A 72,089-nucleotide genomic window follows, 5' to 3' on the forward strand; every position below is an offset into this window, starting at 1 on the left:
GGAGCGATGGAATTAAGCCACGAATTTAGGAAGGTTCACTTGATGTCCAGTTCTCTAGCAAGTCACGCAGCATGCATGGGTCAGCCATGCACGTGAAAGTCAAAAAACGGACAGTATGGGCAGTCTAACTCCAGTGCAACTGAATCGATGAGATTTCAAGCAGAGAACAAATAGTGACCACTGCAGTTCATGATTGCAAAACAGTCGCATAAGCCAGCACACGTATGTGCCACCTCACTCCAAAAATCACGCAGACATCACTGAGCGCTCGGCTTAAATTCAAAGACCGTTAGTCAACTTGCACTTGCATCATGTTCACTCAAAGAATACATCCTCTGCTTCCACAATCGGCTTAATCTATCGTCCTCCGCTGAGTTTCCTACTTATTTTCAAATTTCTCTAGTGCATCGGGCTCACCCAAAGGCAGAATCACGTTCTACAGGAAACGGGTGAAGTCTTCTACAGGAAATACAGCATAGCCTTCCGGAGCAGTCTGACAGAGATGGAGGGTACATGACAAGGTGGGATGAATGAAAATCCAAGAGACAATGATGCTGGACACAACACAACTGTTATTGCATCTTTTCAAGAAAAACATGTTGATTCTGGACAGTCAAAACAGCCTATTTCAATTCCAATATTGGGAGAAATAAATGAAGATCATGCAGGGAGATGTGTAACAGAGGCTACTCAGCAGGATGTTTTGCAAGTACCATCAACATCCTCATTGGATGAGAATGGCAATGAAGACACAGGAAAATATGCTGCTGGGAAGGATGTCGTGATAGCTAACTTGCAAGGGTGTCCAGGACCATTGGTGGATGAACGTATTGAGATTATGTCATGTGGTGAACTGAACTGTTGGACAAAAATGAAGAGTTTTGGCCAAAGATATCAGTCCTTCTAACAGTGAGGAAGAAGAGCAGAAAGGGGGAGAAGATGAAGGCTGCCACAGCCCAGCTGAAAAGAAAATCACCCACAGCCAAGCAGGACACAGTGAAGCTTGAAGAAAGGTAGGCTCAAAAATACCATTTCCATGCATGAGATTTTAAAGGGTGGTGAACTAGCTTGGTTGAAGTGGGGACAATTAAAACCAGTCTGCCTGTGGGTCAAGAATGGTGGTTTGCTTGTGGGATACACGGAATTTCTTTCAAATAGCGCTGCATCACATTCTCTTCCAAGGTTCCTGTTAACAAATGCTCCACATGATAATGATAAACCACTGTAACGCTCACCTGTGCACATATAAACTACTTTTTTATTTTTGTGGTTGTTATATGGTTAGTGTGAAAAGTAGCTCTAAATCTATCACTGAAGCAATTACAAGCTCGACATACCTGAAACGCAGTATCCTGGATGGACAAAGAAGACTGTGTATATAGTGTAGAAATAACAAGGGTTACATCTCAGCTCTTGTTACACTAAAAAATGTCACCTTGACTACTTACAGTTAGTATGGCTCAAATCAACAGTCATGCTACCCTCTTAGGCAAGTCTCATGCCTCTGTTATCCATCTCAAACTCAAAGAAGAGAGAAAGTCTTGTAAAAATTATGTTTATCTCTGGGGTCGCAGGTTCTCTCTAGTCTTACCTGCGGGGACGCGGACCTTGTTCACAAAATCTGCGTCCATGGACGCTCTGTATGTTAAGGGACAGGTGCGTCCCTCTGTAAAAGACAAAATGCGCGAGTTTTATCTTGAAAAAGTTACTTGTGGTTACTTCTAGAACATTCTAGAGGTCGGTTTGATGAAATGGATGCGCCTCCAGTTGGTTCATGTATCTCTATTAAGGGGGAACTTATCCCATCAATGAGGGAGCTATCCCACCCATAGAGGGGGATGATCCCATTGATAGTGGACCTGAATAACCTCTTTACAGCACTATAAATAAAGGCATTGAGCCAGAAGGAGAGGAGGTTGGAGCTATACATTTTCTTTGGGTAAATGCTGCAGGATTTAGGTCTTCCATTAGAGCCTTTGTGAGGAGAGATTGTCTTCACTTGATTCTATTGGGTGCGGACACGACTGACCTTCCTAGAAGTCTAAGACATTCTAATGACAAACAAGACAAAAAGGAGTGATCTTTCTCTAAATACACCTTTTATAACATGAAAACTACAAGTGTTTAGGCTTACCTTATTCCAAAACGCTGTTGTTGAAGTCCGTTCTTGACGATCCGGATGAGCTCCTCCTTCAAGTCAATTCCTGCAACCACAAACAATCAAACAATTACCAAGCACTTGCATTTCATATAATAAAACATATATCCAACATGCAGACCAAGGAACACATGAAATAACTCATTAACACAAGCTATTGAGAAAAATAAACCAGTTTGTATTAATAACGAAACAAAGAAACTCTTACAACCTGGCCTTGGTGTTGTGCAAGTTCCTCCCAGGGTCCATCAAGGGTTTTCCTCTACTTTGACAAAGCTCACCCTCTCCCCAATAGAATCAAGTGAAGACAATCTCTCCTCACAAAGGCTCTAATGGAAGACCTAAATCCTGCAGCATTTACCCAAAGAAAATGTATAGCTCCAACCTCCTCTCCTTCTGGCTCAATGCCTTTATTTATAGTGCTGTAAAGAGGTTATTCAGGTCCACTATCAATGGGATCATCCCCCTCTATGGGTGGGATAGCTCCCTCATTGATGGGATAAGTTCCCCCTTAATAGAGATACATGAACCAACTGGAGGCGCATCCATTTCATCAAACCGACCTCTAGAATGTTCTAGAAGTAACCACAAGTAACTTTTTCAAGATAAAACTCGCGCATTTTGTCTTTTACAGAGGGACGCACCTGTCCCTTAACATACAGAGCGTCCATGGACGCAGATTTTGTGAACAAGGTCCGCGTCCCCGCAGGTAAGACTAGAGAGAACCTGCGACCCCAGAGATAAACATAATTTTTACAAGACTTTCTCTCTTCTTTGAGTTTGAGATGGATAACAGAGGCATGAGACTTGCCTAAGAGGGTAGCATGACTGTTGATTTGAGCCATACTAACTGTAAGTAGTCAAGGTGACATTTTTTAGTGTAACAGATTGCCCCCTAAAGTGCGAAGCCTGGAATAGAATAGGGTTTTGTAATTCTAGGAAGGGTGAAGCGCTTTATCATTTCAAGGATTGCCTTGTGGATGGCCTGGTTGGAACCTGCAATTTTCAACACAAAATACATGGATAAGATTATATCATCACTGAGATAGGCATTCCCATACTCAGATTCAAAACTTTAACTAATGGACTAACTATTCTGATACAGGAATGATCTTGCAGTACATCATTTTTATAGACTTTTGTAGACACAGTATGGACGCAGCCATCTGTTTATGATTAGTCTACATAGATAATGAATACAAAACTCCTCGCAGCCTGGATGGTAGAAACTAGATCCAGGGTCTTCACTTCTACTTCTCGAATTGGTACGATTCTAGCCATGTGATTAAATGATTCGATGTCGAACATGGTAGAAACCACTTGATTACCAGTCAATGATGTAAATTGTTAACAAGCGTGAGAGAAACCACCAGTAATGTCAATGGTCCCCAAAGTACCAAGCACAACCCGTGAAATGTGAATAGATGTTTTGATGTCGAACACTTCACGGAATCCTCTGATCGAAAGTCAATGATGTAAACTGACGTCAAAGGCGAGAAACCTGCCATTGATGCATGCAGACTTCAAGGTACTGTCGATTCCTAAGTCATCTTTCTAGATAATGTGTCGATGTCGATAGAAAGCGACCCGTTGCAGGCAAGCCCGCAACACGAAATCATTGTTCAAGTTGAAGAAATGTTGCTGTAAGGACTGACTCAGGGATGGTCAAATGGATGACAAGTATTTTGCAGATGAAAGTTTTTTTTTTTTTTGCAGACCTCTTGAACACATAACGACACGACAGATGGCTTGGTGACAAATAACTCAAAGTTAATTCCCGGAACCCGGTTAAAGACTTCCAAAGTGACTTGGTCAACTGTGAGGTAAAAGATTTCCCAACCCAGGTGAATGAAAAGTGTCGTGTTCAAGAGCGGTAATAAAGTTTCTTCTGAGACAAAAGGTGACAAATAGGTTCATTCTTCTCTTTTTTCCCCCACCATTTCTGGCAAGTACCTCTTTATTTTTAACAAGCTTGAGGAGGATAACATATGCTTGATTATAAGCTCATCCTTCGGACGAGTCCAACCTAGTTTAAATTCGAACCCTAGGAAGGAGTGGTTCGTTCCTGTTTGTAATTGAACAGGTCCTCTACTGTAAAAATTTAACGAGCCCAGTATAGGAGAAACTCGGCGTTTTTCATTTTTAGAGAGTCTGAAAAAACTAAAGGAGACTCCATGTTGAACTTTTTCGTATATTTGTGTCCCTCAAGCCCGAAAAAGTATAAAATAATACCTGGGGGAACCGCTTGATCTTACGACCAAGGAGTACTTTCATAATAGTGTCGTTAACCTGAAAAGTAAAAAGCGATCAAAGACACGTCGTTTTATTTCCTTATCGAGTTCGAAACGACAAAAACCCGGCAATCTTTTCCTGATTTTGCGGTCAGAAAAGAGCTAAAAGGGGACCGTCTTTTAATTCCGTTTTAACGAGTGAAAAAGAAACACTCGGCGATCTTTTCATGTTTTAGGAGTCAGAAAAGGGCTTAAAAGATGACTCTGAAATTTTGTTTGTGAAAAATTACAATTTCCCTCGAAATCCCTTTGTCCTGCACAAAAGCGACACATTACTCATACCTGTTTAAAATAGGCAAAAATACATTCAAAAACATCTTTTCATGGTAAAAAATGAACTAATTCATCCAAAAAACCTATAAAAAGACCTTTTACCATGTCATTTTTACCGTTTCACTGTTGAGGTTGAAAAAAGAGCTTTTGACAAGAAACTTCCCGTGGTCGCTGCGGAAAATCTGACCGTTGGAATCGAACGCCGTCTCATCCAGGTATTTTACACATCCCACTCTGCATTTCTATCCGTTTAGAATCAATTTTTAGGTTTTAGTTTCATTTTTTGGGGGGGTTTTGGTTTTGGAATGCGCCTCTCGGCGGACGCAGGTGCCCTTTGGGTGACCTGCGTCCCCCGACTTTTTCTCATACGGGAAAACGGTCGGAAGACGCAGCCCGCCTTCAGGCCAGCTGCGTCCGGGCGCCCTGTGCTACAAAGCCGGGGTGCGTCCTCCGAGAAACGCGCATTTCAAAACCCCAACTCTCTCAAAAAACCACCAAAAATTCCCAAATTAATTTCTAATGTTATTTTTGATATGCAGGGCATTAATCATGTTAGACTGGAGAGAAAGAGAGCATGTAGAGGAAGATGAAGCTGCAATAAATCATCAACCTTCCCTGGATGCCCTAAGAGCATGCGGATTATACAAATATTGGACCATACCGGGCATGAGGGGCCAGGTAAGATTCTTGGAATGGCTGGTTGAGCGATGGAACGTACAAGAACAATGCTTTTACATAGGAGGGCACCAGCTCGAGATAGAGCCCTCGGATGTATACTTTCTCACTGGCTTGCCAAACAGAGGTGAGCAACTCAGTCTTGCGGGGACTAGGCCGGGTGGCCAATCCCTTGATAGTCTCCGCGAGACTTGGTGCACACCTGGGGCTCACCATTCAAAAGGCATAGAGATAAAACACATCACTCTGCCGGAACTCAAAGTCATAGCGTTCACGGTTACCAGAATTTGCGGCGCGGCCGCTTTACACATTGCTTCCGGATCCCAAATGCGGATGGCAATTGACTGTTACCAAGGCACCATTTTCAACTGGTGTGAAGCTGTGTCGGCTCATATGAAGAGCCAACTGACCAAGGCAAGGAACGGACGACTAAAGACTTTTGGATATGGGCCTATAGTCGTGAGCTTTGCCTTGGAGAGAATTCCAATGCTGATCCCTCAGCAACTCACTGTTGATATCTTGGGTCCCCAGCAGCCAAAGCTGATACGATGGGTTGCGGTGATGGCCCGGCATCCTGACGAGGGCGCGACAGTAGTTCGATTCTCAGATAGTTATTTTGACTGGTTAGAGGGCCAGCTTTTTGTGATACAGGATTTTCCGTATGCCGGAACGGATTTCAGAGGTGATCCGGACATGGTTCTTCCACAGGGAGAACAATGGGACGACAGAGGTACTTTTTATTTTCACAAGTTTTCTAGTTATGTAATTTTTGTATTTTTTATATATATCGTCTCAAAACTAATAGTAAATCTTTCAAAATGCAGATGTTGGCCCACAGCGTCCAGCCAACCTCCGGCCTTATGATAGACAACATCCAGCTGCACCGGTACCGGCCCCACAGGATGCGACAGCAGAAGTACTAGCTGGGTTGGAGCATGATCTAGAGCGTCTCACGGCAGATATACCTGAGACTACTATGGACGATATTCCTATGAGGCTTCAGCGCTTCGTAGTCGCGGTCCCTGGACCGTTTAGGAGATTTTTGCGTAAGGTAGCCCGCGCAGTGGTGTCGTACAGAGAGCACCACCAGTGATTGACTAGTCACATGTGACATTTTGATTTTTTGTACTATCATTTTGCCGATCATAAGGTGTTTTAAACCTATGATCGAAGACGATGTATATATTTTTTGACACACTTCTATCTATATATATCACTATTACCGGCTTATCTTGTTTAACATATGTGATGAAATGTTTTTAAATTTACTTGCATGATTATCGTAAATGTCTGTCCAACATTCGAGAAGCAATTGCATCTGCTAATGTATTCAAAGACCTTGGAATATGTTGATATTCAATGTAATCAAATTCACGTTCCAAGAGACGCACTCTCAAAAACAACCTTAATAACACAGGATTTCTAATGGCATAAACTCTATTAAGCTGTAATACAACAAGTTCAGAATCTAACCTCACTATCAAACGTCGAATTCCAAATGAAATAGATTCGATAATAATTCAACCACTGCACTGTATTCTGCAATGTTATTCGTTGTTTGACCGAGGCTTACCCCATGCATAGAAACTAACTCGTCAGAGGGCGAATAGATAACCCAAGCTGCGGAAGAGATATTCCGTGTACTACGACAAGCACCATCAGCAAATCCAATGTATGTTTGGAGAGGCGTCGACATCTACAATATCAAGAGTAAAACCAAGATGAGCCAAAATAATGACGAAAAACCACACTTGCTAAGCTAAGCACACTGACTAAACTAACACACTTGCTAGCTAGAAAGAAAATCTAACCTATCTAAAAATTTCTCCATACCCATCATTTTAAGCATAATACCTCTTTAGGTAAAGTCCATTTCTGGGTTTACCCAAAGAGTCCCCATCAAAATCAACTAACTCATAAGCCCCTTTTGCTAGCTTTCGCTTTACAATGTAGGGCCCATGCCACATGGGAACGAACTTTCCGGCACCTAGCTTATCGTTAGCTTGATCATATAATAATACTAGGTCTCCTTCCGAAAAACTTCGAGGGGTTACATTTTTATCGTACTGAGCTTTCATTCGTTTCGCGTGAGTCTCGATAGCTAAAGTAGCGTCACGTCGAGTCTCATCTAATTTAGCCAAGTATAATAACCGTTTCTCCTCTGTGGAAGTAGCTGGAAGTAATTCGACAGCCATTTGAAGTGATGGGATTTCGCATTCAATAGGTAACACAGCTTCTAAGCCATAAACTAGCTGGAAAGGGGTGAAACCTGTTGAATTTTTCACTGAAGTTCGATATGCCCATAGCGCCGAAAATAACATGTTATGCCAATTCGTTCGATGGATACCAATGATCCGTCGAATCATGATGACTAGAACTTTGTTGATTGACTCAACCAAACCGTTGGCTTGCGGATAATAAGGAGTAGAGCTATCGTGGCGCAAACCAAGCTGGCTTGTAAGCTCAGTCATCATGACATTTCGAAAATGGCTCCCATGGTCAGTAATGATTGCTTGTGGGACACCAAACCTAGTTATGATATGATTGAATACGAAACTGCAGCTGTCTTGCCGCTTGCGTCGAATGTAGGCATCGCCTCGGCCCATTTTGTAAAATAATCAACCGCGAGGATGATATACGCATGCCCCCCGGCCGAGTGAGGGTTACAAGTAATAAAGTCAATGCCCCATTTGGCGAATGGACCAGCGGCAATTATAGGGTGGAGAGGAGCAGGTGGAGCGCGCATCTTTCGATCAAATACTTGACAGTTGTGGCATGTTCTGACAGCAAGGATACAATCTTTAAACATAGACGGCCAGAAATAGCCAGCGCGCAACACCTTCTGAGCTGTGGCATACCCAGACATATGACCGCCACATGCTCCAGAGTGACAGTCATTCAAAACTCTCTCAGCCTCTTCGTGAGTTAAACAACGTCGAAAAACTAAGTCTGCCCCCCAGCGATAAAGTGTATCTCCAATAATTCTGTATTGCTGGGATCGAAACCGAATTTTTCGACGGTCTTCCTTGGAAGCTTCAGGCCGAAAGGTTTGGGTTTGGAGATAGATGATTATATCCCCATACCACGGATCTAAAGTGCTAATAAGAAACAAAGATTCGTCCACAATGGACTCCTCTGCCACAGTCTCTGTGTCAGCACTCGGGAAATCACACATTAATTCCGCAAAAACTAAAGATTTCTTAGACTTGGACTTCTCGAACTCCAAGTCGAACTCTTGCAGGATAACAATCCATTTAGAGTACTTGCCCCCTAGCAGTTGTTTTGTCAAAATATAAATCATAGGGTTGCAATCCGAAATAACTGTAGTCTTGCGGAGAAGAATGTAGTGACGAAAACGCTGGACAGCTTGAACGGCTGCCAGGGCCAATTTCTCCACATGCGAATATTTTAACTCAGTGGGATTTAAGGTTCTACTAAGATAATATATCACATGCTCTGCTTTGAATTCATCTTCTTGAACTAACACCATTCCAATGGTGGAATGCGAAGCTGCGAGGTATAAGAAGTAGTCCTGGTTGTAGTTGGGAGGATGCAATAACGGTGCATGGGTCAACGCGTGTTTTAGTGCATCAAAAGATTGTTGGGCAATCTCGTCCCAAAAGAATTGTGCGTTCTGTTTCAACAACCGTGTAAAACCTTTAGTGACCTCGGCGTAGTTTGGGATGAATCGGCGTAAAAAGTTTGCTTTCCCTTGCAAACTTTGGAGTTGGCGCAAACTCGAAGGAGGAGGCAATTTGATGATAGCCTCGACTTTCGAGGGATCGACGCGAATGCCGGTTTTTGAAACAACAAATCCCAGCAATCGACCTGTTTCTATACAGAAAACACACTTGTGGGGATTCAACCGAATTCGATAATGCCTACACCTCATAAAGATTGCTCGTAGGTGGACAAGGTGATCAGCTCGTTGTAAAGAATGAGCAGGCAAATCATCGAGATAGGGTTGCACAATGTGCTTGATGTCATGAAATGCATAAGACATCGCCCGTTGAAAAGTGGCCCCGGCATTCTTAAGTCCAAAAGGTAATTTGCAATAAGCAAATGTCCCCCATGGACAAATGAATGCCGTTTTTGGTTGATCGGCAGGTAGAATATTGATTTGATTATAGCCTGAGAAACCATCCATGAAGGAAAACATCTCACTTCCGGCACAATCATCAATGATTTGATCGATATAAGGCGTAGGATAGTTGTCTTTTGGACAAGCTCGATTGATATCCCTATAGTCGATACAGATTCTTATTGTTCCTTGTTTTTTATTGACGGGAACAATATTCGATACCCAATCCGTTAACGGGATCGGATAAATGAAACCTGCTTTCAACAGCTTTTCGACTTCTGCTTTAATTGCAGCCGCTTTTCGAGGGTGAATCTGACGCAACCGTTGCCGAATGGGTTTAGCATCCGGGTAGGTTTTGATTTCATGAACAACAATGGCAGGATCAATTCCCGGCATTTCCTCGTAAGACCAGGCAAACACGTCGCGGAATTCTTGGAATAGGGCCTTGTAAGTTTGGATTTCTTTTCAGTACATGCGGCACCTATATGAATGTTCTCCTCGATTCCGGGTTTCACTGAAATATCAATGGGAATTGTACGAGAAATATTCCCTAAATTCAGCTCTGAATCAGAATGTTTCGTTGGATCCTGAGCGTCTTTGACATATTCAGCGGTAAAGATAGATGAAAAATCATTTTCAAATGCATCATCCTTAGGTAAAAACGAAGATCTGTGATGGAGATCTTCCCATGGTAGATCATCTACACTTAGGATTTCGCGAAGTTGTTCGTCAGATGACACTTCTTCGGGAAACGTTATCCGTTCTAAGGGTGAGGTGAAAAGTGACTCTTCACTGACCACATTCATTTGGTCGGTTGAATGAAAGTCGGTAAAAGACATAAGAGCTTCATAAGCAATCTCATACGGACTCAACGGCATAACATCACCGAGTGAGTCTAGCTCAGAGTCAGAGGGAACATACCAAGGATCATCATAAATAATGTTTTCTGACGTGATCATATGAATTGTTGCGAACGAAGGGTCTGCATTGAGTGGAGGGAGAGGAAAAGTTCCCAGTAAACCGGAATCCTTAACTAAACCTACACCAATGTCCCTATAAGGGATTGTCGTTTTACCGACATGCTGGATAGTTTCTAAAGAGGTTGGGTCGGATGAAAAGTATGTCAGCTGATCAATAGTCACGATCTTACCGTTATGTGGAAACTTAATGACTCTGAAGACCGATGAAACGACCGCTGTCATAGCATATGACCAACTTCGACCCAAAAGAAGGTTGTAGTCTAGAGGGGCATCAACCACTTCCACATCCAGACTAACGGTTTTACCTTCGACCCCTATAGGCAATTCTTGTAGAATACCAAACGGACGGAACCCACGGCCATCAAAGGCCTTAAGGATGGTGGGGGATTGGTTCAATGAAGGAGAACCAAGCGATCTCCAACATTGAATCGACATAATACACGTAGAAGCTCCCTCATCAATCACAGTCCGATGAATAGGCCTGTTTTTGACTATCACTGGAATTTGGAAAGCCATTTGATGGGGGAGACGTGGTGTACTACTTTCTAGATCAAAGATCATTAGGTTCGGGTCCTGAACATCGACAGCTCCAATAGCCGACAAAAGCAATTTTCGTTGCGCTGGACATGATTGCAGCACTTCGAGTGCCGACATTGCTGAAGGTGAAACAGCTAAGTCTTCAACAATGTTGTAATTCTGGGCTGCTCTCGCATGTGGATTGAAAGCAGACCTTCGAAGTACACCCTTGGCGGGCGGCTTAATCACTAAGTCTGGGTTAGGTTTTTCGATCTGTAGTGGATCGGAACCAGGAGCTGAGGTTGATGGGTTAGAGTGAGAAGATTCTGCTTCCTTACCATCAACAGGAGCCTTACTACCATAATCTTGCGATCGAGTCGCAATCCTGACATGAGACATCATCAAAATGGGTTCTTCACTGGCATTCGAAGAAGAACCTATCATCTTATTCTCCTGCTCTGGAAATGGATTTTTTAACACAGCAGGAGTCGGAGAACCTTTGACTATTTTCACTACCTCGGCCCGATGAGGGCAGTCTCTCGTAAAATGATCTTCTTCACAAATAAGACAAGGATAGCGAGGTTTACGCTTTTCGTCATTGGTTTCCGACTTTTCCGTTTTCTCCTTTGGAGCCTTGTCTGCTTTAGCCTTCTTCTTTCCTTTCTTCTTTCCACCGTTTTTGGATTTGACTGTAGATGACTCTACAGCGTGAATGTCGGCGGTAAGTTCAGGAGGAGAAGACTCTCCTGTCGGAGAATCAGGCAAAGTGATAATTGGAGTATTGGAGGCCTTGGAAGACTTCTTCTTACTCTTCGTAGTCACGATACCGATCATACCATCAGCGGCATGAGATCCCGAAGGAGCAGCAGCGATTTGGTTTGACTTTGGAAGATCCGGAATTTTCTCATGTAACGTACCCGACTGAGTGTAAACTAAGTCAAGGTATTGTGCCTGAGCAATGACTTGCTCCTCAGTAACTACTCCGGCCTTAGCGACATCTTCAGTAATTCTTGGTAATAATGATTTGACAAACCATTCAGCTAAGATTTGGTCTGGGATAAAAACTTTCACTAATCTTCTTCGACGTCTCCACTCATGGATGTGATCAGAAATGTACGTGGATGTCGATTGTTTTAGCGAAGTTAATAACTCTGTACCATTATCGTATCTGACTGGTAACTGAAAATGAGTTAAGAACGAGGTAGCTAACTGGCTAAAGTTGTAAAAAGAGGCCCGTGGTAACTCAATGTACCACTTGGCTGCGAGACCAATGAGTGTACGCTGGAAAAGACGTAAGCGGATGGAATCATCTGAGATGGAATTTGATGCACACCAGAGGTGGTAAGTCATCACGTGATTAGACGGATCCTCTCCAGACTTACCTTCGAACTTGGGTATATCGCTGGGCAACTTATTTGGCATTGGCGGCCAGAACGGAAGATATTGAATTGGATCGTTCGTTAGGCGCGTCAAGTCGGGTAAATCTAAAGTTGCAATAAATGGTAACTGCCGGTTAGGATCTCTGAAACTCTGAGTCACAATACCAGCCCCAGGAGGAGGATATCCAGGATAACTAGGAACAGGAGTCGCATTGGGGATATTATATCCTCCTGGAAAACCAGGATTAACCGGACCGTACTGGGGTTGTTGAGGTGGTTGATAAGTGTACCCAGGATACGGTTGATACTGGTAAACCGGTTGTTGGGCAGCTTGCCCAGGTTGATACTGTCCCTGGTACGGAGGTTGAACAAATTGAGGTTGAGTAGTAACAACCGTACTTGTACCAGGTTGACCTACAGGCATCTGGACTGTGGTTTGAACCGTGGGTCCAGACAACGGTACAGATGTCTGAGGAGTGGTTACAGGGACAGTAGAAACTGGAGCCTACTCCAAGACCCTAGCCTAAGCTATGTTGGTGCTTCAGAGCCCTAGAAAAATAAAGATTACTAGATTGATTTTAATTTAAGCGTTACTTTTAAGGTCGTTTCTTAAGTCAAAAGGTGATGGAAGTGAAACTAGTGGTGTGTTGACTCGACTCGAAACCACTACAAAATGCACCTAGAATGATTTATCCACTACTTTACTTTTTCGATGAATTGCTTAACTAAAAAGTTGAGAGAATGCAATCTTTATAAAAACAACTTCTTAATTAAAGACAACCAAGGAAACAATTCGTTTTTCTTTTCCAATCATAAAAACATAACCTCTCTTTACATGCACGAAAAAACTCTTTTCTTCTTTCGAAAACCAAAAGCTACTTGAAACAAGACTTTTTAAGAAGATGTTTTTGTATTTTTCTTTTAATAAAGCAAGTAAATCTAATGTAAACAAAAAATCAATCTTAACAACTCTTAAAATCTATGAAAATGCACTCATAAGCAAACTAAAGGCAAATTTACTCTAAGCAATCTTAATGAGGCCAAAACTAACAATGATTATTTCTAAGGTGTTTTACTTGATCACAATCAAATCAAGGACTAGCTTATTGCAGAATCAAAAACTAGCCAAAACAAAACTCTAATCTTTTTGTTCTTTTTGTAAAATGGAAATCAATACTTTATAAACAAGTAATTCGAAATTTGACCCAAAACAACTCAAATGGCAAGTTGCTCACAAAAGGAGACTTTACGACAAGCCCGACTTCTAAGAAGGTTGACTAACCAGAGAGATCTAAGGCTGGACAACTTTCTACTATCAAAGTCACTACAAGGCCTTCCCAAAAATCAAACCCTAGGTCGAAACTTCGTTGAAAACCACTAAAACACTCAAAGCTCACAAAACAAGTTTAGGTGAAAATTCTTGACAGGGTACTAAAGGATCTGGGCAGAAAACACTAAGGAAAAACAAAATCTAAAAGCAAATTAAAGCAAAAATGGAATTTTCTTAAGTTTTACAGGAAGACGCAGGCAACCCGTTGTCACAGGTGCGGCCCCGCTCTGTGCAGACGGCAACAGCGCGTCCAAAGACGCACTGTGCAGTACTAAGAGGGTGCGTCCGTCTGGAAAAATGAAGAAAAACCAAATCTAACTAAATCTAAAGCTAAGCCACCCAAATACTAATTCTCACAGTCAAAAATCAGAAAATAAAAATGATTTTCTCAAAGCAAAGTTCATATAAAGGAAAAGACTCTCTCATTAATGGATTCCCCAGCGGAGTCGCCAATTTGTCACACGGAATCTGTCAAGGGTGCGGACACGACTGACCTTCCTAGAAGTCTAAGACATTCTAATGACAAACAAGACAAAAAGGAGTGATCTTTCTCTAAATACACCTTTTATAACATGAAAACTACAAGTGTTTAGGCTTACCTTATTCCAAAACGCTGTTGTTGAAGTCCGTTCTTGACGATCCGGATGAGCTCCTCCTTCAAGTCAATTCCTGCAACCACAAACAATCAAACAATTACCAAGCACTTGCATTTCATATAATAAAACATATATCCAACATGCAGACCAAGGAACACATGAAATAACTCATTAACACAAGCTATTGAGAAAAATAAACCAGTTTGTATTAATAACGAAACAAAGAAACTCTTACAACCTGGCCTTGGTGTTGTGCAAGTTCCTCCCAGGGTCCATCAAGGGTTTTCCTCTACTTTGACAAAGCTCACCCTCTCCCCAATAGAATCAAGTGAAGACAATCTCTCCTCACAAAGGCTCTAATGGAAGACCTAAATCCTGCAGCATTTACCCAAAGAAAATGTATAGCTCCAACCTCCTCTCCTTCTGGCTCAATGCCTTTATTTATAGTGCTATTTATTTAACGGTAAGATCGTGACTATTGATCAGCTGACATACTTTTCATCCGACCCAACCTCTTTAGAAACTATCCAGCATGTCGGTAAAACGACAATCCCTTATAGGGACATTGGTGTAGGTTTAGTTAAGGATTCCGGTTTACTGGGAACTTTTCCTCTCCCTCCACTCAATGCAGACCCTTCGTTCGCAACAATTCATATGATCACGTCAGAAAACATTATTTATGATGATCCTTGGTATGTTCCCTCTGACTCTGAGCTAGACTCACTCGGTGATGTTATGTCGTTGAGTCCGTATGAGATTGCTTATGAAGCTCTTATGTCTTTTACCGACTTTCATTCAACCGACCAAATGAATGTGGTCAGTGAAGAGTCACTTTTCACCTCACCCTTAGAACGGATAACGTTTCCCGAGGAAGTGTCATCTGACGAACAACTTCGCGAAATCCTAAGTGTAGATGATCTACCATGGGAAGATCTCCATCACAGATCTTCGTTTTTACCTAAGGATGATGCATTTGAAAATGCTTTTTCATCTATCTTTACCGCTGAATATGTCAAAGACGCTCAGGATCCAACGAAACATTCTGATTCAGAGCTGAATTTAGGGAATATTTCTCGTACAATTCCCATTGATATTTCAGTGAAACCCGGAATCGAGGAGAACATTCATATAGGTGCCGCATGTACTGAAACAGAAATCCAAACTTACAAGGCCCTATTCCAAGAATTCCGCGACGTGTTTGCCTGGTCTTACGAGGAAATGCCGGGAATTGATCCTGCCATTGTTGTTCATGAAATCAAAACCTACCCGGATGCTAAACCCATTCGGCAACGGTTGCGTCAGATTCACCCTCGAAAAGCGGCTGCAATTAAAGCAGAAGTCGAAAAGCTGTTGAAAGCAGGTTTCATTTATCCGATCCCGTTAACGGATTGGGTATCGAATATTGTTCCCGTCAATAAAAAACAAGGAACAATAAGAATCTGTATCGACTATAGGGATATCAATCGAGCTTGTCCAAAAGACAACTATCCTACGCCTTATATCGATCAAATCATTGATGATTGTGCCGGAAGTGAGATGTTTTCCTTCATGGATGGTTTCTCAGGCTATAATCAAATCAATATTCTACCTGCCGATCAACCAAAAACGGCATTCATTTGTCCATGGGGGACATTTGCTTATTGCAAATTACCTTTTGGACTTAAGAATGCCGGGGCCACTTTTCAATGGGCGATGTCTTATGCATTTCATGACATCAAGCACATTGTGCAACCCTATCTCGATGATTTGCCTGCTCATTCTTTACAACGAGCTGATCACCTTGTCCACCTACGAGCAATCTTTATGAGGTGTAGGCATTATCGAATTCGGTTGAATCCCCACAAGTGTGTTTTCTGTATAGAAACAGGTCGATTGCTAGGATTTGTTGTTTCAAAAACCGGCATTCGCGTCGATCCCTCGAAAGTCGAGGCTATCATCAAATTGCCTCCTCCTTCGAGTTTACGCCAACTCCAAAGTTTGCAAGGGAAAGCAAACTTTTTACGCCGATTCATCCCAAACTACGCCGAGGTCACTAAAGGTTTTACACGGTTGTTGAAACAGAACGCACAATTCTTTTGGGACGAGATTGCCCAACAATCTTTTGATGCACTAAAACACGCGTTGACCCATGCACCGTTATTGCATCCTCCCAACTACAACCAGGACTACTTCTTATACCTCGCAGCTTCGCATTCCACCATTGGAATGGTGTTAGTTCAAGAAGATGAATTCAAAGCAGAGCATGTGATATATTATCTTAGTAGAACCTTAAATCCCACTGAGTTAAAATATTCGCATGTGGAGAAATTGGCCCTGGCAGCCGTTCAAGCTGTCCAGCGTTTTCGTCACTACATTCTTCTCCGCAAGACTACAGTTATTTCGGATTGCAACCCTATGATTTATATTTTGACAAAACAACTGCTAGGGGGCAAGTACTCTAAATGGATTGTTATCCTGCAAGAGTTCGACTTGGAGTTCGAGAAGTCCAAGTCTAAGAAATCTTTAGTTTTTGTGGAATTAATGTGTGATTTCCCGAGTGCTGACACAGAGACTGTGGCAGAGGAGTCCATTGTCGCGAATCTTTGTTTCTTATTAGCACTTTAGATCTGTGGTATGGGGATATAATCATCTATCTCCAAACCCAAACCTTTCGGCCTGAAGCTTCCAAGGAAGACCGTCGAAAAATTCGGTTTCGATCCCAGCAATACAGAATTATTGGAGATACACTTTATCGCCGGGGGGCAGACTTAGTTTTTCGACGTTGTTTAACTCACGAAGAGGCTGAGAGAGTTTTGAATGACTGTCACTCTGGAGCATGTGGCGGTCATATGTCTGGGTATGCCACAGCTCAGAAGGTGTTGCGCGCTGGCTATTTCTGGCCGTCTATGTTTAAAGATTGTATCCTTGCTGTCAGAACATGCCACAACTGTCAAGTATTTGATCGAAAGATGCGCGCTCCACCTGCTCCTCTCCACCCTATAATTGCCGCTGGTCCATTCGCCAAATGGGGCATTGACTTTATTACTTGTAACCCTCACTCGGCCGGGGGGCATGCGTATATCATCCTCGCGGTTGATTATTTTACAAAATGGGCCGAGGCGATGCCTACATTCGACGCAAGCGGCAAGACAGCTGCAGTTTTCGTATTCAATCATATCATAACTAGGTTTGGTGTCCCACAAGCAATCATTACTGACCATGGGAGCCATTTTCGAAATGTCATGATGACTGAGCTTACAAGCCAGCTTGGTTTGCGCCACGATAGCTCTACTCCTTATTATCCGCAAGCCAACGGTTTAGTTGAGTCAATCAACAAAGTTCTAGTCATCATGATTCGACGGATCATTGGTATCCATCGAACGAATTGGCATAACATGTTATTTTCGGCGCTATGGGCATATCGAACTTCAGTGAAAAATTCAACAGGTTTCACCCCTTTCCAGCTAGTTTATGGCTTAGAAGCTGTGTTACCTATTGAATGCGAAATCCCATCACTTCAAATGGCTGTCGAATTACTTCCAGCTACTTCCGCAGAGGAGAAACGGTTATTATACTTGGCTAAATTAGAAGAGACTCACGCGAAACGAATGAAAGCTCAGTACGATAAAAATGTAACCCCTCGAAGTTTTTCGGAAGGAGACCTAGTATTATTATATGATCAAGCTAACGATAAGCTAGGTGCCGGAAAGTTCGTTCCCATGTGGCATGGGCCCTACATTGTAAAGCGAAAGCTAGCAAAAGGGGCTTATGAGTTAGTTGATTTTGATGGGGACTCTTTGGGTAAACCCAGAAATGGACTTTACCTAAAGAGGTATTATGCTTAAAATGATGGGTATGGAGAAATTTTTAGATAGGTTAGATTTTCTTTCTAGCTAGCAAGTGTGTTAGTTTAGTCAGTGTGCTTAGCTTAGCAAGTGTGGTTTTTCGTCATTATTTTGGCTCATCTTGGTTTTACTCTTGATATTGTAGATGTCGACGCCTCTCCAAACATACATTGGATTTGCTGATGGTGCTTGTCGTAGTACACGGAATATCTCTTCCGCAGCTTGGGTTATCTATTCGCCCTCTGACGAGTTAGTTTCTATGCATGGGGTAAGCCTCGGTCAAACAACGAATAACATTGCAGAATACAGTGCAGTGGTTGAATTATTATCCGAATCTATTTCATTTGGAATTCGACGTTTGATAGTGAGGTTAGATTCTGAACTTGTTGTATTACAGCTTAATAGAGTTTATGCCATTAGAAATCCTGTGTTATTAAGGTTGTTTTTGAGAGTGCGTCTCTTGGAACGTGAATTTGATTACATTGAATATCAACATATTCCAAGGTCTTTGAATACATTAGCAGATGCAATTGCTTCTCGAATGTTGGACAGACATTTACGATAATCATGCAAGTAAATTTAAAAACATTTCATCACATATGTTAAACAAGATAAGCCGGTAATAGTGATATATATAGATAGAAGTGTGTCAAAAAATATATACATCGTCTTCGATCATAGGTTTAAAACACCTTATGATCGGCAAAATGATAGTACAAAAAATCAAAATGTCACATGTGACTACAAAAGTGACTAGTCAATCACTGGTGGTGCTCTCTGTACGACACCACTGCGCGGGCTACCTTACGCAAAAATCTCCTAAACGGTCCAGGGACCGCGACTACGAAGCGCTGAAGCCTCATAGGAATATCGTCCATAGTAGTCTCAGGTATATCTGCCGTGAGACGCTCTAGATCATGCTCCAACCCAGCTAGTACTTCTGCTGTCGCATCCTGTGGGGCCGGTACCGGTGCAGCTGGATGTTGTCTATCATAAGGCCGGAGGTTGGCTGGACGCTGTGGGCCAACATCTGCATTTTGAAAGATTTACTATTAGTTTTGAGACGATATATATAAAAAATACAAAAATTACATAACTAGAAAACTTGTGAAAATAAAAAGTACCTCTGTCGTCCCATTGTTCTCCCTGTGGAAGAACCATGTCCGGATCACCTCTGAAATCCGTTCCGGCATACGGAAAATCCTGTATCACAAAAAGCTGGCCCTCTAACCAGTCAAAATAACTATCTGAGAATCGAACTACTGTCGCGCCCTCGTCAGGATGCCGGGCCATCACCGCAACCCATCGTATCAGCTTTGGCTGTTGGGGACCCAAGATATCAACGGTGAGTTGCTGAGGGATCAGCATTGGAATTCTCTCCAAGGCAAAGCTCACGACTATAGGCCCATATCCAAAAGTCTTTAGTCGTCCGTTCCTTGCCTTGGTCAGTTGGCTCTTCATATGAGCTGACACAGCTTCACACCAGTTGAAAATGGTGCCTCGGTAACAGTCAATTGCCATCCGCATTTGGGATCCGGAAGCAATGTGTAAAGCCGTCGCGCCGCAAATTCTGGTAACCGTGAACGCTATGACTTTGAGTTCCGGCAGAGTGATGTGTTTTATCTCTATGCCTTTTGAATGGTGAGCCCCAGGTGTACACCAAGTCTCGCGGAGACTATCAAGGGATTGGCCACCCGGCCTAGTCCCCGCAAGACTGAGTTGCTCACCTCTGTTTGGCAAGCCAGTGAGAAAGTATACATCCGAGGGCTCTATCTCGAGCTGGTGCCCTCCTATGTAAAAGCATTGTTCTTGTACGTTCCATCGCTCAACCAGCCATTCCAAGAATCTTACCTGGCCCCTCATGCCCGGTATGGTCCAATATTTGTATAATCCGCATGCTCTTAGGGCATCCAGGGAAGGTTGATGATTTATTGCAGCTTCATCTTCCTCTACATGCTCTCTTTCTCTCCAGTCTAACATGATTAATGCCCTGCATATCAAAAATAGCATTAGAAATTAATTTGGGAATTTTTGGTGGTTTTTTGAGAGAGTTGGGGTTTTGAAATGCGCGTTTCTCGGAGGACGCACCCCGGCTTTGTAACAAAGGGCGCCCGGACGCAGCTGGCCTGAAGGCGGGCTGCGTCTTCCGACCGTTTTCCCGTATGAGAAAAAGTCGGGGGACGCAGGTCACCCAAAGGGCACCTGCGTCCGCCGAGAGGCGCATTCCAAAACCAAAACCCCCCCAAAAAATGAAACTAAAACCTAAAAATTGATTCTAAACGGATAGAAATGCAGAATGGGATGTGTAAAATACCTGGATGAGACGGCGTTCGATTCCAACGGTCAGATTTTCCGCAGCGACCACGGGAAGTTTCTTGTCAAAAGCTCTTTTTTCAACCTCAACAGTGAAACGGTAAAAATGACATGGTAAAAGGTCTTTTTATAGGTTTTTTGGATGAATTAGTTCATTTTTTACCATGAAAAGATGTTTTTGAATGTATTTTTGCCTATTTTAAACAGGTATGAGTAATGTGTCGCTTTTGTGCAGGACAAAGGGATTTCGAGGGAAATTGTAATTTTTCACAAACAAAATTTCAGAGTCATCTTTTAAGCCCTTTTCTGACTCCTAAAACATGAAAAGATCGCCGAGTGTTTCTTTTTCACTCGTTAAAACGGAATTAAAAGACGGTCCCCTTTTAGCTCTTTTCTGACCGCAAAATCAGGAAAAGATTGCCGGGTTTTTGTCGTTTCGAACTCGATAAGGAAATAAAACGACGTGTCTTTGATCGCTTTTTACTTTTCAGGTTAACGACACTATTATGAAAGTACTCCTTGGTCGTAAGATCAAGCAGTTCCCCCAGGTATTATTTTATACTTTTTCGGGCTTGAGGGACACAAATATACGAAAAAGTTCAACATGGAGTCTCCTTTAGTTTTTTCAGACTCTCTAAAAATGAAAAACGCCGAGTTTCTCCTATACTGGGCTCGTTAAATTTTTACAGTAGAGGACCTGTTCAATTACAAACAGGAACAAACCACTCCTTCCTAGGGTTCGAATTTAAACTAGGTTGGACTCGTCCGAAGGATGAGCTTATAATCAAGCATATGTTATCCTCCTCAAGCTTGTTAAAAATAAAGAGGTACTTGCCAGAAATGGTGGGGGAAAAAAGAGAAGAATGAACCTATTTGTCACCTTTTGTCTCAGAAGAAACTTTATTACCGCTCTTGAACACGACACTTTTCATTCACCTGGGTTGGGAAATCTTTTACCTCACAGTTGACCAAGTCACTTTGGAAGTCTTTAACCGGGTTCCGGGAATTAACTTTGAGTTATTTGTTACCAAGCCATCTGTCGTGTCGTTATGTGTTCAAGAGGTCTGCAAAAAAAAAAAAAAACTTTCATCTGCAAAATACTTGTCATCCATTTGACCATCCCTGAGTCAGTCCTTACAGCAACATTTCTTCAACTTGAACAATGATTTCGTGTTGCGGGCTTGCCTGCAACGGGTCGCTTTCTATCGACATCGACACATTATCTAGAAAGATGACTTAGGAATCGACAGTACCTTGAAGTCTGCATGCATCAATGGCAGGTTTCTCGCCTTTGACGTCAGTTTACATCATTGACTTTCGATCAGAGGATTCCGTGAAGTGTTCGACATCAAAACATCTATTCATATTTCACGGGTTGTGCTTGGTACTTTGGGGACCATTGACATTACTGGTGGTTTCTCTCACGCTTGTTAACAGTTTACATCATTGACTGGTAATCAAGTGGTTTCTACCATGTTCGACATCGAATCATTTAATCACATGGCTAGAATCGTACCAATTCGAGAAGTAGAAGTGAAGACCCTGGATCTAGTTTCTACCATCCAGGCTGCGAGGAGTTTTGTATTCATTATCTATGTAGACTAATCATAAACAGATGGCTGCGTCCATACTGTGTCTACAAAAGTCTATAAAAATGATGTACTGCAAGATCATTCCTGTATCAGAATAGTTAGTCCATTAGTTAAAGTTTTGAATCTGAGTATGGGAATGCCTATCTCAGTGATGATATAATCTTATCCATGTATTTTGTGTTGAAAATTGCAGGTTCCAACCAGGCCATCCACAAGGCAATCCTTGAAATGATAAAGCGCTTCACCCTTCCTAGAATTACAAAACCCTATTCTATTCCAGGCTTCGCACTTTAGGGGGCAATCTGTTACACTAAAAAATGTCACCTTGACTACTTACAGTTAGTATGGCTCAAATCAACAGTCATGCTACCCTCTTAGGCAAGTCTCATGCCTCTGTTATCCATCTCAAACTCAAAGAAGAGAGAAAGTCTTGTAAAAATTATGTTTATCTCTGGGGTCGCAGGTTCTCTCTAGTCTTACCTGCGGGGACGCGGACCTTGTTCACAAAATCTGCGTCCATGGACGCTCTGTATGTTAAGGGACAGGTGCGTCCCTCTGTAAAAGACAAAATGCGCGAGTTTTATCTTGAAAAAGTTACTTGTGGTTACTTCTAGAACATTCTAGAGGTCGGTTTGATGAAATGGATGCGCCTCCAGTTGGTTCATGTATCTCTATTAAGGGGGAACTTATCCCATCAATGAGGGAGCTATCCCACCCATAGAGGGGGATGATCCCATTGATAGTGGACCTGAATAACCTCTTTACAGCACTATAAATAAAGGCATTGAGCCAGAAGGAGAGGAGGTTGGAGCTATACATTTTCTTTGGGTAAATGCTGCAGGATTTAGGTCTTCCATTAGAGCCTTTGTGAGGAGAGATTGTCTTCACTTGATTCTATTTGGGAGAGGGTGAGCTTTGTCAAAGTAGAGGAAAACCCTTGATGGACCCTGGGAGGAACTTGCACAACACCAAGGCCAGGTTGTAAGAGTTTCTTTGTTTCGTTATTAATACAAACTGGTTTATTTTTCTCAATAGCTTGTGTTAATGAGTTATTTCATGTGTTCCTTGGTCTGCATGTTGGATATATGTTTTATTATATGAAATGCAAGTGCTTGGTAATTGTTTGATTGTTTGTGGTTGCAGGAATTGACTTGAAGGAGGAGCTCATCCGGATCGTCAAGAACGGACTTCAACAACAGCGTTTTGGAATAAGGTAAGCCTAAACACTTGTAGTTTTCATGTTATAAAAGGTGTATTTAGAGAAAGATCACTCCTTTTTGTCTTGTTTGTCATTAGAATGTCTTAGACTTCTAGGAAGGTCAGTCGTGTCCGCACCCTTGACAGATTCCGTGTGACAGCTCTATATTCAGATCTGTCTAGACAGATCAAGATCTCAATGAAGCGGTGATGAATGATGATGAAAAATGTGACACTGTCACACGGGTATTCTCACCATGCCTAGCAGCACAGTTCAAGAAGAAGGCACCCTCAGCCACGCAGACCAAAACAGTTGACTCAAAGACTGCTTCTACAGGAAGACAGAGAACAGTTAGCAGACTGTTTCTACAGGAAGACATAGGACTGTTTCTACAGGAAGCCAGCGAACTGTTTCTACAGGAAGTTTGAAAGTAGGGAAGCCAAAGGAGGAATCGGCCGAGATGTTAGCTAAAGAAGCCACCAGGGCCATCAAAGACGAGGAGAGAGATTGGTTGCTCAGAGGATGAGCAACACTTTCAGTAGGGGGTGATGATGAGCCTCAAAAATGTACAATTATTTGGGCTCATTCAACCTCCTAATTTGGATTAGTCCACCATTCTCATTTGTTTATTGCATGTTTTTGATTATTTTTATGTTAATAGAGTGAATTTGGTTAGTCATTATGCCAACAAGTCTAATGGGTGCTTTGTGTAGCCTTTTTGGTCAACTTGGAGACAGAATTGAAGGTCTTAATGAGCACTTGGCAGCCAAATTCGTGGGAGAACAAGCTAGAGGATTTGTAGGAAGGTGTCCCCCTCATTTATGGGCCCTTACCTCGAATTCTCCACCATCAGCTCGGAGTTCAAGGGCCACCGAATCAATCAGCTCAAGGGCAACCAAGCAAGTCAAGTTGGACTGCTGTTAACTACAAGTCTTGGGCAGCCAAGTCCCTAAATTTTAGGAGGACTGTTGGGTCCTCAAATTGTATAAATAAGAGGGCTTAAGACCTCATTTCAGTTAGTCATTTTGGGGTTAGCTAGTGGTTAGTCAATTTTTGTAGCTAGTAGTTGGCCAGTAGGTAGTCATGTTGTAATTCGATTTGTAAGCCAGTTTTGGCATGACATTAGATTTTTGATTATGAATAAAGGCAAGCAGATTTGGATCTAATTCTGAGTTTTTAAGGGAGCTATAGCTCTCAGGTTAGGGCCCAACCTGAGAGCAATAGACCTCCTCTTCTTTGTATTGCTATTGTCTTTCTTTTTCAGCACTTTGTTTCTTTGTTTTGACATGCATTTCGAAAATACAGTCTGCTGATTTAGTCTTTTTAATGTGATTAAGTAGGATTAGTTCATGGTTAATTCTCTTTCAGCTGCTTAGATTAGAATAGGAGGATTGTAATTCATCAAGAGCTCCAAGAAAAGGTTGATAGTGCTTCACTGCCATCTCTGTTTAGAGATTGGGGTGCAGTCTGTACCAACCACCAAAAAACGCAGTCTTTTACTTTCATGCAAGCTGCAACACAGTCACTTTAATTGTAGATCCATCCATGCACTCTGATCTTGAGCCATACTTCTTCATTCCACTTCCATGCACGAGTTCCCTTCACAATTTACATTGCTGTTCATTGGTTTAATAACACAGGTAGCAGGTTAATGAGTTCTCGTTTTTGGTGACAGTCATAAGCAATTTGTTTTATTTACACTGCTCCACATCATTCCATTTCCTTCCTCTTCTTATCAACCACGCCTAAAGCCACCTAATCGACCTCTGTTCAGCTCGTTTACCTTCCAGCTCTTCCATCATTCACGTAGCTCCATTTTCTTGACCTTTCGTTGATCCCATCCTTCCATCCACCAACCGACTTCATGCACTCTTTCTCTACCTTATTTCTCTGCCCCTGAGCCATCACCAGCTCCATCTCCATCCTACCTATCCACCCATACCACTCCATCACTTCACCATCACCCAAAACTCCCACGGTAGAACATCCTGTAGAAGTTAACAGACTTCCTGTAGAATTCCTGAGTTTCCTGTAGGATCCCCTGCAGACATCCTGTAGAAGCCTGCAAACTCGGTTGCTGAGCACCTGAACATTGTAGACTTCTGTGGACTGATGCTAGGGACCCCCTGGGACCTCTCCTAGCCCCCTTGACCTTTCCCAAGCTTTCCTACCCTTCGAACCGCTCCTGCACAGTCAAACCCTAATCAAAAGCACCATCACAATAAATCCAACCACTTAAGAACAAAATACAAAAACATGTCTTTTCAGATGCAAGTAGCTTAGATTCATGCATTTCAACTCACTAGAAGTAATGGCATCATTGGTAGAAGTTTCATTCACATTTTTGCATTGTAAGGGTCAAGCTAGTCAAATTAGGGTTTACTAGGGTTTCCATGCTTTGTTGGCTTTCAGTTTCCTTTTTGCAAAGTAGGTTAGCTTTCTTCGAGATAGCTTTCGTCCATCACTCATAAAGCTTCTTCTGAGAGCATATAGAAGTTGGCTTGAGCCCTAGCGGACTTGTGCCAGCTGACCAAGTGACAGCTGCGACAAGAGCTAGTACTTGTGCATACAGCACCGTCGCTTCCAAGTTTGTACGAACTACCGGGTTGATAAAATTAGAGATAGGAAGCTCCAGGAGTTGTAGCATTATTGCTACAATACTGGAGCCCACCAGTGATGTCCACCAATATGTGGATCTAGTTGCCACTAAGGGGATTTCTGGATCAATTATTTTGTTGATAAATATTTAATTTGAAGTTTATGCTCGAGATGCAATTATGATGGATTGTTCTAATATGCAATCTAAACTAATGTTTGTAACTAAGACTAAACTATCTTGGGAGCGAGATTTCAAAGAAAATATGAGTTTCTTATGAATATGTATAATTATATAAAATAATTCTTAAATTATTCAGTTATTAATCCACTCATGAAAATTGATTTATTCAAACAATTAGTTATTTGAGTAATTTAAATCGCGGTGTTCTTATCCATTAAGAAATTTTTTGCATCAAATTTAACAGACATGGAAAGCTAATAGTTACACAACTTGGTTTCTTAAACAGAAATGCAAAGAAAACATGGCAATCATTTATATACATTCCAATGATAAAATTTGAAGGAAAGAAAAATTGATTATATTCCTATTTCAAGATGAATGTATAACAATACACTTGAAGTATTACAGACATAAATACATCATGAATACATTGGTCTTAAATCCTATAAAAGACAAGATGATAGTGTACACAATCTCTTTTCCAAAATTTCCAACCCTTATTTCCTCTTGCCCAACAATATAAATACATATATAATTCCTTACATAAAAATAATTGAAGTCTTAATTTGGGTTCTATTACTAGACTAGTGGAATCTTTTCCCAAATGGAGTTTATTGTTGTGAATTCTAGGCATTTGTTGATCCCACTTGAGTAGATGATTTTTGCTTGTCAATGTCATCCACATAAAACTACCATTGGGCTTGTGACTATCAAAGTTGAATAACCTTAATTAGGGTCAAGTCATTAGCATTCAACTCACAAGTAAATACCTTTCTTGCTATAGTGATAACCTCTCCCTTCATTTTATGGAGTAGGTTCTTAATTAGTTTGGTGCAGTTGGAACAATTAATGAGAAACGGATTGATATTCTGCCAAGTCCAGTTGTCAATTGATTGCAGTTGTTCTTTTGTTTCATTTCCCTATTGTTGTATATATGTAATAACTAATCATTGAGTGTTGTTTGAACCAAAATTTGTATATTTTGCATGTCACAACCTTTGATTACATATTGCATTATCCCAAACATTAGAGCATGAATTTATGGACTCAAAAATTAAGCCTTGGTACAATTTTAGCTTTTACTCCCAATCATTTAATAATATTTGTGTTTTCAATTTGTCAACCACTGAAATTCTTGGTAATATATTCAAGGTTGACAAGTACTTAGCTTACAAATGTTTCGATGTCTTAAAAATCTTTTGTGCTTCCTTCATTGCGATGAATAAGGATCAATGTTCTTCGATAACTGAGTAAGAGTTTTGTGAAATCATTGAACTTGGTAGAGTTGTTGATAAAACTCCTCATGTGCTTTTCCCAGTAATTAGATAAACTTCACTACTTCTTTCCAAAGCAAATCTGTATTAGATTGCTTCTTTTGTAGATTCTTCATTTAAGAATATTTTTTAATAATGTTTTCCTTTTCTTCAATTGTATTCCTGGTTTGTTCTTGCAACTAAGAATGTTCTCCCTTCAACTGTTGGTGGAGATTTTGTAGTTGTTCCTGGTGTTGATGTTATAATAAATCAATCTATCCTTGATGCTCTTGATCACTTTTGGATCTCTCCCCTTCAATATCTTCAATTTTTCCTTTCTATTATTTGATGACATGTCTTATATTCTTGACTTACCATATATTTTGATGTGCATGTGCTTTGATGGAATCCTTTTTGTTGTGTAATGTTCTGCCTTAGATTCTTGACTAACCATCTATTTGCATGTGCATATGCTCTGATGGAATCTCAAACCTCTTTTGAAAAATATTCATCATTAAATTTGGAGGTGTCTCATACAATTTCTTATCTTGCAAAGGACCCTTTAGCTTGACCCACTTTTCTTTTCCTTTCTCTTCCTTTGACCATGGCCCTTTCACTACAGTTAAATAAATATTCAGGAACTTCTTCATATTCAATAGATTGAAACTCATCCACATGGATAATTATGGATGAGGTTATACTTAGCTAAATAAATAATGGAGTTTTGCTAGTTGTAGGCCATGTTTGTGGCCCTGTAGTTTCTCTTTGATCATATTTTTGAAATTTCTTGAAGATAGGCATAAGGAATTATGAATGTGTCTTTGTAGTTCGTTGTACTTGCATTATTGGTATTGCTTCAGGATGAGGATGAGGTTGAAATATTATAACCCATGTTTCTTGAGATTAAATGATATTTCCAATCATTTGCATATGTAATTCCTTTACTTACTCTTTTTGTGTAGAAGGTTCCTTTCATTGAATTTATTCTCTCTACACTAATTATGATTGTGCATGTAAGACTAACTGGCTAGGGATCTATGAAATCTCTTGATGAATAGGTTGACCCTATTTTTCTGGTACATTTTCCACATGTAATGAAACTTCACCTGTTTGTTGAGTAATTGGTGGAGAATCTATTTGCGTATGTACTGATTGAGGCTATTGTGCTAGCCTTTTTGGCATAAATCCTTTGCCCATACCCAACATTCTTATCCTCTGGAAGGTAAATAACTTTGTCCTAGTGGGCCCTTCTAGAATTTCTTGAATTTTCTTCTCTACTTCTTCATCTGATCTAGATTTTTAGGAAACTCGATCAAATGTTATCTCTTCATCTACACAACTTTTAAATTTTTTAAGCTTACAGTGTTTAGAAACAATTTTTAGGGGGTCATGCCTTTTGAAGGCTATGCAAGATAGATTGAGAAATTCTAATTATTTTGCTTCTTGTTTGGCATGTTTCGAATTTTTTGAAGAATAAATTCCTAATTTGATAGGAAATGATGGCCAAATTTTCTTATTAGCAGTTGAAAAGGACTTACCAATTCCTATTGCAATAGTTTGGTGAACTATCTCCCTCAAATCTAACCTATCCAGGACATATTTTGTTAAAGCATGCAAAGGGCCCTCACAACCATAAATCCTAAAATATGAAAATGTTTCATTTACATACCAATCTCCAATAGGGTCACTTGCTTCCATAGTTTCATCAGTGAACCTTGGAGGAGAAAAAACAAATAACACCTCATGTAAAGGGATCCATGAAATTATTATAAATTTTGTGAAAACAATCCATAGCATGTGTGTCCCATAATTTGGAACAATAGATGTGAATAGGACCACACTCTAGCTGTCAATGCCATTTTGTAAGGGGAAAATGTTTTTTAGCACAAACGACATCAATTATATAAGTTAGTGTAAATAATTGGGGAATCACCCTTGAAGGAGTGTTTAGGAATATCTCAATTTAATTTTTTAAGATATTACACAAAATAATAGGCTAGTAAAAAATATTTCATTTTTCCAAGATCTAGTGAAGGGGTGGTACCCGTTCTACTTTGAAGAGAAGAGAATTTTGTTCTCCATGTATACATTATAGCATGGTTGCGATAGTTGCAGGGGCTTCTTTCATTTTTTCAAGATTTTCCTCTGGTTTTAAATGCATCTTCATCGAAATACCAAACTTTAATTAGGGTTACCATTTGTAGGTCATATTTGATACTCTCTGGAATAGTCAAAGTTCTAACAAAGGTTTTTATCAAAATATAACCCATGTTTAGGCAATATAGGCATTTTATCTATATCCTCTAGCCTGAATGAGCCTACCACTTGCATCGTTTCATTGATAATGGTACAAATCTTAATGTCTACATGGGCTAGAGATTAACGTATTGTATCAGTGTATTGTGTGAGTGTTGGCCTTGCAAATACCTTTTGTAGAGCTAACCTTCTGGAATTAACAAACTCATTTGTCATTTGGCCATTCAATTGAGAAGTTTTTGTGTTCAATATAATCAAACATCTAAGCCTAACTTTTGCTCTTGCACCCAATTTTATATGAAATGTATGAAACAAGATTCAAATTTAAATTATCATCTTCATCCTCAAGAATATTTACCACATTGGAAAGTTGCTTTGATGCTTCCTTAGCATACATTTTCATACCTACCACAAGAATCAACTATAAATTTAAAAACTATCGCATACAATGGAGAATATAGAGCTTAACTGACTTGGATATTGTTAGGAGAGGTTAGATAACACCGGGAAAGAGACATGTTAGTTTAGAATATGGCTAATTGATGGAGGAGTGGAGTCGAGGAGAAAAATCAAATGTCATAAATAGCACTTAAGCTTCTATCAGCGCCAACGTGCAAAATTGTAAACATTATGGTTTTAAAAATCCTCTATACTTCAAGAACATGCATTTCATTTTAACATTCATTAGCCTTAATCCCCTTAAATTATTATTTAAAATCATTTTAATATGGGATTAAGGCTTGATTAGTTATAGTTAAATATAGTTTAAAGATATCGAATACCGGGGTCTCAGGTGATGTATGAGTGTTTTGTTCAAGAATAACCTGATAACTAGATGTCTGGGATTCGAGTTACGTTAGAGTGACCACATCTCCAGTGACATGGTAGTGCCACATAAATGACACGTGGCAAGCAGAAATGGTCACTCGACCTGCTAATATGTGTAAAAACGAGTGACACATGTTTGAGGCCATGTCTTCACATTTCCATGCACAAATATTTGGTTGGTTGTAGAATGCCAACATGGCGATGCACAAAGGTTTGGTTGGTTGTAGAATGCCAACATGGCGATCATATTCTAATAGTTTTCAAAGTCTTTCAATATTAAAGGAAGGGATTTTCGTGGAAAATAATACTTTAAGTACCTACCTTATTCATGAAGATTGTAAAATGATAAACCAGATTCAAAAGATATAACATAGTTGAAAGTTATTGCTATCAAGAGCATAAGTGCTACATAGATTTAATTCATAAAACCATGTAATGTTAATCTATGACAGAGATAGGTTTTTGAAGTGTGGAATCAAAAGTTGAGTCTATCCAACAAACAAGTTTTCTAGGTTATTTATAAGGTCACTGAATAAAGAAGAAAACTTATGAGACAAAAGATAAGAAAGAGGAAAATATTTTATTCAAAACATAGAAACACATAGAAACACACAAGAAGAATCAAAATAGAATTAAATTTACAATTTGTACAATATTTACAACCTTTATTTATGTATTTGCATTTTCATGAAAAATATCGTTTTAAAATTTGGCCAACTTTTTCTCCCCTTCCAATGATTGCAAAATGTATGTTGAAGGGCCAAGTTTTTGTGCTACCTTTAAATGGTTGAAGCCAAAGTTTTTGGAACTTGGTGTGTTTTCCCTTGTCTTCATGGACTTTGTCCCATTTCAGAACTAAATCACCAATTTTTAAATTTGTATTGCCAATTGAGTGCCTACCAAACCAATTTAATAACTTTATGGTGTTTTATGAACATAAGTTTGCCTTACTACCATTTTTCTTCTAATTTTAATAATTATCCAATTATTTCTTGCATTTTAGGACATGATTTATCCCTAAATGATTGAGCTAATTGAGTAGATGGCAAACCTAAATTAATGGGTAGAACTGCTTCCTTTCCATAAAAAAGGAAGCATGGTGAGTTACCTATTTTTGTTTTTATTGTGACCTTGTCAGCCCATAATGCATTTGTGAGAGACTTGTGCCAATTTTCTTGAGTTTCATTCATAGTTTTCTTAATTATACAATGGATGTTTTTATTGGTGGATTCTACTAAACCATTCCCTTTGGGGTAATAATTAGTAGAAAATTTAATCCCTTTATCCCTAGCAAATTCAGTTAGCTTATTGGAAGAGAAATAGGAAACATATCAAATTGAATCAAAGAATTAGGAATATTAAACTTTGTATTTATAAATTGTTTGATCAATGGTATAGCTTGATCTTGATTTAGCCCCAAGGGTTAGCTCAATTGTTAGGGTCTTAGTCGTTAAAGTACCTTTTCTTTTGAGAGATCACAAGTTCAATTCTCTCGACACTCTCGATGTTAACCTCTGTGGTTGAGATGGTAGGAAGTGATCCCTTCGGGTGGATCTACCAGGTATAAATATTTCATGAACGTAGTGGACATCGATCTTCGGAATCCATGAACCACAACAACAAAAACAACAAAAAGATCTTGATTTACATTTTTAAGAGGTATGTCTTCCATCCATCTCATTAAATAGTTAATTGTCGTTAAAATGTACTTATGTTGTTTTGAATAGTTTGAAGAAATCTCACCAATTACATCCAGTTCCCATTATCATATGGTCCATCGATTGCTACTAGTTGCAAGGGGAATGTTGGTCTCCTCCCTCTCCCAACTAAATTTTGGCAAGCCTTACATTTTCTAGTGTAAGCATGTGCATCCCTGAAAAGGGTTGGCCAATAATACCATGCACATAAGACTTTGTGGGCTAGAACATCGCCTCCAAAATGTCCACCTGTAGGACCATCATGTAAATCATATAGCACTTTATCAGCTTCTGAATTATTAAGGCACCTAAGCAATATTGAAACACAATTTTTCTTCAATAACGCTCCATCAATTAATATATATTGTGTAAATTTTAATATTAAAGCCCTTCTTTTCCTAGGTTCCAAATGTAAAGGGGGTGTTGATCTTTTTCCTATCCAGAAAAAAATTCAACCTCGTAGGGGCTAGATACAAGTCCCTCTTCGTTTTTAGATAGGTGGTTCTCCTCTTTCAAACGCACTCAAATTTCTAATCTATATATATATATATATAAGAGTAATATTCATTGAAATCATATTCCTATGAATGGAATATGCATGGTAACCAAACATATAACAAATAAAAAAATATAAAAAGTTTTAGTTGATCATGTCCATTCCATTCCTCATTAATGATCTAAGCATCATTGAAGCAAGACAATAGATACAGACAAGTGAATAATGGTCTAGATATTCAAAGAGCTATAGAATAATTTCATTCATAGAAAACATAAAGGGCATAGGAAAACATTCACAAGATTCATACCACTTTGAATAAGTTTTAGAATCACAAATGAATATTCTTCCCGAAAGGGAACCCTTTGCAAGAGTCGAAAAAAAAATTACAATTTTTAAAGTCTTCAAAAAGTCAGATTCCTAAAGCACTCTTCCAAATCTTTATGCTTAAAAGTCGTAAAAGTAAATGCATTTGTCCCATAAGGAGACTGAGACCGGGCTCCCATGGACCAATAAATATTTAAGATACCTGAAAGAAAGAAAGAGTTGCATTCAGGGATTGAAATATATGATGTGAAAAAACAATTAAGAAAGTCGGATGATCAAAGAGTGGGAAGAAAGAAGGGAGATGCTTCAAAGGATTTTTGTAGGTTTTAACCCTGTACAAAGATTACCTACAAATGAATTTTTAAAACATTAAACAATGTTGAGAACATAAAATATACACATATATTTTCTCCTGGAACCCAAACCGAGAAAACTAGATTGATTTTTCACTATATTCCTTTCAATGTTACAATACATTATATACATGTTGAAGAATTCATAAACCCCAATTCATTAACCCTAGATTAGAACATAATCGTAGTTCCCTTGACCAGATCTACAAAATACCATGGGAAAAAACCATCATGCCCAAAACCATAGGTAGGTTCACCCACCATCCTTAGGAACGCCAAACTATTGTTGGGTCCAATAACATTATCGCCCCCCCAGCGACCGCCCTATTGTGCCTAGTGCAACATAACAATGCTTAGGACTAGTCATGGAAATAATATAACACGTACCCAACATTCCCACACTTGTTGTTTTCTTTCCACATAGGGGGGCGCAGGAGCACCCAGACTTTGTCAATGCATCTGCAACATTCTTCAAAGTGTCCACCTTTCCTAGCAACACTTTTTTGTCGTCAACCATATCCCTCATAGAGTGATACTAGACATCAATGTGCTTTGTCTTTGAATGATATGTAGGGTTCTTTGCCAAGAAAATTACACTTTGGATGTCACATATATCCATATAGGTCGTTGTACCAACCCCATACTTGAACACAATCTCTGCAACCAAACTGCTTCCTCACTTGCATGAGTGGTTGCCATGTATTCAACCTTGGTAGTTGAAAGTGCCACTACAGATTGTCTCTTTCTCATCCAACTGACTTCTCCTCCAAATAGGTTAAACACATACCCACTTGTAGATCTTCTTTGATCCAGGTCTATAACCTAGTCTACATCAACAAAGGCACATATGTCTAATGCTCTGTCCAATCTGGTCTTCCTTGGTAGCATAAACCATAATCACTAGTGCCATGCAAATACCTGAAAACCCACTTCACTATTGTCCAATGCTCCTTACCTAGTTTAGACATAAGCCTTCTCAATACTCCCACTACATATGCAATGTATGGTTTGGTACAGACCATTGCATACATCAAGCTACCAACTGCACTCGCATATGGAACACAGGACATCCTCTTCCTCTTCCCATGTCTTGAGACATTGTTCAACAGATAAATTTGCACCTACAGGAATAAGAACCTTCATCGGTTTACTATCCTACATATTAAACCTCCACAATTTTGTCTCAGCATACTTGCTCTAGTTTAACTAGTGTTTCCTCTTTTCCCGATCTCATTTGATTTCCATGCCCAAAATATAGTTTGTAGCACCAAGAACCTTCATGTCAAATTTAGAGGACAATTGGGTCTTCAAATATTGGATAATGTCTTTGTCATTTCTAATTAGAAACACATCATCCACATACAAGACCAGATAAATAACACGGTCACCAACTACTTTAAAATACACACAGTGATCCTCTTTACGCCTTGTGAATCCAAATCCCCGTATATGTGTATCAAATTTTGGATACAACATCCTTGGTGACTACTTTAACCCATACATAGACTTTTTTAACTTGCATACCAATTGTTTATTACCCTTCACCACAAATCCTTCTAGTCGCTTCATGTATATCTTTTTTTCTAGATCCCCGTATAGAAATATTGTTATCACATCCATCTGTTCTACCTCAAAATCAAAAGTAGCAACAATAAACAAAAGTAATCTAATAGAAGCTAACTTGGCAGCAAAAGAAAAAAATCACCAAATTCAATTCCCGACACCTAGGAATAACCTTTTTCTACCAGTTGAGCTTTGTATTTCTGCACCTTGCCTTATGCATTCATCTTCTTCTTAAACACCCATTTGTTGGGAATGAGTTTCCTTCCAACTAGAAACTCCACCAGATCCCAAGCTTTATTTTTGTCCAAGGATGCCATTTCTTCAACCATGGTCTTCTTCCAAAGTTTTCCATCCTCTGAATCCACTTCCTCCTTGACAGTTCTGGGATCATCATTAGTAATAGATAAAGAAAAATTTGAACATAAGGCAGATGGACTATACCTTTTTGGATTCCTTCACTCTCAAACTGATCTCCTCAATACCAAAGTGTGTGGTTCCTCCTCTTCCGCTTCTTGTTCTCCTTTAGAGTCTGATTCTTCCTCCTTCAATTCAAACTCTATCATCTCTGGTTCCTTTTCCTTTGGTAGGAATTCATGTTTAATAACATCTTTTATCTCTCTAAATACCATGTCTCGGTTGTACACAACCTTCCTTGTCTTTGGGTTCCAAATCTTATAATCTTTTAAACCATCCTTATACCCAATAAAGATGCACCTTTCAGATTTATTATCCAACTTGGTTCTTTTCTCCTTTGGAACATGCACATATGCATCATAGTTAAATACCATGAGATGAGAGAGAGGGTTTCTTACCAGTCCATACCTCATGTGGTGTCTCATCCTCCAACGCTAATGAAGGTGATCTGTTAAATAGATAACATGCAGTCTTTGTAGAAATTCTGATTGTAGATTAACCTAATTATGCAATATAACTAAAGCAAAATACTTAATCTACTTCTACAATAAAACTTGCGGAAGCTTAATCGATTTGAGAAAGATCAAGTAGAACACATATAACAGAGAAGAAGAATCAATACACATGAAACACAGAATAATACTCTGGGGAAAGCCTCAGCTAAAAACCCCTCTATTTGTATTATCATACAAGTGGAAATATCTCAGGATTACACACAGCTTTAGCTCTCATATCTATCCAACTCTTAATACAATCCCTCACCACTGCTCATAGACAGAATAGACTACTCATATGCCTTCTCCTCTACCCTCCAAGCCTCCTATTTCCTTGCACTGTTTTCCCTGGGTGATCCAGCTGTAACCTTGTGTGACATCGATCTCACACACTGCTCCAACGCACTGTAAAACTACGCAAATATCAAGGAATGAATTCCTTCTGCATGCAAGAGATTTTCTTATAGGAAAATTCTTGCAACTAATAGTACATTGTCCCTACCTTTAATCTCAACTGGGTCTTTGTATGAACTGACATGCATGAGTTATTGATGAGAGAATCTTCAGTTATCTGGAGGACACTAGTTTGATGCATGCATACATTAACTGACTGAACTCACAATTAGTTCCTCAAATTGTTTGGAACTAATTTAACTAGACTTAACTCAGTTAACTGAGCTAACTAATTACAACTCAAATACAACTCACTCTTATCTCCTTAATCAAGGGATAATCTCCTTAATTTAAGGGATAATTGTTGCATGACTTCACAAAGACTTCTAGCTTGAATTTCTCCAACTAATTAACTCAAGATGAATTGATTAATTATTTTTCAAGCAGTCGGTGAGACTAAATTCGAATTTTAATTCTCTATTTTAATTCAAGGACAAATTAAAATTGGAATATTCTTGTTGCCACATTTCAACACTCCATCTCAACAAGAAAGGGATTAACTTCCACCCCGATCTTGTCTCTATGGAACTCGAATGTACACTTTGACAATGCCTTAGTCAAAATGTCAGCATCTTTCTCCTTGGCCGAAATATACTACAACAACATGATCCTCTTCGCCACACAGTCTTTGAGATGATGATACCGAAAGTCGATGTGCTTGGACCTGTCATGAAATACTGGATTCTCAGAGAGTTTGATACAACTCTGATTAACATAATAGATCACAGTTGGATCCATCCTCTGACCAAACAAACATACTAGAATTTTCCACATCTAGATGGCCTCACATGTTGCTTTACTTGCAGCCATGTATTCAGCCTCTACTGAGTTGAGTGCAACCGACCTCTGTATCCTGCTATACCAAGAAATTGCAGCTGACCCAAGGTTGAAAATTCCTCCTGATGTGCTCTTCTGATCTGATGGACTCCCTGCCCAATTTGCATCTTTGAAGCCCTGTAGCTTCACTCCCTCTATCCGTTTGTACCATAATCCATACTGAGATGTGCCTTTGAGGTATCTCAAAACATGCTTAGTTGCCTTCCAAAACATCTTGGTAGGCTGAACCATAACTTGACTCAGCTGGTTCACCGCATAGCACAAATCTGGTCGTGTGTTCACTAAATACATCAGTGAACCCACAAGCTTCTGATACACAGTAGCCTCTACTACTTCTCCTGAAGTAGCATCCTCCTTCCTCCAGTTACCTGCTAGAGGAGTCTGCATGGGCTTGCACTTCTCCATGTGGAATCTCCTTAGTATCTCATTGGCATACTTGCCCTGAGACACAAACAACTCCCCATCCTTCTGCCACACTTCCATGCCAAGGAAGTAGTGCATGAGACCCATGTCTTTCATCTCGAATTCTCTTGCAAGCTTCTCCTTGCAAGACATGATCAACTGATCATCACCTGTGAATATGAGATCATCAACATAAAGAACAATGATCAACTGCTTACCTTTTACCATGATGTGGTACAGGTTCGCATCTGCTTCACTCTTTGTGAAGCCCAACCTAGTGAAGTAGTTGTTGATCCTAGTGCACCAAGCACAAGGTGCTTGCTTCAGTCCATACAAAGCTCTCTTGAGTCGGCACACATGCGACTCACGATCGAAGGTCTCAAAACCTTCTGGCTGCTCTATGTACACCTCTTCCTCAATATTGCGATTGAGGAATGCAATCTTTACATCCATCTGATGGATCTTCCAACCTATCTGTGCTAATAGTGCCAACATCGATCTGATAGATGAGTACCTTGCTACAGGAGCAAAAGTCTCATCAGTCAATCCTCTCGACCTGTGAGAAATCACGACAAACAAATCTTACCTTATGTTTCTCCACACTACCATCAGCAACTTGCTTTACCTTGTAAAGCCAACGGCAACTCACAACTGACTTGTTCTCTAGTCTTGGAACCACATCCCAAACACTGTTCCGAACTATGGAGTCATACTCCTCCACCATAGTATCAACCCAAATCAGCTGCTGCACTGCTTCCTCAAAGGAAGATGACTCGGTCTCAACACATTCCCCAACAAGGTCCATGTAACTAGTGTACCTCTCAGGTGACCTCCTTTGTCTGCGCTGAGAAGATGGTTCTCCCACATTCTCTCTCGCATCCGACAACAATCTATAAGCTTCTCTTGTGTGCTTTCATCACTCTCTGGAAGACTCTACTTGAGTGGATGTATCCACTCCTGGAACCTCCGCATGTGTCTGCTCTGCATGAGTCTGAGGCTCCTCCTCCTTAGGAACCAAAAGTTCCTCCATAACCTGTAGTTGGAGCTCCCTCTCAAGGGAAACTCACATGGCCTTCTTCTCATCAAACTTGAAATCTTTGCGAACCACTATCCTTCGACTGCTAGGCAAGTACACTCGATAGTTGTGGGGTGTATTAGTGTACCCACAAGTATCCCCAACTCAGTTGTCAGCTCAAGTTTCTTCTGGGCATCCTTGGTCACATGGCAATATACCGATGAGCCAAAGATCCTGAAGTGACCCACATCTGGTCTCTTCCCGGAGAAAGCTTCCTCTGGTGTCTTCATCCCAAGTATGTGATGCGGGCTTCTATTCCTCAAATAGACTGTTGTGTTGCATGCCTTATCCCACAAATGAAGTGGTAGGCCTTGGTCATGCAGCATCGCTCGAGTTTCCCCCACAATCGTTATGTTCTTCCTCTCGGCCATCCCGTTTTGTTGTGGGTTATGAGGTGCCGTCAACTCCCACTTAATTCCTTCCGCTGCACAGAAGTCCTTAAACTCTTGAGAGACATACTCTCCACCATTGTCGCTTCTCAAGGCTTTGATCTTCTTCCCTAACTCTTTCTCAACCAAATCTTTTAACTCACAAAACTTTGGGAAGGTTTGATCCTTATTCTGCATGAAATAAATCCAGCGTTTACGAGAAAAATATCAATGAAAATCACATAATACCTTTGCCTCACGGTGGATGTTGTTGTGAATGGTCCACACAAATCAGTATGAACTCGCTCTAAGATCGCTTCCGCTCGACTGTCTTGATCATGAAAGGAAGACTTGGTGTAATTTCCCAAGGTACAACCTTTGCATGTGTCCACTTGCTCAAGTTTACCTTTGGGAAGTCTGGTAGAGATCTGCTGCATTATCTTCAAGGCCCCATGATGCAAGTGGCCCAACCGCTTATGCCATAACTCGCCAATGTCTTGGCTTTGCATCAATTCTGCTTTAGAACTCAATACAACATAGTCATCTACCTCTAGTTTGTAGATATTCTTCACTCGAATCTCAATCCTCTTGGTCTAACACGTGGCCATGTGTTTGAGGAACACCTTTCCTTTACTGAAGACAACATCGTAGCCTTTGTCTTCCAACATCGCGACCGAGACCAAGTTCTTCATCAGTCCAGGCACATACTTTACCTCAATCAAGGTGAGAGGAGCTCCATGCTCCCTCTGAAAAGCAACTGTGTCTTCTCCTAAAACACAATACTTCTCATCATCATCCATCTCTATGCGAATCTTGAGGTCTTTCTCCTCCAAGGTACTGAATAAACTTTTATCGCCGGTCATGTGGAATGAGGCACCACTATCCAGATACCAAACACAACCCACCATCGATGAAACCATGCATGCGATGAGGGTAAAATCCAATTCGAAGTAAGAGACTAATGCCTCACCTTCTGATCCTTTCGAGGCTCCCTTCTTGGATTTCTTCAATGGACAATTAGTTGCATAATGGCCCATCTCATGACAATTAAAGCATCTCACTTTAGATTTGTCAATCTTCTTCCCTCCATGAGAAGAATTCGATTTGGAATGGGGAGCCTTCCCTTTCCCTTTTCTTGCCTTATTTGCTAAGACCAAATTTTCTTCATCATCATGCTTAGATGAAGAACCATCTCTTGTGCTCCTCCTGATCTCCTCCTGCATCAGATCTGACCACAGTCATTCCCAATCTGGAAGTTTCTCTCTTCCATTCACAGAGTCCTGGTAGCTATTCCAGCTCTTTGGAAGACCGAGGAGAGCAAGACTCACCATATCATCATTAGCTATAGTTATTCCCACACTACCAAGCTCATCTCTGCAGGTGGTGAGCTTGTTCAGATATGTAGAAATAGTATCACCCTTCTTCATCTTGATTTTCTGAATCTTATCCTTGAGCGCTAGTTTCCTCTGGTCTCTATTGATCTGACAGAGGTCCTTCAATGTCTTCCACATTGAAAACAGAGTCTCCTTCCCATGGAGACTTGAGACAATATGGTCTCGAACTCTCTCCAGAAGAATCTATCTCGCCTTTGCCACACACTTCTTCCATTCAGCAAATTCTTGTGCATTAGCTATAGTTGGCTTGGGGATTTCTTGATCAATGAAATCCTTCAAACCATTGTCTTCTAATATCGCTTCCATGCGATCCTTCCATGCTATGTAATTCGAGTTGCCATCCAAAGCATACTCGAGTCTCAAGCCATTGAACGCCATTGGCGGACTTTGAAGTATGATAAGAATTTGATTTTGTACCTGCAACCAAGAACTTCAAACTTTGAATATCCCTTCTCAGTATATTGTTCACAGCTCTGATAACCTTTGCTCTCATACCATGTAGAAATTGTGACTATAGATTAACTTGATTATGCAATATAACTAAAGAAAAATACTTAATCTACTTCTACAATCAAACTTGCGGAAGCTTAATCGATTTGAGAAAGATCAAGCATAACACATATAACAGAGAAGAAGAATCAATACACATGAAACACAGAAGAATACTCTGGGGAAAGCCTCAGCTAAAAACCCCATTATCTGTATTATCATACAAGTGGAAATATCTCAGGATTACACACAACTTTAACTCTCATAGCTATCTAGCTCTCAGTACAATCCCTCACCACTGCTCATAGACAGAATAGACTGCTCATATGCCTTCTCCTCTGTCCTCCAAGCCTCCTATTTCCTTGCGTTGTTTTCCTTGGGTGATCCAGCTGTAACCTTGTGTGACACTGATCTCACACACTAGTCTAATACACTGTAAAACTGTGCAAATCTCAAGGAATGAATTCCTTCTGCATGCAAGAGATTTTCTTATAGGAAAATTCTTGCAACTGATAGTACATTGTCCCTGCCTTTAATCTCAACTAGGTCTTTGTCTGAACTGACATGCATGAGTTATCGATGAGAGAATCTTCAGTTATCTGGAGTACACTAGTTTGATGCATGCATGCATTAACTGATTGAACTCACAATTAGTTCCTCAAACTGTTTGGAACTAATTTAACTAGACTTAACTCAGTTAACTGAGCTAACTAATTACAACTCAAATACAACTCACTCTTATCTCCTTAATCAAGGGATAATCTCCTTAATTTAAGGGATAACTGTTGCATGACTTCACAAAGACTTCTAGCTTGAATTTCTCCAACTAATTAACTCAAGATGAATTAATTAATTATTTTTCAAGCACCTGGTGAGACTAAATTTGAATTTTAATTCTCAATTTTAATTCAAGGACAAACTAAAATTGGAATATTCTTGTTGCCACATTTCAACAGTATCCACTACCTTTTCACATAATTTTTGTCCTAACTCGACACTATTGAGCATGCTTCTTTCCTTTTCCATCAATGACTTGTTCATTATTTCTAAAAATCCATTTTGTTGAGGTTTGTATGGAGTAGTATTTTGTCGTGCTATACCAAACTTCTTACAGAACTCTTTGAATTTCTTCTTGCAGAACTCTCCACCATTATTTTTCCTTAACACCTTAATCTTCTTCTCTATATGATTTTCAACCAGAGCCTTAAGTTCTTTAAACCTATCAAAGACTTCAGATTTCTTCCCAAGGAAATATATCCATGTATTCCTCGAGAAGTCATTTATAAATGAGACATAGTACATAGGATTTCACAGTGATGGAACCGACACAGGTCCAAACACATCACTGTGCACAAGATCTAATATCCCTTTCGCCCTCTTAGCACCAAAGGGGAAACTCACCTGCTTCTCCTTCCCATATACATAATGTTCACATAAATCGAAATACAAAGAGAAATTAGACATACCTTCTACCATACCATTACCATGCAGTATTTAAAATCCCTTCTCTCCAATATGTTCAACTCTTTGATACCACAACATAGTCTTTTCTCAAGAGACCACTATATTTTCTACTCCACTTTTAGGAACCATAGAACTGTTGCACCCATCAATAACAGTGCTACCTAGAAGCTTATACAGAGTTCCAATATGAGCTCCCCACATCAATACCAGTGCTCCCTGAACCATCTTGCAGGTATCTTTCTCGAACACGTGTTTTTACACCGGCATAATCCATCTTGCTTACATAAATTATATTTTTGGCCAATGCAGGAATGTGTAGAACACTAGGAAGTGTTATAATCCTTCCACCTTGCAACTTCAACTTGAATTTTTCGCGTCCTATGCTTTTGTTCTTCCTGTCATCCCCTAGGAATACATCACCACCATCATATTTTTCGTACTCACAGAACAACTTCCTATGGGGATTCATATGAAAGGATGCACCTAGGTCAATCGACCATGCCTCATGATCCACATGTGTACTTGAAGAAGAATCCATGTACACATCCCCACCTTGATCTAAGGTGGTTTTCACCTCTATAGAAGGAGAATCATCATATCCCTTTCCTTTCTCATGAGTTTTAGATTTACAATCCTTTTTTTAGTGCCCTTATTTTCCACATTTCTAGCATACCTTTACAAGTTTTCCTGGATATTTAGATCTCCCTATAGATTTAGATCTCCCACTTGAGGAATCATTTTTGTTTTTGTTATGCATCCATCCTCTTACAAACAAGGCATATTCATTCTATATCTCCATATTTTTACGTCTTACCTTCTTGGAAAATAAGGATGAGACTATTTCATCAAAATTCAAGGTAATTTTATTGCTACCTATAGCAACAACACGATTATCCCAAGAGTCTGGTAGAGAACACATCAAACTGATGCACTTATCTTCGTCTAGAATTTTAATATCAATAGATAAAAATTGACTTACCACATTATTAAAGACATTCAAATACTTTATCACTAAGTCTCCATCCTTCATCCTCAGGTTATACAATTTTTTCCCAGGAACAGTTTGTTCACCAGAGACTTAGATTGATACAAAGTCCCTAACTTGTCCCATAAAGCCTTTGTCATAGCTTCCCCTGATACATTCAACAATAATAAAACTGAGAAAAATAATCATATTGTGCTCTTCGCCTTCCGATCTAACCTTTCCCATTATTCTGTCGACATTCTTGGTGGTTTCATACCTGGATCTACAACAATCCACTGATCTCTATCCGCCAACATATCCTCCATATTTAGCTTCCACAACTCAAAACTTTGTCCATTAAATTTCTTGATTTTTATCTTTCCATTGTTAGCCATCTCCTTTCACCGCAAGAATCAATCTTGCAGATCTCCCACTCTAAGAAGGTATACCACAGGCCCAAGCAACAAACCCCTCAGCTGCAAAGGCATCCCCTTAAAGTCGAAACAACTCTGATACCAAATGTAGGTTTTAACCTTGTACAGAAATTACCTACAAGTGAATTCTTAAAACAGAAAAATAAACAATGGCGAGAACACAAAATTTACACAAATATTTTCTCTTGGAACCCAAACTAGGAAAACCAGATTGATTTTTCATTATGTTCCTTTCAATGTTCCAATAAACCCTGGATTAGAACATAATCATAGTTCCCTTGACCAGATCTACAAAATACCATGGGGAAAAGCCATCATGCCCAAAAACATGTGCAAAAACATGGGTAGGTCCTCCCACCATCCTTGGGGTTTCCCCTCATTCTTGGATCCACCCAACTATTATTGGGTCTGCATAATAAAAAAAAAAAAATCTCGGGGTGCTACCCCGAACGCCATACATGTGATCCCCCTGTTGCGCCTGGCGCAACGTAACAATGTCTAGGCCTAGTCATGGAAAGAATATAACACATACCCAACAATGTTTATACTCACAAAAATTATGCAGAAGGACCTCTCTGTTTGTGTTGAAGAAGATGCTTCATTATATGGCCTAAAGGATGTTATTAACCTAATTGTTTGACAACTATTTCATAATAACACCATCTTGTGGTGATTGATTTAGCCATTCTTAAATATGTTCATTTTTGGAGGGACTATTATGTCTTTCTTGACAAGTTCAATATCTCCTCCTCAAAAATTCAGGCATCTTCTTGCAATTATGCGATTGTAGTTGAAAAGTTTTCATTATAATTTACTAATTTAACTAACCATTATTTAGTCTCTTCTTCCAAGAAATCAATCAGGTTGAATAATTCGACACCCATTGTAGTCTTAAAGATCTAAATCTCTTCATGTAGAATATATTTAGAGATTAGCATAGAGCCTTTTATCATGTGATGGCCCTTGAGGTCGTCAACAACTTGAATGGCATTGAGAAAGGCATCACTCCTTCTAATGTTAATATTTTCATAATAAAAAATAACCTCCTCTAGCATCATAATTATAGTGGACCAAGCAACTTTGATATGCTTTAATCTTTTGGGTCCTAGGAGGATTTGTTTTGTCCTTTGGAATTCACTAAATAATTGATCTTTTTCACAAAGGTTGATAATTCATTACCAACAAATTTTTTATCATTTTCTAGATCCTTTTTAAGATAATTAGAAATGAATGAACTTTTTAGGCTAAATTCCTCAAATGCAGCTCATGATCTCCCATAGTTATTCAATTGTTTTCACTCTCATATTAATGTTAGTTACAATGTAGGATATGATTTCTATGAGTAAGCATGTCGCTTTCTTTATTTAATGAGGTGTGGTGGGTGTGTTTGCCATAGACTCAAGTTCTTTGATGGCTAAGGAGGTCATAACAATGGTGTCAGATTAAGAGCCTCATCGAGCTCATTTATTCTTTGTTTTGGTCTTAGATTTTAAGCGGCCTATTATATAACATAGTGGGCCAAAACTTCACCAATAGTCTGGTGTAATTCCAAGAGTCCAGTTGCTCTTTTTTTTTAAACATCCACTTCTATTTTTGACTGGTTAATGACCCTTTTATTCTGAATCTTTACCCTTTTAATCTTAACCTTCTTATTACCTTGATCATAGTGCACATCCTACATGGTTTGTGAATGGTCATCAAAGATGGAAAGCTCTTTTGTCATCTCTTGAATCATTCTTTCGGTTTCATCCATGCAAGTTATAACCTAATCAGGTAGTGGAGTATTGTCAACTTCCATATATGTTGGCTCGTTTGCACATTGAGCTTATTTATAGCTCTTTCTCTTGGATAATTCAATAATGTGTTGATATTTCCAAGACCACATTGGGAGATTTCTCCTTTCCATTTCCTCCACTATAGTGCCTATCATTACTCGTGCCTCTACCCACATTAGAGACCTTTTTTCTAAGAATAGACGATGAAACTCGAGTGAACCTGTAATGTCTTATCCAGGTGGATATTGGTGGCCAACCACCTATTCAACTTGGACCCCCACCATTGTTTATTTTATTTTCCTTAATTGTAACACAATTTACTATTTTTCATAGTTTTTTGGGTCCTGAACTTTCGAAGATGTTTTTAGGCACTAAACGACGTTTTTTTTCGAAAAACAATATAACCTAGAGTTTTTGGTAAGGGATTGTAGTTGAAATTTGTAGTCCTAAAATAGATATTTCTAACAAGGTATCGTACATGTCAAACAGAGATCATATGCCAAAGTTACCACCCCAGGAATTTGATGTACCAATTTACCCCAATGGGGCCCACAACTTTTGGCGCTTCATCTCCTAGGGTTAAGTTTTGAGATGTTTAGGGTTTTCCATTATTTCTAAATAAGAAATAGGCCTTCAAGCCTCATTGTAACACAATTCAAAGGAATGTAGCCACCACATCTCTTCTCAGAGATAAGCTACCATCGCCCAAGCTAGTTTATTTCCATTATGCATCTAAACAATTTTCAATATTTTGTTAGCAATGAATTGAAGTTTAGTTTTCGCTGTAACTCTTTGTTTCTATTTTAAATTTGTATTTCATTTCATTCCTGTATAAATCTGGATCAGTGGTATCAGAATAAAGTTTGTTCTTTCTCTATTTTTTTGTGCATGTCCCTAGCAAGGTCGAGGTATAAGGAGTTAGGGCTTGAACTTGTTGAACCTTTGCACGACAGGCCTCACCGACCCTGACGGCCTCCCATGGCGGAAGAAAATAAATATGAGGGAGAAGGAGATCATTTTGAAATATTGCACGATGAAGCCTTCAAGTGAAAAAGGAAACCAATGATGGAAAAATTTGACTAGATCCTTCAACGAATGCCCATGGGCAATGCATCTTCATCCAGAAGCAACCCTAGAGGTTCCACTCCCTTTAAGGTGCAAGTCAACTTTGAAATTCCCATATTTGAAGGCAAAATAGATGCATATGTCATATAAAAATGGTTAAATTTGTTGGAAGGATATTTTTGGTTTATGATTTTTCCGCTAGGGAAATGATTACTTTTGCACTCCTCCAAGCCGCCCCTAACGTCAAGGACTGTTGGGAAACCTACTATGAGTAGAGGGTCGAGAGGGAACCCTCACTACTTTCAGCCACACCCACTTGGAATTATTTTTGAGACGCCATCAAGGAACATTGTTACCTTATTGAGAGATATGAACATAAAGTGGACCACACTGTAGCAGGGAAGGGACCAATACATGTTAAAGTTCACAAAAAAAGATTATACCCTTCGCACAAAGTTGGGTATCAAGGATTCTAAGTGGCATATGGTACTCAAGTACCACGATTTTCTACACAAATACATATAAGATGAGATGGAGTTCTTGGACATCTCCTTGCTTAGCATCGCCTATTGATATGCTATCAAGATCGAGAAAAAATTTAGATAGAAGAAGCGATGCTTTGGATCTACGAATCCAAATCAAGGGAAAGGTGCCCAAAAACAGCACAAAAAGGACAAAGCCAAGGCGAGGTGACCCAGGACAACACGTCGAAGCCACAAGTAAATAAAAACACCACCAAGACAAAGAAGGACACATGAAAGTGGTGTGAGTTCCATAAGAGCCCCACTCACAACATAAGGGAGTGCTAATCCAAGAAGTCATTGATGGTCAAGTTGAAGGCTTTTGAGGCAGATGCATGTTTCGAATCTGAGTCAAAAACCACCATGGGGAATGACAAAGGCAAGAATATTATTGATGTGAAGCCTAGCACCATCATTTCCACCACCAAGATCTAAAAGATTGAGCGAGAAGATCCAGAGGAAGGGTAGCATATCTTCCACTCACAGATGTGGGTGAAGGGGTCTCCATTGCAGTTCATTGTCGATAGTGAGAGCCAAAATAACCTCATCTGAATAGAGGTCATTAATTGGCTAGGCCTACCGACCACACCACACCCACAACCATACATCATCAGGTGGCTCCACCAAGGATGAGATCTTCACTTCATCGAGCAATGTCATCCTCCCTACAACATCAAACCCTTCATGGATGAGGTATTGTGTGATGTTGCTCCTCTTAAAGTTTGTGATGTATTATTAAACCAACCATACTTGTGGAAGAATTTTGATGTGTATAACTCGAGGCCTCACATTGTTATTATCACTTTGGGTAGTTAGTTATACAGAATACTGGAGGCAGCCCCACCTATCGCCATATTTTTATCTATGCTAAGAAATGTAGTAATATCATCTCCCATACCGAGAAATGTGTTTGATTTACTGATAACTCACAACATCCCTCGGGGCTACAGGACACTCAGGGTTCAAAGAACCACCCGAGGTGACCAAACCCTGAGTTGGGGCTCCTTTTTACTGATCTAGACTACCAACCACATGCATGAAAAGGCTTTGGTGTGGTTCAAGGCCTCCAACCGCATGCACAACACTGCCTCCATGCAGTTATAACCTAACTTGCCTAGTTTAGAGGGTGCGGTCCTGATATCTAAGACACAATTCTAGGCCAACCTCCAGACGACTACCTAGAATAAGACTTCTTAGAATGATAAATGACAAGGCTAAACATACAAACTTGAGTCATAAACTTGACCTAGATAGACCAGAACATACTAGGCATTTCGTTAAACACCTGGTAAACATGTAAGCTATAGGTCATGAATACATATCTGAGTATAGATCTCTATTCTTTAGCTGAAGATAACCAAGACGGTCTAATGTCGTCTCAAGTAGTTGCAACCACACTAGTTATTCCATCCATTCATCAAATTATCAAGTATAACAAGAGCCATAACTAGAACATGTTATAGAACCATTCTTATAACCAACAAATAATATAGAATATTAACCATAACAGAACATCCATCAAATCCACATAATAACAAGTACAAATGCTCATAAAACATAGTAGGAAACTATCTCTTATTAACTTATGCAAAAGCCAACCAAGTCAGGGACTTCCATGTACCACCCGACCATAGATAGAGATGAACCAAATATTTCTTTCATCCAATCACCCCCATGCGATATTCCAAGTATGTATGTGGGATCTCATGGGATAAACCAAGACATAAACAACCAAGGGAATCCACAGGTTAAACTACCTCCACTGTCAAACTATCGCGATCTCACCAAAACCCGTTAAGAGATCACAAAACCAAACCAAGCTTGGATTCCTTAGAATTCCTTCACCACACCTTAATGAATTTTCCTATCTCCACCCACCTGTCGATGGTTTCCCGGAGAAAACCATCTCCACCCCCAACCTTTGGGAATTTTCTTGAGACCACCTCACCTGGTTCCAAAACCTTCTAGAAATCTAAAGCTCAATTAAGAAATGAACCCCATTACACCATGGTTATCCAGGAAATGGCAAGTCAAGGTTGAAACTACTTTCAAACCTAGAGAAACCTATGCCAATGACAAAAAATGAACCAATTAAACAAATACATGTACCATGCATTCACACATCAGCTAGGAAATCACACATGAAACCTCTTACGTACAAAATAAATTTGTTTATCCAACCTTCTCCTTGCTTTCCATGCTTATCCTTTTCCTTCTTTCTCCAATCCAAGTGAATTCCCGAGTGCTCCAAGAATACTTCAAGATTTCTCTAACTATGCAAGACTGTGAGAGAATGAGAGAATAGAAGAGAGCTCCAAAACTAAACCGAAAAAAGGTTGTGAACTGATCCTCAGAAACCTTTTTATCATTGAGGCCTTTATTTTCTTCATTTTCCTTCTAATTTCCCTCTCATGCAAATCTATGTCTCTTCACCTTCCTTTTCTCCTATTTTCCTTTATTTCATAAATAAAATGCCAATAATGCCTCTTTTCCTTTGCCAATTTCCTTAGCCATAAATAAATGGAAAGTGATTCCGACTATAGTGCTTTGCCCAACATTCATCTTGGAATACATGTCCTATGACCTTGGTCTTATTTTTCCTTTATTAACCTTTTTTACATGAACTTTTAGCCTGAGGTTGTTACAATATGACATACTCGCTCTATGATATATGCCCTTTTTGATACTCTTCCTCCCAGTTGGACATGGGATTGGTCCTTGCAGAGGAGGGTTCTTCGGATAACTCGTTAGCTTTAGATCTCTTGTCCTTAGTTGGTACAAGATACTCAACTAGTTCTTGGCCCAATTGTTTGGCTTCAGATCTAATTATAACACTCAATTGCTTAAATATATGAGGTTAGGAGGTATATTTTAATTAAATTACCCATTATATTCATAAGTTTTATTCTCTTGTATTATGGATTTATATATCTTGAAAGATTTGAATCAGGAAGTGATATGATTGGTTGATCACTAAAGGTTTGACTCCAAGTTTTGATGTGGGTTGAATACCAAGAACAATTTCACTAGAAATGGATTCAAAAGTAGGGTTTATGGGTTGCGTCGATACTAGAGAATGGACTTTAATGAATCTATGATATTTTTGTGCCATTCATTATCGAAAGCCCTCCTAGCACCAAAATGTTTTATTCCTTGGAAAATCCTTGGTCAACAATAAGGATCATCACCTTATCAAGGCACTAATTAGACCTATACTCATTTGATATAGTGATATAGTGATATACTCATTTGATATAGTGGGTCTGGTTGCCACTAAGGGGATTTTCAGATCAACGATTTTTTTGATCCAATTTTAATTTTAACTTTATCCCTAAGATGAAATTGTGATGTATTAATCTAATTTGAAATATAAACTAATGTTTCTAACTAAGATTAAACTATCCTAAGATCAAGATTTTAAAGCAGGTATGTGTTTATTATAAAAAAATATAATTGTATGAAAAAATTCTCAAATTATTCAATTATTAATCCAATCCTAAGAAATGAATTATTCAAATAATTAGTTACTTGAATAATTTAATCCATTGTTCTCATATCTAGTAAGAAATCTTTCGCATCAAATTTAATATACATGGAAAGCTAATAGTTACACAACTTGGGTTTCTTTCATATAAATGAAAAGGTAATAGAGCGGTCATTTATTGATATTCCACTAATAAGATTTGAAGGAAAGAAAGACTAATTATATTCTTGTTTCAATATGAAAGTATAATTGTACACTTGAATTATTATAGATATAAATACATCACCAATATGTTGGTCTTCAATCCTAAACAAGACAAGACAATAACATACACAATCTATTTTCCATAATATGCAAACCCTATTTCCTCTTTCCTACCAATATAAATACATTTACAATGCTTAACAAAAAAACAAATGAATTCTTAATTTGGCTTATGTTACGAGATTGATGGAATATTTTCCGAAATGGAGTTCATTGTTGGGAATTCTATGGATTTGCAGATCCCACTTCAGTATATGTTTTTTCCTTTCAATATCATCCACATAAGACTGTTATTGGGATTGTAACTATCAGACTTTAATAGCCTTATTTGGGGTCGATTCATTAGCATTAAACTCACAAGAAAGACCTCTCCTACTATAGTGATAACCTCTCCCTTCATTTTTGGGAGTAGGTTGTTGATTAGTTTGGTGTAGTTGGAAGGAATGATGAGAAACTTATTGATATTCTACCATGTCCAATTGTTAATGGATTGTAGTCGTTATTTTGTTTCCTTTATTTGTTTTTATGTATCTATATAGCAGAATCATTGAGTGTTGATTGACCCGAAAACTATATAGTTGGCATTTCATAGTATATGATTACATATACTACATTATCCCAAACATTACAACATAGATTTATGGACTCAAAAATTAAGGCTTGGTACAATTTTAGCTTTCGCTCCGAGTCATTTGATAATATTTTTGTTCTAGTAAGTGCCCCTGGGAAGAAGGTCTACAATCCATTGAAGATCAAACTTTGAAAATGATTTCATCTTTAAGAGTAGATAGTGAGATTAACATTGTTTCTATCTTGATCTTCCTCCTGGAATGAAATGGCTCCTTGGCCCTAAATATTAGAAGGGAACATCCATTAAGGAGTTTTTCCTAAGTATCTCAATATTCTTTGCATAGGATACATAAGCATCGCACCACAAATCTTTTTTCTGAAGATGGTCCCATGTTAAAATTTTCCCATGGTCGATAGCCATATAAAGTGGAAATTTTTTGCCAAAGATTGTTCTACCATATGTTAGTCCAAATAAGATTGGAATGAATAATTTGATGCATGGTTTCAAGCCAATAAGCTTCCTATAGATTGGAGATAGCAATTGGTTTGTAGCCCCATCAAAGTTTTCCTAGAAGATGAGTGTTTGATCTTTTGCTAAAGATATTCTTGTTCAATGGATCAAAAGGCCGATATTTCACAAAGAGGGATATAATTAGGAGATAAATCCCATTTCCTATGATTTGCATTCTCCTATTGGTGGCTCCAATAATGATGTACCAAGGTTCCATGGTTGGAGATCAAAGCTTCTTGAATCATTTGGAATTGAGGTGAGTTCTTAATCCATGGGATTTATTGCTAGGAATCATATCAGAAGAGTGTAGTTTTCCCATTGCGGAGTTCCTAGAAGTTTTGTTGTTGAACAAGAGATTTATTTAACCAAGCAATGATTTAGATAAGTGATCTAGATCTTAATCCATCCATTCAAATCAGGTCTTGATCTATTATATCCCTAGTGTTTATGTGTTTCCAAAGATCAATCAAAATTTGTCATTTTATTTGTATCTAGTGTGACCACATTTTTTTGCCCATAACTCAATTGAAGAGTTTTGTGTCTCTTATCCCTGCAAATGTTTTTTTTTTTTTACCTAGCGAAATCGGTAATGCGTCAACTCTCATACTCACGTGACACAATGTTGATCCCCGACAACTGCCACTATAACCTCCAGGTGTACTGCAACTGCCCCCAGGAATAGTCCATGGTTAAATAGAGGTTTGAACTTGTGGCCTACACAATGGAACAAATGCCTTAGCAACATGTTTGTTGGCTAACAAGTTGCACCCCTAAGGGATAGGAGGTGCAAATGTTAGTCTAGGAGACTAGAGCCCATTTTCTAGCATTAGAGGTGCCCTACCAAAGAAAATTCCTTTGGATAATCTGTATTTATTTTAAAATTCCCTTGGGAGCAATCAATGTAGAGAAGATGTATAGAGGAATAGCATGTAGAATTGATTCGAGGAGAATGAATCGAACAACAATGTTCACTAAGATAAAAGTCCAGCTATCATGTTTGGAGGTGCATTAATTAAAGGTCCTCCTAGGTAGCATTTCAAGTGGCATGTTCCATAGCAAGGACACCCAAATATTTGGTCAGAAGGGAGCTCCTTGAGAAGCTAAGAATACAAGTGAGATGGAATTAAAAAAGTAAAGGGGTGTTGAAGAAAAGGATTTGTGTTAGAAATTGTAGAAAGAAAGGCTCAATTTGACTTGTGCCTTAGTCAAATTGAGTAATTCGATTTTCCACATTAGCATGATGACTTGGATTGCAGTTAGCTTGAGTGACATGGCCTTGTCATTTAGTTAGATCAGTAAATTCGAGTTTGCAGACTTGGAGTAGAGTTGTGGATGTAGTGATTACTAGAATTTAGCAATCTAATTTAGCTATTTTTAGTTGAATTCAGTTAACTGAGATCTAATCATTAGTTGAGTCGGTTGAAGGTCAATTGAGTAGTTATGATTGTTGTAATTTCATTGATCTCTTAGTTACCTATTCAATCAACCAAAAATAGCCCAGACATGCATGGAATTCGAATTTCCTAGTTGGAGTGGAGGAAAAGGCACATTGTAATCATCAATTGTATACTAGTTGAGTGTACATGCTTGGAAATTAAGTAGGTGATAAATTCCCTTGGATTTGTGCAAGGAAATATGGAATTCCCCTATTCTTTAGGAGCTCAATTTCTCTAGGATTGTGCAAGGAAATAGGAGGAAGCTGGGGGGATTGAATAGGCTAAGTGTTGGCGAAAGATATTCATTCAGCAGGAGAACAATTTTACAGTGTGGGGTGTGCTTTAGATCTTAAAGCTGACATTGTCATAGTTTCTCATTCTCATCTGATTAATGAAAATAAATGGAGGGTTTTTCCCAATTGGGTTCCCCTCTAAGTCATTGTGTGTTCCTTGTGTTTTGATGGTTTCATGTCATTGCCTGTGCTTATATCTTATGATTTTCTCTTTCGCATATTGTAGACGAAATTTGTATCTATTGATTTCAGTTTGAATTCATCAGTAGTAATAAATTTCTTTCCATTTATACATGGTATAACTTTCCATTTCTACATGGTATAAGAGCTTGAAAACAGAATAAAAACTAGTCAATAGATCTTCTCTTTCATAAATTTCAGTTTGCAAATTCAGTGAAGTAGTTTTTCTTTCGTGTGGGAAAATGTCTTTCAGCAGATTGAAATTGGAGTATGCCCTAGAGGGAACCTTGAATTTCATAGCTTGGAAGGACATGACGGAATTTTTACTCGATGATAATGGAGTGTTGGAATACACCAAAACTGACATTCCAAAACTAGTAGCATTTGATGCACAGTAGTTAGCTCAGTGGAAAAAGGATACCACAAAATTTAGGAGGATCATCCTGGAGGGTGTAAGAGACCACATAGTCTCGAATTTACATGATAAGGAAACCCCATTTGCTATGTGGAAGACCCTATTTGAATTATTCAAAAATAGTAGTGATGCCAATAAATTGGCATTGAGGGACAAGCTCATAAACATTTGAATGCAAAAAAAAAAAACAACAAAACAAAACAAAAAACAAAAAACAAAAAACAAAAAACAAAAAACAAAAACAAAAAACAAAAACAAAAACAAAAAACAAAACAAAACAAAACAAAAAAACAAAAAACAAAAAAAAAAAAAAACAAAAAAACAATACAAAAAAAAACTAAAGAACAAAAAAACAAAACAAAACAAAAAAAAAAAAAAAAAACGAAAAACAAAAAAAAACCATTAATACCTCCCCAAATTCACTGAGGTTCTAGATGAACTTGGAGGAGTATGATAAAATGTGTCATATGTTGGGTGTGGAGCCTGATTATCTTCTTTATTCAAAGGTTTCATCGCATTGTACCCCATTAAAAAAAACAACAACAACAACAAGAAAACAAAAAACAAAAAACAAAAACAAAGAAAACAAAACCATTCCACAATACCTACCCATATTCGCTCAAGTTCTAGATGAACTTGGAGGAGTATGAGAAAATGTGTCATATGTTGGTTGTGGAGCCTGATTATCTTCTTTATTCAAAGGTTTCGTCGCATTGGACGCCATTTCGTATTGTGGCGGCAATGCCGCCCGTTTTTGCACGCCGCCGGGGGGGCAACGATGATTCTTTAGAGCCCCCCCGCCCCCTGGTGGGGGATCGGGGATAGCGCCTCCGAAGCTAAAAATAGATGTAAAATTGTCTTGTAAAATGTTGTAATTTCGTAGTCAATCTGGTTCGTTCATTAGGCGGAAATCTGATGGTAGAAGTTATGTTTAATTTAGGTTTTTTTCCCTAGAAGGCAAACCCTCACTATATATGAGGGAATTGTATTGCGACTATGTATATGTGTATTCTGAGCGAGAAAGAGAGAGGAGATTGTGTGAGAGCGAAGAGGGAATTACAACAAATCTGTTGTAGGTTGTATCTCTTCATTTTTCTGGATAATATGAAAGGAAGGACTGGTTGTTTCTCTGTGGACATAACCCAAATTGGGTGAACCACGTATATCTATGTCCTTCTTCTTTTATGCATTTTCTATGTTTATATTTCTTCAATATTTTTATGTGTTCTATTGCTCTGTAATATATAATTTTCTAACACCATCTTCTGAGCTAGTGAACCGAGCTCTCTTAGGCCTTCTAAAATCCTAGCATAATTACCACAACTCTATAAATGGAAGGGACAAATTACTAAGTTGGGAGATACTTTGGTTCGATTTGGTGTGGGAATAAATCTAAAGGAACACTATATACTTTGGCTTGATTTGGTGTGGGAATAAATCTAAAGGAACACTATAGATGAAGTAACATCCAAAGCTGAGGAGGAAGAAATTTTTTCCTTGGCAGGCAAGGGAAAGAAGGCCTAAGTCAAGCCTGAGTCCAATCAAAATAATGGCAAGAAGAAGGACCTCAATAAGATAAAATGTTTTCACTGCCACGAATATGGACACTATGAAACCAAGTGTCCACACAAGAAATCCAACAAGAAGGTTTTAGGAGGAGCGGGAGAAGAATCCCTTGCCTCACAATTCAAATTGGACTTCACCTTGATATCATGCATGGAAAGCACTGTAATGGGGAGTGTGTGGTACCTATATTCTAGTGCCTCATTCCATTAATGACAAGATGCAGAGAATTCTTCAGTAGTATAGAGGAGAAGGATCTCTAAATGTACATGGAACTTGGAGATGATGGGAGGTATAGTACCAAAGGAATTGGTATTTTCACCTTTAAGAGGGAGTTAGGCTCCCATCTTCATCTGAAAGATGTTATGTATGTACCTAGGGAGAAGAAAATTTTGATTTCTATAGTTGTATTGGAGGAAAGAGGTTATGATGTTGTGTTCAGCAATGGAAAATCTTTTCTAAAGCATGTAGCTACAGGGAAAGTGAAATAAATTCGAGTTAGAGTGAAAAATATCTACAAACTTGAGGTGGACACTTGTGTTGCACTAAGTAGCAAGGCAGAAAATGTGCAGCGTCAAGATGTTGGAGAAATCTGGCATAGGTGCATGGGACACTTACACCACAGGGCCTTAAAAAGCATGCAGCATATTACCACCGGTCTCCCGAAATGCACCGTTGACCAACATGATGTCTGCAAGGGATGCACACTAAGGAAGTATGTCAAATCCACCTTCCAGAGCCGAGATAGTGGAGCTGGAGCAATATTGAATTGAGTCCAATCTGATGTATGTGGACCATTTTCTACAACCTCTACAACAAAACACAGATAATATGTGATTTTTGTTGATGACTTTTCTCAAAAATGTTGGATCTTCTTCATGAGGAAAAAGGATGAAGTTTTTTCCAAATTTGTTGGACTCAAAGCATTGGTTGAAAAGGAGACTGGTCATAATTTAAAAGCCGTGAGTGTTAGGCAAACAAATATCGTCTTGCAGACAAGACAAGATCTCCCTACACTCAATGACTGAATCTAGTAACAAACAAACAAACGAGTAAATCTTTCTCTAGCTTCATCTTTATTGAATAATAAATCAGAGTAATGGAGTATAGAATCCACACCAGTTAATCAAAATGCCTATTGAAGATCCTACTATGGTTTGATACAACCTTTCAATGCTCAAAGTCAAGGCCAGAAAATACAATGACATTCAAAGGATCAAAGGCATACGATATATAAATTATTCAATACAACCTATACTAGTGATCAAGGAGACTACTACCTAATATCATAACCAATGGATAATGAAAGTAAACATTCAATATATTACATCCAATGGGAAATATAGTGAGAAAGAAATACTCTTTTGTATTATAATTGAATGAAAAGGAGAGATACAACCCAACCTTGATGTTGGAAAATCTCCTCCCAATAGTCTCCAATCCTCACTTAAGTGACAAGCTTCCAGCGTGAAATTGACAGCATAAGTTTACATCAAAAGTCAACCCCTTCCCCTCTGGTATGTAGTGAATTTTTAAGACAAGAGGAGAGGATTACAAATCCTCTTTCTAAGGGTCAGATCCACAAATATGGGGATTAGGATTCCTTAATGAGAGGGAATAGATTCATGAACCATCGGATGAGGCCCAAATAGGTATGGGCTCGAGTCCTTCTTGTTGGTATAATATTCTCCAACAAGGCTTCTAGAAATTGCTTTTTATTTTTACCTACATTAAAAGGTTGTCGCACTTTTTAATGAAAAACATAGTGACGGATTGCATAAGCCACAATCATTAAAATTGTGTTTGTGCAGGTAGTTGCTAGGAAAAGTACGACGCTACTTGAAAATAGGATTTTTCGCAATGTAATCTAGGATTATTATTGTTTTCAAAATGGTTTTGCTGTCAACATTGTGGGGATTTCTTGCAAGAGTTCATCAGATAGTGAGAGATTCGGATTTGTAGTCATTTGCCTAATGGTGAAAAAATGACATGTAACATATTACCCCCTAAAGTGGAAAGTCAAAAAAGGAGTTTGAGGACTGAAGTGCTTTACCATGTTAGATTAGAGACCAACTAGTTGAGACCCAAAACAAACAATAAAGGATTACAATACAATATATTCATATAATCATCACTGAGGTAGGAATTCCCATAATCAGAGTACAGTATCTCAAAGAAAAAAATATGGAAATGTACAAAGATACATGTCAATAATATACTTAGTATGGACGAATCCATCAAATATGGATTTATATTTACAATGATGAATATTTAAAATTCCACGTAGCCTGGATGGATGAAACTATATCTAGGGTCTTGGTCTTCGTCTCTATTGATCCATAGTACGAGTCTAACCATGTGAGTGAATGTTTCTGTTAGTGTTAGTCTTTGCAGCCTTCCTCCAGTGATCAAACATGCTCTTACAAAGTGATTTTAAAGTGTCAAGGTCAAATTTTGTCATTTCAGTGAGTCTTCAAGCAAAATTTGGTCACTAGGCATTAGGTCTAGGGTTTGTTTTCACTCTTTCCAAAGTTGTCCAAATGTCGATCCATGTCACCATTCAGATGAGTGTGCCGTCATTCAGAGGGTTTTCATCATCATGTCAAGTTCCACTGGGTCATGTTACACCTTGTTCATGCTTCAATTGCGCCTAGGTAAGGTTAATTTCCCTCTCCTAGGGTTTTGAAGGCAATTTCTCTTGAATGGTCAAATCATCAGCAAAACTTGTATCATGATGTTCATACACCTTCCCCTATCCTTAATGTACTTTATTAAACACTCCCCATCACTGAGATCCCCCAAATTCCTCATTTTTCCACAAACCCTAGTTTCTTGCTACAACTTGCCAATTTTCTAGGTTAGGCCTGTGTTTAGCCCTTTTGGACCCCTTCCCCTCACTCAATTTCTGAGATTCCACTTTCCCCTACTTCCTAACATCCCTCCCTACTTCCCAAAATTTTCTCAAGAATTTAGAAGCCCCTTATCCCATTCATTTCGCTTCATTTCGACAAATCCCTTGTTCCACACATCGGGATAGGTTTTACTCCAATGATGTTTCTGAGCAATAAAAGATTAATTTGGGAAAAATGAGAGGGGTTCTTTTCCACAATAGGCCAAGGAAGAAAAAGCTCCTTCACTTTTTACACAGGTTTCAAGGTTTTGTAGAAATGTCAAAAATACAGTTGCCTCGCGAGAATTGATGCACCTCTGAAGTGACCATGGGAAAATCAAGTTTTATCCTAGCTTGGTTGGCCAAATGACTTTCTTTATGAGGCAAATGATAACTATACACAAATATATTTCCAATGAGCTATCATGAGCTCAATTTTGAGTTGAGGAACACCTTCAAACGTTGATTGCAACAGCACTCTGCCTTGAGGCAGCCTCATTTTGCACATTTTGACCAGTATTGGTAGATTTGACTTTTGACAGGGTAAACGAACTCCAAATTGAAAAATTCAAGTTGGGTTAGAAGGTATACTCAAATACCTTTCCAATGAGCTATCCTGCGCCCAATTTGGACACCAGGAAGGCCTCCAAAAGTCTCCTGCAAAAAGTGTTACGCATAGGGAAGGCGCGGCGCATTGGGCTGCATTTCTCAGTGCAAAAATACATTGGCGCGACGCATAGGGAAGGCGCGGCGCATTGGGCTAAAAAGCATGAAATTCATTGAAATCTTCCTCCAAATTGCAAATTCTTCATTCCACAAGTAGGTAGAGCCTCCATTTTTGTGTTTCATCCAAGTTTGTGCTAGGGTATGGTGGTTGATGGATGGTAATGGTTAAAACAAAAACATCAAACCCTATCTTTTAAAATACCTCAAGGAAACTTGCTGCTAGGGTTTCAAATCACTGTTTTGTCACCAAGTTCACTCCCTCATCTCATTTGTCCCTTGTTTTCATTATTCCCTAAGTTTCACTACCCTTTAAATTCATTCATCCCCTATCCCAAGTTCCCTTTCCCAAATTTCCTAATGTCCCCAAACCCTAACCCTATACAAAATTCCCATAACATCCCATACTTCCATAACTAAGTCTATCCCAACATTCCCAAATTTCCCACTAGTTTTCCCCTCTCCTAACAGTCCCTTGTTTCACTGTTTTCCCCTTGGTGACAGAGATCAAGCACATCATAAAAACAGTATACCATAATTTGACACATCAGCACCTGTTTCTTCAAGCCAATTTGTCTATCAGCAGTTATGGCACCTGATCATTCATCTGATTATGAAGTGGATACCCAAAGTGACTCTCCCATAGAGGTACATGCACCCAGGAGGCCTCATAGAGGTGGCAAACATATTCGAGAATCGCCAAGCTGCCCAAAGGAGGAGGGTGGAGTTTACTTCACTTGAGCAGGAGATCAATGCCGACCGAGAGTCTTGGCTCGAGAGAATCAACATCCACTTGGAGGGACTGCTGGACAAGGCTGATAGAGACAAAGCATTGCTAAGACACATGGCTTTCCACTACATGGCGCGGAACAAGGTTTGCAATGCCCGAATAAGGAATCTAAAGGCAAAATTAAAGAAGGAAATAAGGAAGAGAAAGAGGCAAAAGGAGCATGATCATCTTTAGATATTGGCCGAAGCCTCTTTAGCCTAGCATGACACTTGATGGAGAAGATACAGCCCAAATTTCAAGAAATTTGGGGCATTTTTGGCATTTTGATAAATTTTGGCACTAAAAAACAGACGCTTTTGCTAGGGAGCTCCTAATTGCAAAAATTTTGCATTTCTGGATTTGGCATGAAAAATCATGGTTTCTGGTGCATGGCCAAGAAACTTGGGTAGGTTTTGAGTCCTCAGGAGGCCAAAAACACCCAAAAAATGACCTCACTGCCCCTATTTTGACATACAGGAAGCAGTCTTGGGAGAATGAAGTTTTGGAGGGGCAACTGACATGCAAATTCAGAAATTCCACTTGGGTTGGAAAGTAGACAGGCAGGCCTTTCCAACAAGCACACTTGGGATCAATTTGGACTTCAGGAAGTAACATAAAATCAGCTCCAAAGTGGCGCGACGCATAGAGAATTAGGTGCGGCGCATAGAGGATTTTTGCCTATTTTTCATTGTTCAACTCAGCAATTCACCCAGTTTTGACCAGTTTTGCTTCTTGATTTTATTCTTGACTTTTCATGATTTAATTTGATAAGCATGATGTAATATTGGCACATTTTTACTTGTTCTAGAGGATTCATTCACTAAAAGGTGAAAATTAAATGAATGAATCAGTTTCCTAGCATATAGCGGTAAGTTGTTTGACTACCTAGATTTCAGTTCCTTGTTTAGAATTGGTTCAAACAACTCCTAGAAAGATGAGCTCGACCCCTAGAGGCATGGGAAGGAGTTAGGCTTGTCTATATTATGTAATTTCTTAGTCATTTTCAGAGTTGGACACTTGGGATTGCTTGGCACTCTATTGTACATTTCATTTCTGCAATTTTGGCAAAGGAAAGACCAGGGTTTTGCAGAACTTGTTGGGATCCATGTGGCTCTATGTTTTGATGGTGTATTTCTCTATGTATTTGTAAGTTCACTGATGTTTATGTGTATCATTTTCCCTTCTCTTGTCTTCTGCAATTAAACAAAAGAGTGATTAAGGTAGAATTCATTGGACTGATATGCTCTGCCTGGACATTTTGTTTAATTCTTCATGTTTTCATCTGTTTGAGGAGGACTCTTGAAACCCTCTTGCCCTCCTTAGCTTCTCATCGGTCTGATCCATCCATTCATTCGATCCAAAGCATCAAAATGATTGCCTTCCTTGCCCCAATCAGAACTCTGCAAAAACTAGGCCTCATCCCCGGACCCAAAATTTGCCTGTCCCTTTTTCCAACAAAACCCCCAAAAACTCAAATCAAAACTTTGTACTTCATACCTAGCCTAAGATCAGTTATTAAATCAGTCATCTCAAGCCCCATCGATTATCTTTCGCTGAGATTGACCCGCAGAGAGCCCTCTCCTGTCCTCGTAGGGCTAGCTACGAGGCTGAGCGTGGTTTGATGTGGACCTAGAACCTTGTCTTTTTAGCCTGAGGCAAATCTAGGCTCTAACAGTTCGAAGTCAAACATGGTAGAAACCACCTAATTACCAGCCAATGATGTGAATATTTAACAGGTTCGAGAGAGACAATGATTCTCAAGGTAATTTAGTACAATCTATGAAATGTTAATATATGTCTTGAAGTCGAAAACTCATAGAATCATCTAATTGAAGGTTAATGATGAGAACTTGTCGAAGGTGAGAAACTTTCCATTGATGCAAGAAGGCTCCAACGTACTAAGGGAGGTTTCTAGCTCAATTTCCTAGATGATGAGTTGAAGTCGTTAGGAAGTGATCTGTCACATGAGGGCCTACAACACAAAAGTCATGTAAAGTTTTGAAGATCAAATTTGGAGTGATTCAGGACTGACTCATGGATGGTCGACGCGATTGAAAGCTATTATTTGTAAGGTAATTTTGACTGAGGTTGGACTTCTCTTGAACATATTGGTGACATGAAATTTTGACTTCGCAACATTTGACTCAAAGAACCATTCCGAAGACTTTCAATGAGGTATGATCCACTGAGAGGCAAATGGATTTCCCAACCCAGACACAAAATTGATGGAGTTTTATGTTCAAGAGCAAAATACTTCATTTTCACAATACAAAAATTAATGTTTCTTTCCCATTTTCCCCCACAATTACTGGAAAGTACCTCTTTACTTTTATGTAAGCTTGAGTAGGATAACATATGCTTATCCTTTAAGCTCATCCTTCAGATGAATCCTTCAGAGTATTTTTAACAAACCCTATGAAGGAGTGATTCGGCAAAATCACATAACCAATCTTGTGTCGACGCGTTTCAGTGTGGTTCATCGTCAGGACAAGTTGAAGAACCAGTCCTATATTGTTTAATTTTACAAGTCCAGTATAGGGGTAACTCGACTCCTTTTCATATTTTAAGAGTTTGAAAAGAGGCAAAAAGAAAACTCATGCAGTTCTTTCAATGTAACATTTTAACAAGCCCGTTGAAAGTGAAGCTTAGTGTTTTTCATGTTTAGGGAGTTAGGATAAAAACTTAACTAAACTCCAAAATGTCATTTTTCATCAATTTAGTCTCTCAAGCCCGGAAAAGGGTAAAATAATGCAAGAGATAACTCTTTTAGCCATGATCAACTAAAGTATACCTTTTTTGTAAATAGTCTACTTGGTCTATAAAAAGGGGTAAAGTTATACCAGGTAGACATCCTTTCATTTAATTTTATGAGTTTGAAAAAAAAAATAGTTTACTCAGCAATCTTTTCATATTTCGAGAGTTAGAAAAGAGATTAAAGATATCTCCAGGGGGTCGTTTTTTTGTAATAGTTTAAAGAGTCTGAAAAAGTGATAAAAGTGTACTCAGTAACTTATTCTCATGTATTTACGAGAGAAGGAATAAATACTAATCTCAAGATAAGTTTCATTTTTTACACAAGATTGAAACAGAGAAAAAATTGTGCTTGAGATAGGTTTCATTTTTACACTAGCTTGAAACAAAGAAAAAAGTGTGCTTGAGATAGGTTTCATTTTTACACAAGTTTGAAATAGACAAAAAAAAATTGCTCGAGATAGGTCTGAATGACCCCCCATGCATAACTTGCAAGGGCACATGCCTTCCAAGCTTCATTTGATATGCCTAAGTAGACTATTAGTTACTAATAGGCAGATGAAATGAAGGTTCATTTACGACATCATATGAAAGACTTAACTCAAAATTTATGAGATCTAGTTAAAGACTTAAATTAATTAGAGGGGGATCTATTTCATTTTTTAATGAGCTTGACACAAGAAAATAACTATGCTCATATCACCTTGTTTCATTTTTTAATGAGATTGACACAATAAAAACAACTATGCTCACAAGTCTCATAGGTTGATTTGATTTTTATGTGAGCTTGAAACAAAAATAACTATGCTTGGACCTTGTTTCATTTTTTAATTAGTTGGACACAAGAAAGGAGTTATGCACTTGGAACCCTGTCATGGATTCCAAGAGGAAATGATCTTGAAGGAATACATGCTAAGGGACACACCTTGACCATGGCTTCCAAGAGGTCTTCATCATATGGAAGAACAATTATCTGAAAGGAATACATGTCAAGGGGCTCAATAGGGGTAGGAAGTTCAAGGTCCAATGCCCCCATTGAAGGATTCATCATGTCACTTACCAGATCTAATTCAAAAGAAGTTGAGCACACAGTTGGAGGCTCATTTTCATCGGTAAGTGAAGTCATGGGACAAGTTACCACAGAATTAACATGTGGTGGGGTGGATACCACTTGCGCGTAAGGAACATTTGGGGATGTTAGATGGTCGGTAGTTACATCAAGACCACCAAATGAAAGTTGGTTAATAGTCACAATGTTTCCATTATGAGGGAAAGACATCACACAAAAGAGTGTGGACATGATAGCTTTCATTGCATAGACATAGTCTCACCCAAGGAGCAAATTGAAATCCAAGGGGGCTTGGACTACCATGACATCAATATAGATAGATATTCCTTCCAAATTAATAGACAACTGAGGAAGGATTACTAAAGGTTCACTGACTCTTTTGTTAAAATCCAATAGATTCCCAGTAATAGACACAAGGTGAGGGGAACCTAAAGCTTGTCAAGCGATTGAGGATAAAATGCTAATAGAAGCACCTTCATCTACAATAGCGCAATGCATGTTCTTATCACAATATTTCATAATGATTTGGAAAGGGATGCGAGAAGGAAGACAAGGTTCTATCAGTTTATTACAGTAAAAGGAAATGACCTCAATACTTGGAGGGGGTTCCATGGAAACCAGTGTAATGCCCCCTTGTCCGGTGGAATCTGAAGTAACATGAAGAATGTGAGCAGTATTAACTTCGCTCTCTAAGGGGAGTGTGAGAATCAAACAAAGATGGAATTGATTCAACCTTTTCATCAAAAAATAGTTCATTAACTTGAGTGATATGGGTTTCACTCTCTAAGGGAAGAGTGGGATTGCTCGAACTTGAAATGGGATCAATCACTTTATCAACTAACGGAAGGTTGGGAGAAAGCTTACAGTAACTAGTTGGAAGTTTCTGCTGAGAAATAGTAAGGTTTTTCAACAATTTTGAGGCTTCATCCATGTGAGGGAAAAGGTGAGTTTGATGACTCCCTTCGCATAACCTACAAGGAAAACTAACTTTACCCTTTTTCCATGGAACCTTAGAATCAATGGTTGATGAATCAAGGGTAATTTGATGAGAATCCTTAGACCATACTTCCAAGACCTTGGGAATACTAGGACAATTGATAAGGAAGTGGTCACCCTTATAAATATTTCAAGGCCATTTGGGATTTCGATGCATGTTGGAGGTTTCTTCTACATAATCAACCGTCACAGCCATGGTTAGTTGATTTACTCCTTTCTTATATCGCTTCTTCTTCTTCTTACTTTTATTCTTCTTCTTAGCCTCCTAGTTGCTAGGACCATGTGAAGAAGAAGAAAGGGAAGAATACATTATGGGAAAAGAAGGTAAAGGATCAACATGAGGTAAAATATATGGTTGAGTTTTAGGAGAAGTATCTGGTTGAGGTGAAGCGGCTTGGGTATTTGAAGCCAACAAGGTTGAAAATAACCATATCGGTAAATCTATCATGAATCGGGGAAGAGATAATGTAGCCATATAAGGAGGGCCAACATTTCCAATGTAAGGAAAAGGACTAGGATCCCCATTAAGAGGGGTTCCTTGGTTGGTAAATTTCGAAACTGTTTCCATTAAATTCAAACCTAGGTCAATTGAAAAGTGAATTTTAGTTTAAAAAAACTTAACAATGTATGATGATTAAATTTACAATTGGTATCAATGAAAATAAACGAAAGTAGTAAAAATAGTATACTAGGTATAAAAGATTACTAAGCTACTGTGAACTGTGGAATACCGTTAAGTATGTGCAGGAAATCTCCCTGAATGTTGTGTTGTGTATCACAAATAACAAAGTGTCTAACTCAATTACTTATGTTTAGTTTGCAACCTAGAGGGGGTCTTCCGAAATACCTGAGAGTATGTGGAACCTCAGTTTCTATTATGCCGTCTAGTGTGTCCTATAGGATAGGAAGCATTATGATATACTTATCATACATTGAGCGTCATCTGATATACCCAAGGGTACTTGCAGAACAGTCCTATATACTTACGTTCGTGGAATATCGATTACTCACAAAACGTAACACAGACAATTAACGACAACTCCTATGTTTAAAGACGCCTAAACACGTCTTCTAATCTAGACCCACTAAATGTGATGTGATTAATTAGTGTCTTGGTAAATTTTAATTGATTTTATTGTTTCACTTTTCATGAAAGTAGTCAAATATGTGTGATAATCAACCTGTGTAATAACTCAATTTCGATGCAGCTAACATGAAATATATCCTTTTCACTTTGATGAATCTTACCTACGAAAGAGAGAAGACTTCATTCACTTTTTAGCAATGCAAGAATCAATGAGTCATTTTTAAAATGCAAATCAGAGAGAATGTAGAATACACAATTCTTAAAATGCAACCTAATTTCCTTAAAATCCAAGCCAAAAAATACTTCCCACAATAAGCCAAACAAGTAAACAAGCTCAAATTAATCTATCTTTTTGTGAAAGTAATCCAAAATTCTTTACCATATACACAAGGAATTCTTAATCAGATCACTGAAAGAAGATGTTCATACAACGAATTTACAGAAGCAAGAAATTTCCTTTTGATAAATCAATGAAACTAATAAATTCCAAAAGCCTAAATATGTAAAGATAAACAAAATACACAAAAATACATTTAAACATGACAATCCAAGCTAAGGTTAACTTTTCTATAATGTAAAAGACCCAAGAAACCATAACAAGCAAGATTTTCCAGACCCAAATAGAAAAATCCTTATTTTTTTAAATTTTCTAAGATTGTCGTAGGTAAACTATTAACACCAGTGCGGTGTCGCTCTATTGCTAATAATAAACTGCATAATTGTCGCTCTACTGCTAAAAAGCAAGGTGTGACACCCGAGAAAAACAAAGAAAAATTAAAAATGCAACCACAGATCCAAAAATTTAACTTTTCGAGCATCTAAATATAGTCAATCAAGGTAGTGGAATACAATCAGAGAACATAGGAAGGAATATAGAAGAACAAAATTGTTCCCCAGTATGGTCACCAATTTGTTTGGCGGACAAATCTTGTCTTGCGGGCAAGACAAGATCTCCCTAGTCTTAATGACTAAATCTAGTAACAAACAAACAAATCAATAAATATTTCTCTAGCTTCATCTTTATTCAATCATAAATAAGAGTAATGGAGTATAGAATCCATACCTATTAATCGAAATGCCCATTGAAGATCCTGTTATGGTTTGATACAACCTTTCAATGCTCAGAATCTAGAGCTGCAAATACAATGACAATCAAAGGATCAAATGCATATGATGTATAAATGTTTCAACACAACCTATATTAGTGATCAAGGAGACTAGTACCTAATATCATAACCAATGGATAATGAAATTAAATATTCATATATTAGATCCAATGGACAATATAGTGAGAAATAAATCATCTTTTGTCTTATAATTGAATGAAAAGGAGAGATACAACCCAACCTTGATGTTGAAAAATCTCCTCCCAATAGTCTCCAATCCTCACTTAAGTGACAAACTTCAAACCTCAAATTGATAGCATAAGTTTACATCAAAAGTCAACCCCTTCCACTATGGTCTGTAGTGAATTTATAAGACAAGAGGAGAGGGTTATATATCCTCTTTCTAAGGATCAAATCCACAAAGATGGGAATTAGGGTTCCATAATGTGAGGGAACATATTCATGAACCATGGGAGGGGCTCGAGTCCTTATTATTGGTATAATATTCTCCAACAAGGCTTCTAGAAATTGTTTTTTATTTTTACCTACGTTATTAGGTTGTCGCACTTTTTAATGGAAAATAGAGTGGCAGATTACGTAGGCCATAATCATTAAAATTGTGTTTTGTAGTTAGTTGCTAGGAAAAGTGCGACACTTTGAAAATAGATTTTTTAGCAACGTAATCTAGGATTCATGTTGTTTTCATAATGGTTTTTCTTCCAACGTTGTGGGGAATTGCTTGCAAGAGTTCATCGGATAGTGAGAGATCTGGATTTACGGTCATTTGCTTAATGGTGACAAAATGATGTGTAGCATTGAGAAGTGATAATGAAGCATAATTTGTATCTAATAGCTTCAAGTAATTCTCTGCCAAAGAGGGTATTAGAAGAGAACTGATAGCACCTCATAACCCACAGCAAAATGGGGTGGATGAAAGGAAAAACAGAAGCATAGTGGGAGCAGCAAGAGCCATGTTGCATGATCAAGGGCTACCATTACATCTATGGGCAGATGCATGCAACACCATAGTTTATTTGCATAACAGGAGCCCTCACAGAATACTTGGAATGATCACACCCTAAGAAGCTTTCTGTGGGAGAAAGGTAGATGTATCCCATTTTTTAATTTTTCAAGCTATTGTGTATTGTCATGTCTCTAAGGATAACAAGAAGAAATTGGAGCCTACAACTGCGTTGTGGTGAAATCATAACACCCCCATATTTAACTTATTATTTCATAATAATAATGGGAACCCTTTTTGTAAATTTTGGCTAAATCGCCTTTTAAATTTTTGCTTTTGGTTAAGTGTCCGACAATTTTACCAAGTTTTCTTTTTCTTTGGAATTATTTTCTGATTGCTTAATTGTGCTTGACTTTTCACTAGCTTTCCATTGGTTCTTATTTCATCTCATTTGGATGCACGATTTGGAAATGACACTTCTCCACACCTTAATGATTTTTACCACCTGGGCTAAAAATGTACAAAATGTATATTACTTTAATTTTTGTAAATTGATCTGAATGCAGAAATTACCAAGATCTTTTCTAGTTCTTGTACAAAATGGAATGCAAGCATTACTGAAAGAATTAATCGTTTATGTGATTTAACGGTTAGACATGAAATGATTTTAAGTATATATCTATTAATGTTTAGATTTAACTAATTCCACATCAATAACATATTAAAAACATAATACCAAAAGTTTGTTACGGAGTTCATCCCTCGTGGACTACGTCTCTGAGTCCGCCTCAGAAATGTGCGTCCGTTGTATTCCTTAAGGCAAGAGAAATATTGCTTACAATGAATCATCAGTGGCACTACTGATGTTGTAGATATGGATCATCTCCTGAAAAGGCTACTTGAATACAGATTCTTATCCTTCGACAACTGAGAAAGGATGAGGATGAATTGCACACTATTACTGAAGAAGTGAAGCTTTATGTACCTTTGACTGTATGGTGGCTGAACAGAGTTTGAAAAGTTGAAGTGGATCTCATCAATCATCAACGTACTTCGACACTGAAACTATGCAAGTAAGGATGTCCTTTGCTCCTTCAATAACCTGCAAAAAGAAACTCTCCACCAATTATTGGATATGCTCTCCAAAATGTTCACTTCATCTTGAAGTGGAGAACACTATCTCATTCCTCTCAAGTCACTCCTCCCTCACTCAATGATCAACATTCCTTTTTAAAGCTTCCAAGTACATTCGAGGTCTTTAAAAATGGATTGGAATGTTTTCACTGATCTTTGGGATATCATTCCTCTCGGTCTTCTCATTATTTGACACTTAGGGTTTAGTTACATGATTTTTGGCATAAAAATCCTCCTAAAATTCATACAAAAACCCACTTTAGCACTATAGCATAAGTGCTAACGGCAAGCTGTCAGATAACCAAGCGGAGGAGGACAATGCATGTGAACACCTGTTGACTTCCGGCGGTTACGGCTTATCCCTGGTGACAGTTCCAGCTACGTTGACTGGCGGTGCCATGTGAGCACGCTGACTCCCAGCGATTATGGTGAACTGTTGGCAACAATTAAGTTTCAAATCCCCCGGCTTCATTGCTCTGTTCTCATTACGCAGTTACCCCAGGGTTATAGTCTCCGTTGACTGCGCCCTGGCGGTTTCAGCTAACACCTGACGCTACGGTTTATGCTGATCACATATCAACTGTTATCCCGCAGTCTTCTCCAATACGGTTTACAAAACCCCGCGGCTTTGTTAACCTCCTCGTTGTGTTCACATGTCACAGTCCTTCGCGGGTATTCCGATACAGTTTAAGCCTGTAATTTGAACTTCAAATGTTTTGCATAGTTCATCAACATAGGCCGAGAGGGTTTAAATAGCAATAGTTTTTAATGTATTTATTTAATACATAAATGAATGTATTGCATTAGGATGAGGTTCCGATAGGTGGATAGAACTTAGGTTTAATACATAAAATGTATTTTGATTTGGAACATGGGGTCCCATAGATAGAATAGGACTTAGGGTTAAGTGCTTTAGCATAGGTCTAGGGTTTTAGGCACAGGCTTAGCATAGGATTTAGTACATAGGACGAAGAAGTAGGATTTAGGATTTTTAGGGTCTAGAATAAAAAAATCTTGATTACAACTTTGTCACAATGCGACGATTATCCAATACACATCTTCAACAAACAAAGACACCAAACTTTTCCATGACGACAACCAACATCGTTGAATCCAAGTATTTTTTCAAGGACAACTCGGACAATGACTCTATGCCACTGACAACATTGATCATAACTAACACTTTTCGATCTATCGTAGCTGAACTGAAGCGATGACAACACTAAACGACACCCATATTCACTGATGACGACTTGCTCTGATGTTTTGAAACATTGATGCTGATATCGATATTACTGATACTGATGTCAACACTGATATTAGACTGATGTCGATATTGATGTCGAACTTAAGTCGACGACCATCTTGGTCGAAACACCTGTTTTATTACATTGTCGATAATTACTTATTTCAAAATGATCATCTTGGACATTTGGTAATTTTGATGAAATTTTGAGAATCAAAAATTGGATCATACCTCCCAACAAAAAGAACTTTTGGTTCTCCAAAAGTTTTATTACAATGGTTTTTGAAGAAAAAATTAATTCTAGAACCTAGTTACATCTTTTCTAGATCTAGACAATTCTTACAAACTCACATAGCATATGGCTTAAAATCTACCCAATTCCATTTGGCATTTGATTGTTCTCCAACAGGTGACTTGGATACATCCTGGGCTGCTGGTGTCGATGCTGTTTCACTTGGAAGGATTGGACAATTGCCTTTGACATGCCCTGACAATTTGCATTTCGACAAACTTTCTCCTTTGTACTTGTTGAGTTTTCAGAGTTGTGTGCTTATTTTGCAGATTGAAGCGAAATTTTTCCTGACTGCTTCTTTACTTGAAGTGTTTTTCATCTTCTAATGGCTAACTTTTTGTAGCTCCTGTTATCACCCTAAAATTTTTGTTTCTAAGCTTTGGAAAGTTTGCCTTCTTTCTAGTCATAGTCTTATAGGTTTTGAGTCATCTCATCTCAATAAGTGTCATTCTCTTTTCCAAAAAGCCTCACCATGTGTTTTGACATCACTAAGATTCCAAAGGATTGGTGTTAGTCTTGGTCTAGTCTTTTCATGGTCGCTTTAGTGTCTAAGATTTAGAAAAGAGTCTTGTTGGTATGGTCAAATAGGGTCAACACTCCGTTCTTTCCCATCACTAGTCCCACGTCACCTAAAATTCCATGTGTCAAACTTGTGTCAAGGTTTTTGTAGTGCAAAACTCACTCTAGGTGTTTTCGTAGCGCAAAACCCAGAATTTGCATTGGCTGCGCTACGAAATCGGGGATTCTGAACTAGGATTTTTCGTAGCGCGCTACGAAACCCCTGAAAAACCCTGTTTCAGCATTAAAAAAATATGTTTTCTGCTTTTACTAGTTAACTTCCAGAATGTTTCCTGAGCAGCTGAGAACTCAATTTTGAAAACTGAAAGAGAATTTTCTTCCTAACATGCTGAACTACAAAAAACTCTTTCAGTTTCTTCAAATTCTTTCTGAGGTGAGAGGAATTTATGGTTAAACTTGCGCTATGAAACTGTTGAAAGTCAAGCTTTGTCTTCTGGTTTTAGCAGTCTTTTTCAAGATCATTTTCTGGTCACATGAAAAGGTATTTTGAAATTATGAAGGAGGTTTCTCCTCACAATTCTCCAGCTACAATAACCTATCTCACTTTCTTCATAAGTGTTTTCAGTTGGGAGATACTAAGCTTTCATTGAGACCGTAATTTCAGAAAACGGATTTTTCCTGTTTTACACGTGTTTTTCAAGGACAGATTCTGGACAGCTGGAGAAGTGTTTTAAAAAACCAAGAGAAGTTTTTGTTATAGACATCATGGATTACAAAAACCTCCTTAAGTTTCATAAAATGTGTCACGGATGAGGAGATAAAGGCTCTGTCCCACGTGCCAATCTTCAAGGATCCTAAACCTAAAAACAGGGAAACATGTTCCCTAATTTCTAGGGTTTGTCATCAGCAGTAAGGTGCCAACG

This window comes from Pinus tabuliformis, chromosome 3_2 (genome assembly GCF_031772625.1).
Source record: "Pinus tabuliformis cultivar Carrire ecotype Pingquan chromosome 3_2, CPIR1, whole genome shotgun sequence".
Classification (NCBI taxonomy): domain Eukaryota; kingdom Viridiplantae; phylum Streptophyta; class Pinopsida; order Pinales; family Pinaceae; genus Pinus; species Pinus tabuliformis.